Raw genomic sequence first — 60,948 nt, forward strand, 5'->3', positions numbered from 1 at the left:
AGTGATGCTAATCTCCAAACAGATAAAGATGAATTTTGTTTACAATCCGGGTTTATATTTTGTCTAAATAGAGCTACAGTGAGCTATGAGAGCTTGAAGTTAAATACTGTAGTGGATTCTATGATTGATGCGAAGTATAACGCATTGTTTAATGCAGTCGTATAGGCAGTTTGGATCAAGAAGTTCATTACTAAACTTGATGTGGTTCCAAGCATTATTGATCCAGTAAAGTTATATTGCGATAACAATGGAGCCATTGTTGTGGCCAAGGAATCACAGTCTCACCAGTAATCCAAAAACTTACTTAGTCGATTCAATCTGATCTGAGAAGTCAATCAGAAAGAGAATGTCCAGATTTGCAAAATACCTACTAACCCACTGTTGAAGTTTCAGTTGGAGCATAAGCATGATGAGCACTTGTGTCATTCGATGTTAAATACATGAATGATTGACTGTAGTGCAAGTGGGAGATTGTTGGAGAATGTGCCCTAGAGCCAATCTATTATTATAAAAATTGACTCTGTAATAAATGTTTATTTATCAATAAAAGGCATATTCTTCTATATCGTATAAATCATAGTTATATGTAATGATATATGTCCTTAGGATGGTAGAATCGTGATGAGGGTATCAAGTGTTTCAAATCTTGATAGTGAGAACTCTATGATCACATATGGTGGCCATTCTAGAAATGTCTGTAGCCCCAGTATTATTCTGACCAAGGACATAGATAATACGGTAAGGCTATCATAGCGTTGAACGACCTTGTCAAAAGGCAGTCTGATCTCACTTGTCAAGGTTGCTTGCCGACAACATGGTGCAATGCATAGGTGTTTACTAGAGGCAAGTTATTGGATAGACCCGCCAGAGGATTTCATATGGATGTTAACCCCAGTGTCTATGGAATAAATCCTCTAACTGATGGTGGTGCATGTGGTCCTTATACTTGAGATCACTCGAGAGCCTTGTGCATCAATTGGTGTAGTTTGACATTAGCCCAACGTAGTTCTATTAAGAGCTATCAATACAGTAGTGATTGCCTACATTGAGAAGTGTATCGAGACTATGGTGGATCAACAAAGGATTCATCACTCTTGGGTACAGGAGAAGTTATCTCATTGGGTAATTCAGTAAATGGCAATGACACTAAATCTGTGGTCATAGTGGGATTGAGTTGATGCTCAATCCAATTTATTATTCCAGTCATTGGTCCATTAACTGAATACAAACATGTCAAAGATATCTGAGGTTGACACTATTTCTGTACCTCAGTCTTGATGAGATAACAGATGATGAAAAGATTTGATTGCACGGTAACCATACCGTTGATAGGCTGCGATTTCGCTGAATTCGAATCTATTGGGTGGCTATAATGCCTTGCTAGGGGCCAATCTTGGTTTGTATGTAGTGAGAAGATTAATTGGTGTTAATTACGATACTACACACTGCCGATATGATGAAGAGCTTACGGGTCACACACTTAGAAGATAATTTAATAATCAATTTGTGAGAAGGGTATTTTCGTCTTTCAGAATGAAATGGTATTTTTGGTAATCTCATAGTGCAATTAAATTTGCTGAGGTTGTTGCCTGTATTTAATTTTAATATTAAAATTAAATTAGTGAGATTATATTTAAATATATCTATGTATATATTTAAATGAATTATTATTATTAATTAAATGTTAATATATTTTTATATATTAATTGATTTTAATTATAATAATAATTAATTAATTAAAATACCATAAAGGGTGTGTTTGGTTGCAAGGGTGAACTAGGGTTGGAGCCCATGGCTATTCCTAAGTGGAATAGGGTTTTAATTGTTACACTATATAAGTGCAACTTAAAATTAAAACAATGTGATATATTCATTCAATCAAAAACCCGAGCCACCCTATCTATCTCTCTCTCTCTCTCACGTTACACTCTTGTGTGAAGAAGAAAATTTTTCTTATTCTTCTTTCTTGATTCTTTAAGCCCTTGATTGTTCTAGCAGGATTATCTTCATGTGGACTTCTGTGAGTACGATCCTACATTAGATTGATTAGCAAAGAATCACGTGAACAGTGTCAGTGAACAATATCCAGTGAACAGTAGTCGGTGAACAGTGTTCGTGTCCGAAGTCAAAGATATTCGGAGGAGCCTCCAAACGTGTGTAAGCATTCTGAATCCTTGTATGGATTTATTATATTGCTGTAATGCAAAACTTGTAAACATTATAATATGTACCCAAATTTGGGATTAAAACTTATGATCGGTTTTTATTTGTTTTAAAACTATGTTTTTCTGCTATGTAAACCCGATCAGATGCTAACATAACCTCCGAATACTAGGAGGCAGATGTTGTGTGTGATTTTTCCATAAGCTCGGAGATCTCAAAAGCTCACAGAATTGTAGTTCGACTTAGAATCAAAGCGACCTACAATAAAGCCTGACCTAGCAGAAGCTCGTCATAACCAATCTCGACAACTGTTTGACAAATCAAAGGATAAGCTCTATCCCCTAATATCTCGGAGTAGATATTACCTGCATTGATGGTAGCGTGATCTTAGCGCACAATCACTGAAATCACGAGATTGCATTGTAAGTAACTAATTAGATTCGTGCAGTAGAAAAACAACGAATTAAAATGAATCGATCAATTACTCAAACCCAAAATCCAGTCAAAGATTATATTGTTTACATATTATGATTAAAAATCAATTAAACAGTAAATCATATGAGGATTCAGATTTACTTATGAACGTAGGAGGCTCCTTCAATGTCTTTGATTTCTGATCTTGCTTCCCGATTCAAAGTAGAATTGCACTTACGTTCTCCACACAAAGACAATCTATAGAACTCACTATTGTTTTGTTAGAACAACAAGGAGGCTTCAAGAATCAAAAGAAAGAAAAAATTTCTTCTCACCAATAATGTGAAAAAACCATGAAAGGGAGAGAAGTGGGTGGCTAGGGTTTTTAATTTAATATTGTGTTTTAATTTAAGTTGCACTTTTATAGTTCAACTAATTAAAACCCTATCCCACTTAGGTATAGCCATGAGCTTTAACCTTGATCCACCCTTGCAACCAAACAATCCATAATGTTATTTTAATTTTAATTAATTATTATTATTATTATTAAAATCCACAAATATTAACATATTAAAATATATGAATATTAAATAATAATAATTCAATTAAATATATGATCACATATATTTAAATATAATCTCACCAATTTTAATTTCAATATTAAAATTGAATACAAGCAACAACCTTAACAAATTTAACTGCACTGTGAGATTACCAAAATACCCTTTCATTCTAAAAGACTAAAATACCCCTTTCATAAATTGATTCTTAAATTATCTTTTAAGTGTGTGACCCATAGGCTCCTTATCATATTGGCAGTGAGTAGTCTCGCAATTGACACCAATCAATCGTCTCACTACACATAGATCAAGATTGGCCCCTAGCAAGGCGTCATGGCCAGTGGCGTGCTGTCGTAGGCACCCAGAATTAAAACCTTCCGAACCTAACTACTGAACTGTAAATAGGGTAAGCAAGGGTCGATCCCACGAAGAGTGTCTAGCCGAATTTTCGATAATGTGAATAAGGCTGGGGGGTTTTGAGTAAAACAGAAAACAATCTTAGCCAAAAGCAAAAACAAAAACAATTTAATTCGAAATCAATTAATATAACGAAACTTGGTCTCTGTCAACATCCACCATCGGAATCTTACAACTGATCATTGATGCAAAGATAATCAATTCACACATTGAATATTCACCGTTGGAACTAATTTCCTATCTCTCCTTAATTGTAATTAATCAGGAAACAAGCGATCCTAATTAATCTTACCCCTAAACAACCCTAGACAAGCGCTCAAGATTTAATCTAGTGGCAGCCTTAAGAATTAGAGAGATCGATGAAGCTAAACAACACAAACACAAGCGGTTGTATTTAATTTAGTTGAATGTTCTTCGTAAGGTTACTAATTCCTGACGCAGCAAATTACTAACCCTAATTGCTTCACAAGTTGGAGGGATCAAACAATTACGGATTTGATATCAAACTTAGCAGTAGATTTCAACAAATAATACACTAGTAGGCCTCCTAGTAATTAAATGCATCAATCATGAAAATATGCACAGAATAACATTCAATACTCAAACATGAATTTAACACTAAAAACAGAAAGATCTCACAGTTTGTTTGATTCCGAGGTTTCCGTTTCCTTCGACCAAGTTACAAAAGTTCTAGCCTCATGGCCATCACAAAAACTCAAGTGAAAGAAAATTCCAGAGAAGAAAAGAGAGAGAGCCGTGGTCCCCCTCAAACACCCTAATCTAATCCCTTTGCAAAAATCTAGTTTTTTTTTAGAATTCGAATCCTACTCAATCTCCTAAAAGAAATATTCTCCTATCCTAAAATAACATTAATCCTAATTTAATTCTAATTAATTTAAAATAAGATAGAGTCTTAAAAAAATAGGAAAGTGGTGTTTCCAGCTGTAATTTTCGTGCAATAGGTCTTCAAATCTTCCAATAAAAATCTGCCTATTTGAATTGCATGACAAGGCAGAATGTTCCAGAACATCCAGTGCAGATGCGTCAACTTCAAGCTCAATTAAAACCTTGATGCAGCAAGTATCTCTCCAAACTAAAAACATAAAAGTTGTAGATCTCTTTCTTATCGTTCCACATCATTTTGAATCATCTCAATCGGAGCTCAGATGAGAGAGTTATGCCCAGATTACCAAACAACGTTGAAACTGTCCGAATTCACTTAATTAGTTCCGTTTTGCAATTAACGCCTCCATTTGCATCCTAAATCAAAATAGAATAATAATGAGTATATTTAGGCAGCAAATAAGTATAAAATACTAGACATTAAGGGGGGGTAAATATGACATTTTGCATTCCCATCAGCCAGCCGATATATTCGGATTCAGCGAAATGGCTACCTATCAATGATATGGTTATCGTGCAATCAAATCATTTCATCATTCGTTATCTCATCAAGGCCGAGGTACAAAAATAGTGTCAACCTTAAATATCCTCGATATCTTTGTATTCAGTTATTGGATCAATGATTGGGATAATAAATTAGATTGAGCAACAACTCAATCCCACTATGGCCACAGATTTAGTGTCATTGTCATTTACTGAATTGCACAGTGAGATAACTTTTTTCGTACCTAGGAGTGATGAATCTTTTGTCGATCCACTATAGTCTTGATATACTTCTCGATGTAGCCAATCACTACCGTTCTGATAGTCTTGAATAGAACTATGTTGGGCTAGTGTCAAACTACACCAATTAGTGCACAAGGTGCTTCGGTGATCTCAAGTCTAAGGATCACGTGCACGACCTTACACTAGAGGTTTTATTCCATAGACACTGGGTTTATCATCCATATGGAATCCTCTGATGGGTTTGTCCGATGAACTTACCTACAGGCTACAGCAAGCACCCATGTGTTGCATCATGTTATTGGCAAACAACCTTGACAAGTGAGATTAGTCACTGTCTTTCAACAGGGTCGTTCAACACTATGATAACCTTACCGTATTATCTGTGTCCTTGGTCAAAATAATACTACGGCTATGGACATTTCTAAAATGGCCACCATAGGTGATCATAGAGTTCTCACTATCAAGATTTGAAACACTTGATACCCTTGTCACGATTCTACCATCCTAAGGACGTATATCAATACATACAATTATGATTTACACAGTACAGAAGAAAATGCCTTTTATTGATAGATAAACATTCTTACAAAGATTCAATATTACAATAATTGATAGGCTCTAGTGCACCTACTCTAACAATCTCCCACTTACAATATATCCAATCATTCATATATTTAATACCAAATGACCTTAAGTGTTTTTCATGCTTATGCTGCGACAGAGGCTTTAATAGTGGGTTAGTAAGTATTATGCAAATCTGCACATCCCCTATCTGATCAATTTTTTAGATCATGTTAAATCAACTAAGTATGTGTTTGGATCGCTGGTGAGACCGTGTTTCCTCAACCATAGCAATGACTCCATTATTGTCGTAGTAGATCTTTACCGGATCAATAATGTTTGGAACCACATCAAGTTCAGTAATGAACTTCTTGATCCAAACCGCCTCCATGGCTGAATTAGATAATGTAATATACTTAGCATCAGTTGTAGAATCCACTATAATACTTTACTTTAAGCTCTTCCAACTCACTAAAACTCCATTGAGACAAAATACAAAGCCCAATTGTGATCGATAATCATCTTTATCTGTTTGAAAACTAGCATCAATGTATCCTCTTACAGTGAGCTCATCTTCCCCTCCATAAACCATGAACATATCCTTAGTCCCTTTCAAGTACTTAAGGATGTTTTTGACAACTATCCAGTGTCACTCACTTGGATCCAATTGATATCTACTACAAGTGCTTAATGCACATGAGACATCAATTCGAGTACACAACATAACATGCATGATGGATCCAATTACTGACGCATATGGGATCCTATTCATTCTGTTATCTCATTGAGACTGAGGTATAGAAATAGTGTCAAAATCAGTTATCCTTAATACCTTTGTATTCAGTCACTGGACCAATGACCGAAATCATAAATTGGATTAGGCAATAACTCAATCCCACCGTGGCCACAACTTTAGTGTCATTGTCATATACTGAATCGCACCATGAGATAACTTCTCCCGTATCCGGGAGTGATGAATCCTTTGTCGATCCACCATAGTCTTGATACACTCATCGATATAGCTAATCACTGCCGTATTGATAGCTCTAAATAGAACTACGTTAGGCTAGTGTCAAACTACACCAATCAATGCACAAGGCACTTCAGTGATCTCAAGTCTAAGGATCACATGCACCACCATTCGTTGGAGGATTTATTCCATAGACACTTTGGTTACCATCTATATGGAATCCTCTGGTGGTCAGTCCAATGAACCTGCCTACAACAAGCACCCATGTGTTACACCAGGTTATCGGCAAACAACTTTGACAAGTGAGATCAGTCACTGCTTTTTGATAGGGTTGTTCAACAGTATGATAGCCTTACCATATTATCTGACTCCTTGGTCAAAATAATACTAGGGCTATGGACATTTCTGGAAGGGCCACCATATGTGATCATAGGGTTCTCACTATCAAGATTTGAAACACTTGATACCCTCATCACGGTTCTACGATCCTAAGGACGTATATCAATACATACAATTATGATTTACATGATATAGTAGAAAACATCTTTTATTGATTAATGAACATTATTACAAAGAGTAAATTATATAATAATTGATTGGCTCTAGGCACCTACTCTCTCTCATCATGTGTTTTAGGACACATATCCTTAGAGAGATAGACACCATGTGACATCAGGAGAAATCCCTTCTTGGATTCTTCCATACTAAATCTCTTTGGTACCTTGTCTATGTATGTACTCTAACTTAGGCCAAGCAACCTACACAATCTATCATGGTAGATCTTTATTTTGAGGATGTAGGCTGCTTCTCCTATGTCCTTCATGGAAAAGCACTTGGATAACTAAGTCTTTACTAACTGCAAGTTTGGTATATCATTCCCGATGAGAAGTATGTCATCGACATACAACACCAAGAATACCACTGCGCTCCGACTTACTTTCTTGCAAACACAAGGCTCATCTTCGTTCTTGAAGAAACCAAATTCTTTTACAACTTCATCAAAATGAATGTTCCAACTCCTTGAAGCTTGCTTGAGTCCATAAATGGACCTCTACAACTTGCATATCTTATTAGCTTGTTAATCAAGAACAAAACCATTGGGTTGTGTCATATACACATCCTCTTCAAGGTTTTCGTTCAGGAAAGCTGTTTTGACATCCATCTACCAAATTTCATAGTCATGATATGCAACAATCACAAGCATAATCTGGATAGACTTAATCATGGCAACTAGCAAAAAGGTTTCTTTATAGTTAATATCATGAATTTTTTTGAAACCTTTGGCAACTAGTCATGCCTTATAAGTATGCACCTTGCCATTCGTGTTAGTTTTCTTTTTGAAGACCCATTTACACCGTATGGGTTTTACCCTTTAGGTGGATTCAGTAGAGACCATACTTGGTTTTGGTACATGGAGTCCATCTTAGATTTCATGGATTCAAGCTATTTAAAGAAATTTGGACCCAATATACTGTTATCTTAAGTCCTGTGTTCGTTGTCTTGGTAAACCAGTATGTCGTCATGTTAAGTCACGAGAAAACCATATATCCAGGGCTCATGACGTACTTTTCCAGATCTACGTACCTACGGTGCTACTTGAGGTGGCTCACTTTGATCCACCAATGGTGGAGAAACCTCCTCACAATGTTTAACCACTTCTTGTGGCACATCTTCCTGTCCTTCGTCTAATGTGTCTTGTGGTTCTAGAACTTCATCCAGTTCTACTTTTCTCCCACTAGTACCTCTTAGAAAAATTCTTTCTCTAAGAAGACACTAGTATTAGTGACAAAATTTTGTGCTCTTCTGGATGGTAGAAATGGTATTGTCTATTTCGAGAACATATAAAATTATTATGAAATAGTTCCATAAAGAATATTATTTATACTAAAAGACAAAAATCCATTAGTAATAAAAGCAATATTCTTACTTGTCTAAAGTGGACACAAAAATATTATTTCTAGAAACTAAGTGAAAATCATAATAATCCATAAGTTCCAAATAACAAGCCTGTAGGCAAAATCAGACATAAGATTCTACAAATAATACAATATCACGTACTCCATTTCCAACTAGTAGGTCCATATCTCCTCAACCGAGCAATCTACTCTGCCGTAGTCTATTCACATTATTACAAATGTGAGAACCCTATCTAGTGTCAATGACCCAAGATGTAACAGGTGATAAGTCTCACTACACACCTTTAGAATAAGAGGCTTTCTTCTTTTATTCTCTAGGAAGGCCTACAGTGTTTCCTCTAATAGCTAGGCTTGCCACAGTAGAAGCAAATTACCTTTCCCACCTTTGTTGATGTCACCCCTATACTTAAAAGCATCCTGAGGTTTAGACTTAGCCTTACCTTTACTTTGATAGCTCCTTTACTAGTGTTAGCAACAACTAACATCACTGGTTAAACTTTTAATGTCTTGCTCTATTGTCTTTAAAAAGGGTTAGGAGCTCAAGAAGAGTATTTTCATTCATGTTCATATTATCTATGAATTGAGAATGAGAATCAGGTAAGGATTGCAAGATCAAGTCAATTGCAAAGTCATTTTCCAAACCAATACCCAAAGCCTTTCAGTGCACTCATCATCTTGAGTACATGAGAACCAACTTCAGCACCCTCAACCATTTTGCACCTTAATAGCTGTTTCAACACCTCATACCTTTCATTATGTTGAAGGTATAAAATCATGGTAAAAGGATCCATGTTTTCATATTGCTTTTACAATTCAGGTGTTATTGATGCTAACTTAATGTTAATATCATCCAAACGTTTTGGCAAACATCTCACTGTTCTTGGGTAATATCATCACCAAGCTCATGAGGTAGAGCTTGATCAATGGTATACATTTTACTTTCAAATTCAAGTATAATCCAAAGATCTCTATACCAGTTTGAGAAATTACTACCATCCAGCCTGTGTTGATTATCACACTCATTGTAAGGTTGTTGTTGCTCATATTAGGATTCTACAAGTGCAAAAAAACAAATTTTACCATCATGTTTATTATTATTTAATCAGGTCTTTTATTAAATAATCGCTCCCACTATTTTCTTCAAGCCAATAGCCCTCCCTATTAACTTAGGAAAGCCCGTTGGCTTTCCTAGTGGATTGGATCCCATCTAGCCCATTTCGAACTTTCCTTTGATGAACAAGCCAAAATGGGTTGATTAGGTAGGCCAACAGACTTAATTCACACAAATTGATAGCTCCAACTACTAACCTCAAATGCGAAGTAAGCCAACAAACCAATCACACAATACAATGACCGAAGTCACTATCCTCAAGTATGATTCACAGTATCAGTAGAATGGACACTACATGTCACCACGTACACACAACAAGTGTACTTCTCTACTATGCCTATGATGTGTTTATCAACATTCGCTTTAGCAAACAAGCAAGACACACCATTTAAGTCGATCAATCACTATTAAAGAAAACTCCAATGATCTTTAACCTCCTACTAATAGAAGTGTACCATTCACTTTGGCGAACATGGTTCCAACAAACAGTGGTTTGATTAAAGCCATGGTGGTGGAAGGTATTTTAATTACTAACTTAATATCCTTTGTTAAGGGGTTTTATTTTATGGTCTCATCAATTTATTATCTTTGTTAGAATGTCATTGATAGGCATGTTATTAAACATTCAACCTTAGCATGCATTCTAAGTATAAAATTAAACATGCCGGTGTTAGAGTAGATGCCCTAGAGCCAATCAATTATTGTAGAATTGACTCTTTGTAATAATGTTCATTAATCAATAAAAGGCATTTTATTCTATATCGCGTAAATCATTATTATTGCAATATGTATTGATATATGTCCTTAAAATGGTGGAACCGTGACAAAGGTATCAAGTGTTTCAAATCTTGATAGTGAGAACCCTATGAGCACATATGGTGGCCATTCTAGAAACGTCCGTAGCCCTAGTATTATTTTGAAGTAAGGGCACAGATAATACGGTAAGGCTATCATAGTGTTGAACGACTCTGTCAAAAGGTAGTGACTGATCTCACTTGTCAAGGTTGTTTGGTGATAACCTGGTGCAACACATGGGTGCTTGCTGCAGGCGATTACACCACAACAAGTTCACTGGACTGACCCACCTGAGGATTCCATATGGATGGTAACCCCAGTGTCTATGGAACAAATCCTCTAACGAATGGTGGTGCATGTGATCCTTAGACTTGAGATTACTGGAGTGCCTTATGAATCGATTGGTGTAGTTTGACACTAGCCTAACGCAACTCTTTTCAGAGCTGTCAATACGGTGGTGATTGGCTGCATCAAGGAGTGTATCAAGACTATGGTGGATTGACAGAGGATTCATCACTCCCGGGTACGGGAGAAGTTATCTCACGGTGCAATTCAGTATATGGCAATGACGTTAAAATTATGGCCATAGTGGGATTGAGTTGTTGCTCTATCCAGTTTATAATACGGGTCATTGGTCCAGAAACTGAATACCTAATATCGAGAGTAACCGAAGGTTGACACTATTTCTATGCCTTCGTCTCGTTGAGATAACGTATGATGAAAGGATCGAATTGCACGGTAACCATATCGTTGACAGGTAGCTACTTTGCTGAATCTGAATCTATCGGGTGGCCATGATGCCTTGCTAGGGGCCAATCTTGGTCTGTGTATTAGTGAGACGATTAATTGGTGTTTAATAGCGATACTATACACTGCCGATATGAGAGGAGCCTATGGGTCACACACATAGAAGACAATTTAAGATCCAAGAAGAAAGAAGGGCGTTTTCGTCTTTTAAGGCGAAAGGGTATTTGATAATTTCACAGTGCAATTAAATTTGTTGAGGTCGTAGCCTTTATTTAATTTGTTGAAAAATTAAATAGTGAAATTACGTTTAATGTGTGTTCGCACATATTTAAATATATATTATCATTATTGTTAAATGTTAATGTTAATATTTATAATATAATATATATAATATTATATATATATATATAATATTAAATATATTGATTTAATTGGATAAGATGGAAAATAAAATTAAATTGGAGAGTGTTTGGCACATGGGACGTTTGGTTACAGCCCAAGCCTATTCCATATGGGATTAGGGCAAATTGATTAACTATAAAAAGAAAAGTGTGTGTGTTAATTGATTAATTAATGATTTCTTCTTGAAATTAAACACACAGCAGCCACTCCCAAACACTCACGATAGAAACATCTTTTGCCTAAAATCAATTCAATTGATTTGCTTTCTTCATAATCTTGAAGCCAAAGAGGATCTAACAATCCCTCTTTGGTTCTTTTTGAGATTGTTTCGTGTGGACTATGCAGGTTCGATCCTACACTTGGATCGGTAGCAAAACATTCATGAGAAATTTGGCCTCCAACGTGCGTTTGTTTTCTTTAAACTCAGATTTATTTTCTGCAGATTTTATTTATAGAATTGTAAAATATACCCTTGATCTTGGCTCATGTAAACGATCCCTGAATTATAATTTTTGTTTTCGCTACGTATATGGGACGCTTTACTAACAGTGGTATTAGAGCCTAGGGTATGAATTTTACAATTTTTATTTGGATGATTTATAACATGTATTTGATGATATAATGTTGCCTTATAAATCTGCCTTAAATCATGTTTTTGAGAAATTGATTAATCAATAATCTGATTTGTGTGAACTGCACGTTTGGTTTAATGCATGATGGATTTTTGGTTAAAATCAGTGTGTTTGATTGATTGAAAATCGTTTGAGGTGTATGGTTACTGTAGAACAGATCTGGAGCTACAGATCTGTGTACGCTCATCGCGGCGATATAACCCATCGCACAAGCGAGTGTTGTCCGAACTAGCGCTGGTGACGAAACCAGCGCTCACCACGCGATATAAACCATCGCCGCGGTGATCGTCCTTGGACGAGCGCTGTACGAAAATAGTCGCTGCGGTGAATAACCCATTGCCCAGGCGATCATTCTTCGGACGTGCGCTTACCAAATCGCCGCGGTGAGTGTGCAGGGGCTAAAATGCAAAGTTTCAAAACTTTTAGACCAAACTATAGATCTGCAAATTGTTAGGGGGTAAATGGTAACTAACCCACTAATTTCAAAAATTGATTGTTTTTGAAATGATGCTTTTTACTTGTGTATATTGCATGGTGCCCGTTACATGAGCCTCAGACCTAAGGGTGAATGTTTTAAATATTTTGGGTATGATGGTTGTATTTTATTAAATAGGGCTTGCGTGTTCTGCCTTTCTCTCTTGATGTACATTCTCTCTCATCTAACTTCCCTCGAATGTAAATTGAGGTTTCTAAATTTATTGATGTAAGAATTTTGTATTTTATTCTTTTGTAAATTTAAAAGTTTTGAATGTACTTGAAGATGGAGCAAAGAATGAGACAACCATACTTGAAGACTCAAGATGTTTATTACAAGACCCCTAGGTGACCCACCGATTCCTCTAGGCTCGAGAAAATCGATTTAGTTGGGCCATGTACTGGCACGTTTAATTTTTGTTTAGAATGCATGCTAAGGTTGAATGTTTGTAACATGCTAAACAATGTCTTTAACAAGATAATAATCTGATGAGACATTAAATAACAAACCCCTCAACTGAATTATATTAAGTCACATAAGCCTTCCATCACCATGGTTTAATCAAACCACTGTTCGTCGAAACCTTGTTCGCTAAGGCGAAGGGTACACTTCTACCAATGGGAGGTTAAAATACATTGGAGTTTTCCTTAATGGTGATAGGTCGACTTAAAATGACGGTTTTGCTTGTTCGCCAAAGCGAAGGTTGATAAACGCGTCATAGGCATAGTAGAGCAGTACACATATTATGTGTATGTGGTGACATGTAGTGTCCACTCTACTAATACTGGAATCACACTTGAGGACAATGGTTTAGAGCCATTGGATTGTGTGATGGCTTGTGGCTTTCTCACATTTGAGGTTGATAGTGGGAGTTTCAACTGGTGTGGATTAAGTTTGTTGGCCTACCTAATCAACTCATTTTGGCTTGTTCGCCAAAGTGAAGGTTTGAAATGGGCAGGATGGGATCTCGGTCACTAGGAAAGTCAACGGGCTTTCTTGAGTTAATAGTGAGGGCTATTGGCTTGAGTAAAATAGTGGGGGCATCGTTTAATAAAAGAACATATTATAATAATGAACTTATAATAACTTTATCTTTTCTGCAATGTTAGATTCACCAAAATGAGCCTATGAACCTGCGACCGATAATCGAGAAAGAAAACAGGTTGGATGGATCCAATTTTCAGACTGGTATGTAATTTCGGATTATACTCCGTTAGAAAAGAAATTGTATATCCTTGAAAAGCCATACATGGCTGAGCCTGATCCTGATGCCACTCAGGAAGTTAAGGATACTTATCAAAAGTTCCTGATTAGCATCGATGACACCTATGCTGTAAAAGCAGCATGAGAATAGGATGCTTCTTCCATTATTTACATCTCAATGAGCTTTACGAAACAAATGCTCGACATGAGAGGAACAAGGTGTCGAAAGCACTGTTTGGGAGTCGTCTAACTGAGGAGCCAAGTTGGTCCTCATGTGCTCAAGATGATCGAGCACATAGAGAGGCTTGAGACTTTGGGATGTGGCTTGGATGCAGAATTACAAATGGATTTAATTCTGAAATCCTTGCCTGACTCTTATGCTCCATTCATAATGAATTTCAATATGAACACGATGGAGAAAACCCTGTCAGAACTTCTGAACATGCTTAGGACTGTAGAGCAGGACTTGAAAAAGTCCAAGCCTGTTTTACTGGTTGCTGCCGGTAAACCAAAGGGTTACGGCAAGGGTAAGGCCAAGGCCAAACCCAAGCCCAAGCCTAAAGAACAGGTTGCTCTTGGGCCTGAGAATGGCATTGGGAAAGGCAAGGTAGTCTACTTCTTTTGTGGCAAGCCTGGCCATTGGAGGAAATACTACAAGGCTTTCCTCACAAGCAAGAAGAAGTCAGAGGCTACGACTTCAGGTATCTTTATGATTGAGATTAATTTCTCTCCCTCAACATCTCAAGTATCACATTTGTACTGATGTGCACGGACTATGGCAGAGTAGAGTGCTCGCCAAGGGAGAGGTGGACCTATGAGTTGGAAATGGAGCACATGTGGCTGCATTGGCTGTAAGGACTTATTGTTTATCTTTGCCTATGGGCTTGTTATTGGAACTACATAACTGTTATCACATACCTTCTATTTCTAGAAATATTATTTCAGTATCCGCTTTGGATAATATAGGGTATCATTTTGAGATATCTAATGGATTGTTGTCCTTTAGTTTGAATGATATTCTATTTGGAATTGCTAGGTTATATAATGGATTATATGTTCTTGATTTAAACAATAAAGATATTCTCAATATTGAAACCAAGAGAGCTAAACATAGCGATCAAAACCAGACATATCTCTGGCACTATAGATTGTGTCATGTTAATAAGACCCGCATTGCAAAACTTCAAAGGGATGGAGTTTTGCACCCTTTTGACTTTCAGTCATTTGAGGTGTGCGAGTCATGCCTATTAGGCAAGATGACCAAGTCTCCTTTCATAGGACAAGGTGAAAAGGCTACTGAGCTGTTAGGCATCATCCATAGTGATGTATGTGGTCTACTAACAGTTGAAGCTAGAGATGGATATTCATACTTCATCACATTTACTGACGATTTCAGTAGATATGGTTATGTCTACCTTATGAGGCATAAATCTGAAGCCTTTGATAAATTCAAGGAATTCAGAAATGAAGTACAGAATATGTTGGGCAAAAGTATTAAAGCTCTTCGGTCGGATCAAGGAGGTGAATACTTAAGCTCAGGGTTTTCAGAGTACCCGAAGGAATGTGGGATAGTATCACAACTCACCCCTCCTTATACACCCCAACACAATGAAGTGCCAGAAAGGAGGAATATGACCTTACTTGACATGGTTAGGTCTATGATGAGTTTTAGTGATTTACCTGCATCGTTCTAGGGTTATGCCCTAGAGACTGTGACTCACATTTTGAACCGTGTGTCGTCAAAGTCTGTAGATAAGACTCCATATGATCTATGGAGTGGGCGAAAGCCCAACTTGTCTTATCTAAGGATTTGGGGTTGCGAAGCTTATGTTAAGAAATTGACTTCGAACAAGCTGGGCCCAAAATCCTGTAAATGTATATTTGTGGGGTATCCAAAGGAGACCAAAGGATACTATTTCTACCACCCAGAAGAGCGTAAAATTTTTGTTGCTCGAACTGGTGTCTTCCTAGAAAAGGAATATTTTCGAAGAAGTACTAGTGGGAGAAAAGTAGAACTTGATGATGTTCTAGAACCACAAAAAAAAACTAGACGAAGGACGGGATGATGTGCCACAGGAAGTGGTTAAGTATTATGAGGAGGTTACTCCACAACTTGTGGATCAAAGTGAACCACCTCAGGTAGCACATGAGCTACGTAGATCTGGGAGAGTACGCCATGAGCCCGAGAGATATGGTTATCTCGTGACTCAACATGGTGACGTACTGGTCTACCAAGACGATGAACCCAGAACCTACGAAGACGCAATATCGGATCCAGATTCTGTTAAATGGCTTGAAGCCATGAAATCTGAGATGGACTCCATGTACTAGAACCAAGTGTGGTCTCTGGTGGAACCACCTGAAGGGGTAAAACCCATAGGGTGTAAATAGGTCTTCAAGAAGAAGACTGACATGGATGGCAACGTGCATACTTATAAAGCACGGTTGGTTGCCAAATGTTTCAAACAAATTCATGGCATTGACTATGAAGAAACCTTTTCACCGGTTGCCATGATTAAATCCATCCGGATGATTCTTGCAATTGTTGCATATCATGAGTATGAGATTTGGCAAATGGATGTCAAAACTGCTTTCCTGAACGGAAACCTTAAGGAGGATGTGTACATGACATAACCTGATGGTTTCGTTCTTGATAATCAAGCCAATAAGGTATGCAATTTGCAGAGATCCATTTATGGACTCAAGCAAGCTTCAAGGAGATGGAACATTCGTTTTGATGAAGCCGTAAAAGAATTTGGTTTTATCAAGAACGAAGATAAGCCATGTGTTTACAAGAAAGTGAGTGGGAACGCAGTAGCATTCCTAGTGTTGTATGTCGATGACATACTTCTGATCGGGAATGATATACCAAACTTACAGTCGGTAAAGACTTGGTTATCCAAGTGCTTCTCCATGTAGGACTTAAGGGAAGCAACCTACATCCTTGGTATAGAGATCTGTCATGATAGATCGCGTAGGTTGCTTGGCCTAAGTTAGAGTGCATATATTGACAAAGTACTGAAGAGATTTAGCATGGAAGAATCCAAGAAGGGATTTCTTCTGATGTCACATGGTGTTTATCTCTCTAAGGAATTGTGTCCTAATACACAAGATGAGAGAGATAGGATGAAGAGGATCCCATATGCGTCAGCAATTGGATCCATCATGTATGCCATGTTATGTACTCGGATTGATGTCTCATGTGCTTTGAGCACTTGTAGTAGATATCAATCGGATCCAGGTGAGCATCACTGGATGGCTGTCAAGCATATTCTTAAGTACCTGAAGAGGACTAAGGATATGTTCTTGGTTTATGGAGGGGAAGATGAGCTCACTGTAAAAGGATACAGTGATGCTAGTTTCCAAACGGACAAAGATGATTATCGATCGCAATAAGGGTTTGTATTTTGTCTCAATGGGGGTGCAGTGAGTTAGAAAAGCTCCAAGCAAAGCATTGTAACTGATTCTACAATGGAGGCTGAGTATATTACATTGTCGGATGTAGCTAAGGAGGTAGTCTGGATTAAGAAGTTCATTACTGAACTTGGTGTGGTTCCTACGATTGTTGATCCTATAGACATCTATTGTGACAACAATGGAGCAATTGCTCAAGTCATGGAACCATGGTCTCATTATAAATCCATACACATACTCAGTCGATTCCATCTTATCATAGAGATAGTTGATAGGAAAGACGTGTAGATTAGTAAAGTGTATACTGACTACAATCTTTTAGATCCACTAATAAAGCTTCTGTCGCAGCAGAAGCATGACAGGCACTTGAGATCATTTGGTATTAAATACATGAATGATTGGCTATAGTGCAAGTGAGAGATTGTTAGAGTAGATGCCCTAGAACCAATCAATTATTGTAGAATTGACTCTTTGTAATAATGTTCATTAATCAATAAAAGGCATTTTATTCTATATCGCGTAAATCATTATTATTGCAATATGTATTGATATATGTCCTTAGAATGGTAGAACCGTGACAAAGGTATCAAGTGTTTCAAATCTTGATAGTGAGAACCCTATGCGCACGTATGGTGGCCATTCTAGAAACGTCCGTACCCTGAGTATTATTCTGAAGTAAGGGCACAGATAATACGGTAAGGCTATCATAGTGTTGAATGACTCTGTCGAAAGCCAATGACTGATCTCACTTGTCAAGGTTGTTTAGTGACAACCTGGTGCAACACATAGGTGCTTACTGTAGGCGATTACACTACAGCAAGTTCACTGGACTGACCCACCAGAGGATTCCATATGGATGGTAACCCTAGTGTCTATGGAACAAATCCTCTAACGAATGGTGGTGCATGTGATCCTTAGACTTGAGATCACCGGAGCGCCTTGTGCACGGATTGGTGTAGTTTGACACTAGCCTAATGCAGCTCTTTTCAGAGCTGTCAATATGGTGGTGATTGGCTGTATCAAGGAGTGTATCAACATTATGGTGGATTAACAGAGGATTCATCACTCCCAGGTATGGGAGAAGTTATCTCACGATGCAATTCAGTATATGGCAATGACGTTAAAACTGTGGCCATAGTGAGATTGAGTTGTTGCTCTATCCAGTTTATAATATGGGTCATTGGTCCAGAAACTGAATACCTAATATCGAGAGTAACCGAAGGTTGACACTATTTCTATTCCTTCGTCTCGTCAAGATAACGTATGATGAAAGGATCGAATTGCATGGTAACCATATCGTTGACAGGTAGCTACTTTGCTGAATCCAAATCTATCGGGTGGCCATGATGCCTTGCTAGGGGCCAATCTTGGTCTGTGTATTAGTGAGACGATTAATTAATGTTAATCGCGATACTATACACTGCCGATATGATGAGGAGCCTATGGGTCACACACATAGAAGACAATTTAAGATCCAAGAAGAAAAAAGGGCGTTTTTGTCTTTTAAGGCGAAAGGGTATTTTGGTAATTTCACAGTGCAATTAAATTTGCTGAGGTCGTATCCTTTATTTAATTTGTTAGAAAAATTAAATAAGTGAAATTACGTTTAAATGTGTGTTCGCACATATTTAAATATATATTATCATTATTGTTAAATGTTAATATATATATATATATATATTAATTGATTTTAATTGAGATAATGATGGAAAAATAAAATATTAAATTGGGAGTGTTTGGCAACATGGGGCGTTTGGTTAGAGCCCAAGCCTATTCCATATGGGATTAGGGCAAATTGATTAACTATAAAAAGAAAAGTGTGTGTGTTAACTGATTAATTAATTGATTTCTTCTTGAAATTAAAACATACAGTAGCCACTCCAAAACACTCCCACGGCAGAAACATCTTTTGCCTAAAATCAATTCAATTGATTTGCTTTCTTCTTAATCTTGAAGCCAAAGAGGATCTAGCAAATCTCTCTTTGGTTCTTTTTGAGATTGTCTTCGTGTGGACTACGCAGGTTCGATCCTACACTTGGATCGGTAGCAAAACATTCGTCGACAAATTTGGAGGAGCCTCCAACGTGCGTTTGTTTTCTTTAAACTCAGATTTATTTTTCTGCAGATTTTATTTAATATGAATTGTAAAATTATACCCTTGATCTTGGCTCATGTAAACGATCCCTGAATTATATTTTTTGTTTCCGCTACATATATGGGACCGTTTACTAACAGCCGGTACATGGCCTAACTAAAACCGATTTCCTTGAGCCTAGAGGAATTGGTAGGTCAACCTAGGGTCAAAACAGAACTTGGGTCTTCAAGTTTGCCTCTTCATCGCTCCTTCATTTCTTCATCACGATCATTACAAAAGGAATTTATAACAAATAAAATCCTATTCTAATTTACATTAATAAAATAGAAACCTTGCATTACATACGAGGGGATTGAGATGAGAAGAAGAAATACATAGAGAATTTAAAGGGAGGCAGGATTGCAGGTCCTATTTATTTGGAAACTTACAAACAAACCATAAGTCTAAGGCTCATGTTCCAAGCGCCATGCAATTATCAAACAAGAACATTGCATACATTCAAAAACAAACATTTTTTAATTGGGTGGCTGAAATTACTAAATTACCCTCTCAGATGTGTAGAATAATTATTGGCTTAATAGTTTTGAAAACTGTAGTTTGGTCCCATCGAGTAACAAATGCAATTTGCCCCAGCAGCATGCTCACCGCAATGAAGGTTTATTTTGCTGCGACGAGTATGAACTTCAGAGAACTCCCAAAATTCCAGAGACATTTTTGCTGAGGTGAAGTTTTATTTTGTTGCAACGAGATTCACTTTCTCACAGTTCGCCGTGGCGAAGTGTTATTTTGCCACGGCTAGAGTCCATGATCTCGCGGGCGCCGTGGCAAACGCAGTAGATCTGTGAACGTACAGTTCACGTTTTTGCAATTTTTTCGCATAACAACGTGAATCCAAACCAAATCGAATGCACCAGCATTCAATCAGGACATCAACCAACCAAAAAAAAAAAAAAAAAAAAATCGTCAATGCATCGATTAGTCAATTGATTATACAAATCATGCAAATTGCAAAATTTTACAGATTTAAAAATAATCAATATATGCAACAACATGTTATCAAACAAATATACATGTTATGAATGATCGATTAAACATTATAATTAAATACCTGAGGCTCTAATACCATTGTAAGTAACTGATCGAATTTGCGCAACGGAAAAACAATGAATTAAAACGAATCGATCAATTACTCAACCCAAAATCCGGGCAAAGATTATATTATTTACATATTATGATAAAAAATCAATTAAACAATAAATCATACAGGGATTTGGATTTACTTACGAACGTAGGAGGCTCCTTCAATGTCTCTGATTTCTGATCTTGCTTCCCGATTCAAAGTAGAATCGCACTCACATCGTCCACACGAATACAATCCGTAGAACCCACTGTTGTTTTGCTAGAACAACAAAGAGGATTCAAGAATCAAAAGGAAGAAAATTTTTCTTCTCACCAATAATGTGAAAAACTGTGAATGAGAGAGAGGTGGGTGGCTAGGGTTTTTAATTTAATATTGTGTTATAATTTAAGTTGCACTTACATAGTGCAATTAATTAAAACCCTATTAGTAGCCATGGGCTCCAACCCTAATCCACCCTTGCAACCAAACAACCCATAATGGTATTTTAATTTTAATTAATTATTATTATTATTAAAGTCCACAAATATTAATATATTAATATTAAATAACAATAATTCATTTAAATATATGATCACATATATTTAAATATAATCTCACCAATATTAATTTCAATATTAAAATTGAATACAGGCAACAACCTTAGCAAATTTAATTGCACTGTGAGATTACTAAAATACTCTTTCGTCCTAGAAGATGAAAGACCCCTTCACAAACTGATTCTTAAATTATCTTCTAAGTGTGTGACCCGTAGGCTCCTTATCATATCGGCAGTTAGTTGTCTTGCGATTGACACTAATCAATCGTCTCACTACACACAGACCAAGATTGGCCCCTAGCTACCCGGATTTGGATTCAGCGAAATAGCTACCTTTCAATGATATGATTACCTGTGCAATGAAATCCTTTCATCATTCATTATCTCATCAAGGCTAAGGTATAGAAATAGTGTCAACCTTAGATATCCTTGATATATTTGTAATTAGTTACTGTACCCGAGAGTGAAGAATCCTTTGTCGATCCACTATAGTCTTGATACACTTCCCGATGTAGCCAATCACTACCATTCTGAAAGTCCTGAATAAAACTACATTGGGCTAGTGTCAAACTATACCAATTGGTGCACAAGGTGCTCTGGTGATCTCAAGTCTAAGGATCACATGCACCACCATCCGCTAGAGGATTTATTCTATAGACACCGAGGTTACCATCCATATGGAATCCTTTGGTGTGTTTGTCAGGTGAACTTGCCTACAGCAAGCACCCATGTATTGCACTTGATTGTCGGCAAATAACTTTGACAAGTGAGATCAATTACTGTCCTTCAACAGGGTTGTTCAACACTAGAATAGCCTTACCGTATTATCTGTGTCCTTGGTCAGAATAATACTGAGGCTACGAACATTTTCTAGAATGGCCACCATATGTGATCATAGGGTTCTCACTATCAATATTTGAAACACTTGATACTCTCGTCACGGTGCTACATCCTAAGGACATATATCAATTCATACAATTATGATTTACATGACATAGAAGAAAATATCTTTTATTGATAGAAAAACATTCTTACAGAGAGTCAATATTGCAATAATTGATTGACTCTAGGGCACTTACTCTAACATGCATGCCAAGTCTAATCGTAATCCCAGATTAATCTTACTTTCCTTTGCAAACTTTTTGTATAAATACCCCCCAAAAACAATGAGAAAGGGGTTAGCAAACTGACTTATGCTAAAATTACTTCTCTTTGTAATTTCAATATTCAATAAGAAAAACAATGGATGTAGGCTTAAGATTCAACTTGTCGAACCACTTTGAAAATTCCTTTGTGTTCATTATTACCATTACTCATTGTTGATTTCAGTTAGTCGCACACACATCCATTTTGATTCCATCACGGTCAGTCAGATCTCTCTGGTTGGTGTGATTTTTTGTATCAACAATCATTATTTGATCTTTTTTTTTCAATTTTTTCTGTACTGGTTCTTTAAAGCTATTAAAACCCCATTTATCAACTCTATTTTTATGGGGATTGATGGGGATTTATTTTATATTTTTTTATTTTATTTTAAAGTCTCCAATTTTAGCCAAAATTGTAGTTTTATTTGTTCCTTTTAGTTAAAAATGTTTTACTAAATATTTTGGATTCAAAGCACGTCTTATGTATTATGGTGCAAAGGAAGTTGAGTTAAGAAACTTGTTTTAATTGGCGTTGGATAGGTTATAAATTAAAATGACCAAAAATTAGGGGTGGGGGTTATAAAAATTTATAAACATCACTTAAAATTATTAAACATCTCCCATTTGAAAAGTGTAAACACTATATTGAGGTAAAATCTTTTATTTGTACCAACTTTTGAAACTCCATACCTTTGAGTCCAAACTATTAATTTAAATACCAAAATGCCCTTACCCCTAACCTTTGACTATATAAACATTTCAATACCATTTTAAACAAATTTCTCCACTTTTCAATCCATAAACATTATTTAAAATTATTAAGCACCTCCCATTTGAAACGTGTAAACACTATATAAAAGTAAAATCGTCAATTTATATAAATTTTTTATGTTTCGGCAAATTTTTTGATAAGTGAGTTTGTGTAATTATTATTGAATTTGATGATACATACTAAGGTTTTGTTAGATTTGTGTAACTATAAATGTTATTTGATATTCATCATGATCACCTACAAGGGCTCCAATGTCGTTCCACTTAATATTTGACTTAGCACCTACGTGTGCATCCACCATAGTATCCGACCTAACACCCGCTATAGCATCCGACTTACCGCCTAATACAACCAGGGAAGGATCTACAAAATCATTATCATCGTCGTTGTCACCATTGTAAAATCCTATATGGCAAATACTCTTAGAGGGTGGTGAATAAGAGTAGTGAAAATTAATTGTAAACTTAAAAACTTAACACAAAATACAACAAGACACAACACAAGCAAAATTTAAGTAATAAAAGTGTTGGAAATATAAAAGAGTAAGGGAAGAAGAATGCTCAGAGATCTATAGTGGTTCAGAGTTGTGATCGAGAACCTTCTACCTCCACTTCCTCAAGGCAAAATTCCTCAAGGTTCCTCTAGAATCAGATTTCACTAATGCAACAATAGTTTGACAGGATTTCACCTTAGTTTTACAGGATTTCGCCAACTACACTAGTTTTACAAGATTTCACCAACGTAGAATGAATAAAAGATGTTTGTGTAAGTGTTTGCCTCTATCCAGGTTGATACACAAATGTTTCACACGTTGACTCTCAAGAAAAAAAATATCATATGAAGATGTATGAGAGTATATGATGATATGAAGATTTTAGTTCAAGAGTAATTTTGATGTTCTTCTTGTTGTTCTTTATCCCCTTGTGTCTGTTTCGATGATCCACGCTTAAGTTTTTATAGTCTAAAATGTTTTTGGAGTCAATGTTGCATTAAGCAATTTATATGAAACTCTTGGATTTTCCCTTTTCGCTTTAAGCAATTTAGATCCTTCAGAGAGTTTCATATAAATATCAATATATAATGTACCATATAGGTAAACAATAATGACTTCCATTAGACGTATATCAAGTCTTTCTAAAATTGTCAAACTAATTAAATATCTGAATATGATTATATCCATCACATGTGAATATGTTTCATCAAAATCTATACCAAGTCTTTGGGAAAAACCTTGAACTACAAGTCTTGTTTTGTATCTAGCGATTTCATTCTTCTCATTTCTTTTTCTAGTGAATACCCATTTGCATCCAACAGGTTTTACATCTTCAAATGTTTGGATATTGGGTCCAAATACTTGACGTTCTGCCAATGAAGCCAATTCTGATTTAATTGCTTCTTCCTATTTAGGCCAATCAAGCCTTCTTCCTAAATGGTTCAAAATTATCACCATTCATAATTTTAGTGGCTGCAGCAAATGAGAATATTTCATCAATGATAGTCATTTCACGATTCAATATTATGAGCATAGTTCATAGAAATGAGGTTTATATTCTTGTATTTCTTCAAGAATTTAAGGGGGTTTATGTCTCTCCAGGGATCATTATCTCTTCTAGAGTTAAATTAGAAGAAGTGGATTTTTCTATTGCCTTGTTATCATCAAAATTGATATTGACTTGATTATTTAATTGTTGTTTTTAAGGAATAGGATCTTTAGATCCAATTGACCTACCACGTTTGTGGCATGCAACAGAGGAGTCATTTGTTGCCCGAGTAGAATGTTGAGTATTGATATTAATTTTGCAGGTATATTGCCAACTAGTATGTGTGGTCTTGTCACCTTTGCCACATATGTAAATGCATCTAGCATTTGATTGGTAATACTTGCAAATGTCTTATCCTTTGCACTTTAGTTTCACATCGGAGTGTGTAAGGATCCAGATGAGGCATAGTTGGTGAATACCAAGAAAGATCATGCCTTACTTCAGGAGGCGTTTTCTTTTCCAATTAAGGTGAAAATATTGTCTCATCAAAGTGACAATCCATAAAACATGCAGTAAAAAGATCATTCGTCAATGGCTCAAAAAATCTAATGATAAATGGTGAATTATCATTCCTAATAGATGTTTGGATCTCAAAAGTTCTTAAATGGGATATATTGTGTTGGTGTCTAAGTACAAGTTGTAAAGGGGAATACTAATAATAAGCAGTAGGTCGTAATCGAATCAATGTTGTAGCATGTAATATTGCATGACCCCAAATAAAATTGGTAATTGAGTTCATAGTAATAAATTACGTGCAATACTTGAATACTCTTGATAAACAATTCTGTTAATCCATTTTGAGTATGAACATGTGTTAGACCGATCGTCACGGTCTAAAAATTAAACCTAAATACCATAGTAGCGGTAAGCAGGATCGAATCCACAGGGAGCAAGACTAACAACCTAATGTATTTTAATCACACATGGGGTATTTTTATCACCAAAATAGAGTCACTTTCATGACTCTAACAACATATGAAACGGAATGTTCAATATCAATCTTCATTGATATACAATAATCATCAAACGTTTTAGATTTAAACTCACCAGCGTTATTCAAATGTATTGATTTAATTAGGTAATCTAGGAAATGTGCCCTTAATTTTACAATTTGTTCCAACAATTTAGCATAGACAACATTACGTGTTGACAATAAGCAAACGTGAGACTACCGAGTTGATACATCAATTAAAACTATAAATTACTGAAATGGTTCACTCAGTGAATGAATGAGTCCACATATATCTCCTTAAATCCTTTTTAGAAATGATAGAGATTCAATACCAAATTTAGTAGGAGATGGCCTAACCACTAATTTTCCTTGTGAACAAGTGATACTAAACTTTTCATTGGACAATAAAAACCTTTGATTTTTTAATGGATGTCAACTTGAATTTTCAATAATCACATGCATCATTGTTGATCCTGGGTGACCAAGATAGTCATGTCAAAACATAAAAATCTTTGGAATAGAGAATTTCTGGTTCAAGACTGCATAGGTTTCAACTATCTTGATGATTTTATAATACAACCCAGATGATAAAATAGACAACTTTTCTAGTGCAAGCTTTTGGCTAAAGACACTTGAAGTTATACAAAGAAATTCTATATTATTTTCACTTGCGGTCTCAATGTTGTATCCATTATGTCTTATATCTTCCAAGCTAAGTAGATTTCTTATGGATCTAGTTGAATATAAAGCGATATGGATACATAACTTTATCCTAATTTTCAACAATATTGTTGCTCTGTTAGTAAAGTGTCAATCTGCTTAATGAGTTCGTTAAGGTTGTTAAGTCAGTTTAGCACCTCCGTTTGACTGATCTAACAATTTGTTAGATTTCTGTTGGTTTTCTGTTTTACTCTGTTTTGCTCTCCACTATAAATGTACCACTACTGTACACTTCCTAAAATTAAGTAGAATACACAGAAGAATTTCAAGTCTCACTTCTTTGTTCTTTCCTGTTTTACCTTCGTAGCTCACATGGTATCAGAGCCATTAACAAACGTCATAAATGGTTGATCTCTCTCAATTCTCCCCAAATCAAAACACCTCAGGTCACAAGTTGACCTCTGAACCTGGAAATTCTTCAATTTCTCCAGCCATGGCATCTTCAACCTTACCTATTATTTCTCCCAAACTGACCAGAGATAACTATAGGTTCTGGAAGTTGCAGATCCTATTTGCAGTAGGTTCTCTTGACCTGGAGGAGCATCTCACCGATCTGATTTCATGTCCAACCCTCTTTATCAAGATTCAGAGTGAAGATTCTGATGGAGTTACAGAAAAGAAACCTAATCCAGCCTACATTCAATGGAAAAAGACAGACAAATCATTAGTAAGTTGGCTTCTTGGATCCATATCCGAATCAATGTTTTCGGTTGTGTCAAAGTGTCAATTTCTGTCGAAATGTGGATTACTTTAGAAAAAGAGTTTCTTACCGAATCAAGATCTAAAACCTTACATTTCAAGAACTTGTTACAGAATACCATGAAAGATAATCTAAGTACTCATGATTACTTCATGAAAATGAAAGGATTTGTTGAAGTTTTATCATCCAGTGGACTAACAGTTACTGATGAAGAACTATTAAACTACATTCTTGATGGTCTAGGTTCTGAATACGACACTGCCATAGTTAATATTACCATTAGACTAGAGTCTAGGCTTCATCCACTCTCTGTTCAGGAAGCATAGATAATACTACAAAAGTTTGAATTGAGATTAGAAAAGGCTAATTTGGTAATGAACTCAATTGTGAACACTAAGTTTCAAGGCGGATCTGTTAATCTCGCCAATCTTACAATTGGTGAGAGTCATAAGAAATATCACAGTGAACATCACCCTTTTAATGCTGAGCAATCTCGGTTTACACCTATGCCACCTCTTGGTTTCGCATAACACAGTTCGAATACTTATCAAGCTGCTCCTGCATCCAGCCATTTTTTTAACTCAATTCCACAACATCAGTTTCACTCACCACTATTTGGTGGCAGAGGGAGAGGACGAGGATCTGGTAGAGGCAGATTTATATGTCAAGTTTGCGGCAAAACTAGACATTTGGCTCTCAATTGTTATCACAAGTTTACACAAGTTATACATGAGGCACCAACTCACTGATTAGACAAAACTTTACTCCTAATTACCCCAGGCCACCAGTTGTTTATCAAGGTTCACCATACTCCCCTCAGAACACATCTCAGCCTACTTATAATCCCAATATATCAACCGGTGTCCACTCAAACCAAATGCCTATTCCAATTGGTTTTTCAGCACCACTTTACACCAATTCAGTAGCTCATAATGCAACTTCAATTAACTTTCCCGCGGGATCCTCTTAACAGATTCAAGCAAATCATGACTTATCCACAACTGTACCAAATACTTCCTCCAGTCAGGCATTTCTGTCTCAAACACAGCCACCGCACTATACCAACTCTGTTGCCAATTATGTTGCTACACCATCCACTGTCCAAGATGTCTCCTGGTACATGGACTCAGGTGTTACGGATCATGTAATAGCTGACCTCTCTTAGCTTACCATCAACTCTAATTACACTGGAAATGAGCAGCTCCAGGTTAGAAATGGTGAGCTTCTACCTATATCTCATACTAGTTTTACTTATTTACCATGTCAATCTAGGTCTCTTTATCTTAAGCATGTCTTGTGTGTCCCTAATATCACCAAAAACCTGTTAAGTATATCCAGATTTACTAAAGATAATGGTGTTATAGTTGAATTCTTTGCTGACCATTGTGTTGTTAAGGACAAACAATCCAAGGTTGTTCTTCTTCAAGGAAGACTTAAGGATGGCCTTATCAACTTCAAACCCCAGCCACTCCAAATTCCACCTTGCCTGCTGCTTCCGCAAAACCTAGAGTCATAGCCTTCAACTCATCAACTAAAACATTTAACCAGGATCAGTCTGCCCAGCCTTTATCTTCTCTACTTTCGGCTAATTGTAACAATAAAGCCTTTGAACTTGCTACTTTAAGTCATAATAATGAGTCGATAAATTCCCTTGCAGATGTATTCTTGTGTGTAAATGCTACTAGTGACAATAATAAACACACATTTCAATCACTTTCTGCTGCCAAAACGAATGGGATGTTGTGGCATAAACGTTTGGGTCATCCCAATGCAAATTTTCTTTCCAAAATTCTGCACATTTTAAAACTAAATAACATTGTTTCACACACCTTTGATTTTTGCACTGCATGTCAATTTGGTAAGCTTCACCAATTAGTTTTTCCTATAACTAATTCAGGAGCCTCTCAAACCTTAGAACTGATTCATTCGGACCTTTGGGGACCATCCCCTATTTCCTCACCCGAGGGTTTTTGATATTATATTCAATTCCTAGATGACTACAGCCGATTTACTTGGATTTTCCCTCTGAAAAACAAATCAGAAACCCAACACATCTTCAAACAATTTCATATCTTAGCAGAAAAACAATTTAACTCTACCTTAAAATGTGTTCAAACAGATTGGGGAGGTGAATATAGGAGTTTAGTTCCATATTTTCTTGATCATGGGATTGCCTTTAGACATCCATGTCCTTATACCTACTAACAAAATGGAAGGGTTGAAAGAAAACATAGGCAAATAGTAGAACAGGGCCTCACTCTCCTTGCTCAAGCCCACATGCCTTTAAAATTTTGGTGGCTCTCTTTCCAAAGTGCTGCTTACCTTACAAATAGAATGCCCACATCCGTACTATCTGGTTTTTCTCCATTTAAGGTTTTATTTAAACAGATTCCAGACTATAAATGCATTAAAGTCTTTGGTTGTGTAGTCTACCCTTACCTTAGACCTTATAACTCTCATAAATTTGATTTTCACACCACCACATGCATATTTGTAGGATATAGCATGGATCAGAAAAGATACAAATGCATGGACTCTAAAGGAAAGATTTATATATGTCAAAGTGCTAAATTTGATGAAAGTCACTTCCCTTTTGCACCTACCGAAGCTACTGTTTCTTGTTCCAAAACCAACTATTCCCCAAAGTCCCTATCTTGTGCTGATAGTTCCCTTAGAGTCATCCCTTCACCAGTTTTATCCCCAATTGGTCAACAAAGGTCATTTGGAGCTCCATTATCATATTTCAGTCCATTATCCCCATCTGTCAATGCTTCAGTTCCATCTCCTTCTTTTGTACAATCTTCCTCACAGAACACACTAGGCGACAATCCTTTAGTAGAATCTTCCTCACATTTTCCTTGTAAATTGCCCTCTGTTTCACATTCCCCTACTACATTACCAATTGCACCTTTAATTGAGCCTTCTCCACAGTCTTCGAATACACCAGTCACTAAACATTTTGCTCAGCCCCTCACACATTCTCCAACTACATTAGCAGTACCATTATCTCAGTCACCCTTAGTTCCTAGTATCACTTCTTTGCAAACAGACTACTCTTCTAGTTCTCCTGAATCCATTCACCTTGTTGTGGACCTACCCTTTACTAACCACTAGTCCACTCACACCACCATTGATAACTCAACCAATAATTCACATTCATTAAATATTAACCCCATGGTTACTTGATCTAAAGCCAAGCTTCCCATATCCATGTTAGTCTCCTCTAATTCTAATCTAGATACAAGTGAACCAAAGAGTGTAGTTGAAGCTTTATCTCATCCATCCCAGAAAGTTGCCATGGATAGTGAGTTCAATGCCTTAATGTCCAACCACTCTTGGGATCTTGTTCCAGCTAAACCACACATGAACATAGTTAGATGCAAATGGGTTTTTCGAGTGAAGCATAACTCTGATGGATCTATTCAACAATTCAAAGCTAGACTTGTCGCTAAAGTTTTTCAACAAAACCCCGAGGTTGATTATCTTGAAACCTTCAATCCTGTTATCAAGTCTTCTACCATTCAAGTTGTTCTAAGCTTGGCTATCACATATGGCTGGGATATCCAGCAAGTTGATATTAACAACGCTTTCCTAAATGGAGAGCTTAGTGAGACAGTTTTTATGACTCAACCACAAGGTTTCATTGATGACAAAAATCCTCTTCATGTGTGCAAATTGGTAAAGGCACTCTATGGACTCAAGCAGGCTCCTCGGGCATGGTTTGAGAAGCTAAAAAATGCCTTCTTGCAGTAGGGATTCACTTGTTCAGTAGCTGATCCTAGTTTGTTTGTTTACAGACACAACAACCAAGTTATCTATGTAGACATCTATGTTGACGACATTCTGTTGATAGGCAGTGAAGATAAACTAGTTCAAGACATTGTGCATAAACTGAGCCTTGAATTTGCCTTAAAGACCTTGGGCTCTCTTAAGTATTTTTTGGGGTTTGAGGTCCAAAGAACAGCTTCAACAATACACGAGTCAAGACAAATATGCACAAGATTTGCTAATTAAAACTAGAATGTCAGACTCCAAACCATGCTCCACTCCAATGGCTTTAGGGAATAAATTAACATTTGAAGATAGTGAGTTGTTTGACAACCCACTCTCTACCGGAGTACCATTGGTGCACTACAATATCTAACCTTATCCAGGCCTGATATTGCATTCTCTGTCAACAGATTAAGCCAATTCCTAAAAGCCCCCACTCAACTTCATTGGCAAGCATGTAAAAGACTCCTTCGATACCTTAAAGACACTTCAAACTTTGGTGTCAAGTTCACAAAAATTCAAAGATTTCATCTTGAATGCGTCACTGACGCTGACTGGGCAGAAAGCATTCAGGATAGATGCTCAACCAGCGGCTGCTGCTTATTCCTTGGGTCTAACTTGTTGTAGTGGAGCTCCAGGAAACAAAAGGTAGTGGCCCTATCTTCTACTGAAGCCGGGTATAGAGCTCTTGCTCAGGGTGCCACAGAAATAGCATGGTTTCACAGTTTATTCACTGAAATGGGCCTGCACCTTCCTGACGTTCCTGTTATATGGTATGATAATCAGAGTGCTGGTTTGCTTGCATCTAATCCAATCTTTCACGCTCGAACAAAGCATATTGAATTGGATGCACACTACATTCGAGAACAAATTTCAGTCAAAAATTTAAAAGTCTGCTATGTTCCTACAGAACACCAAACTGCAGACATCTTCACCAATCTCTATCCACTTTGAGATTTGAAGCTCTCAGGTTTAAGCTTACAGTTATTTCCTCTCTTCTACAGGAAGCCTCAGCTTCTAAAGATATCTCTCCTGTCCAAGAAATCTCAGATCCTGCTAAAGCTCCTTTCTCTGTACAACACTGATAGTTTGATCAAGTCTCTCTGTTTCAGATCAACTCTGTCACTCTGCATTAATCAAGTTTGATTATGGTGATGTTCAGCAAATGCTGTGTGGCAGATCTGTTTAATGAGAGTGCTGCTGATCGTATTGCTCAGGATCAGATTAATGTGCATGATCAAGATCAATGTGTCTGCTGCTGATTGTGGTGATCAGTTAATTGGGTTACTGATGTGTGGTGGATCAATTTTAGGATTAGTCTTATGTGAATTCTGTTGATCAGTTCATCAGATTTGATAGTGTTGATAGTGTTAAAAATGTTGCTGTTATATGGTGGATCAGCTGCTGTTGATAAGTTCATCAGACTTGATAGTGTTAGACAGTTCATCAGATTTGATAGTGTTGATAGTGTTAAAAATGTTGCTGTTATGTGGTGGATCAGCTGCTGTTGATCAGTTCTCAGACTTGATAGCGTTGATAATGTTAGACGTATTGCTGTTATGTGGTGGATCATCTCAATTGCTAATAATGAGAAATGTTGCAATTCAATGACGGTATGCAGATAGCTCAGATTAAGGGCGGATATCAGTAAAGTATTCGGAGTTAATGAAAACTGAATCAAGAGCTGCATCAAGGTGTTTTAGTTTACGGAAGGATGTCAGTAAAGTGCTCAGTGGTAGTAAAAGAATCCAGTCAAGAGTTGCATCAAGGTGGTTTAGTTTACGGAAGGATGTCAGTAAAGTGCTCAGTGGTAGTAAAAGAATTCAGTTATGGCGGTTTAGTTTAAGGGAGGATGTTAGTAAAGTGTCAATCTGTTTAATGAGTTTGTTAAGGTTGTTAAGTCAGTTTAGCACCTCCGTTGTACTGATCTAACAGTTTGTTAGATTTCTGTTAGTTTTCTGTTTTGCTCTCCACTATAAATGTACCACTACTGTACACTTCCCAAAATAAAGTAGAATACACAGAAGAATTTCAGGTCTCACTTCTTTGTTCTTTCCTGTTTTACCTTCGTAGCTCAGAGTCTAGAGCTTTTAATTAAATTTACGCACCCTGTAATGGTATCAACCTTAGCCTCAACCAAGGTTAAACTTGAAAAATATTTCTTGTCTTTAAGAATTGTATGAGTTATTGCACTGTCGGCTAAACAAACATCCTTGTCACTTTTTGAAACAATATTTACATTAGATAATATCCACATAGCTAAGAAAAGTGTACATGATTACAAAAGTACAAAATTCATGACTGTAAAAGGTACATGTATAATAACATAACAAAAAATACATAAAATGATAACAATGAGTCATCAGTGGCTTGGATAACTCTATCAGCAATCAGATGTCCAATCTTTCCATCCGCATCATTAAAAAAGTTTAAGACATCGAAATTCGCAAGATACAACATCTGAATTATCAACAAAGTTTGACTCGATCTTCTTTTCTTTACCTTTTATGGAGGCTTGGCACAGATCCACCAAATTTTATGGGTACAACATGTACGTGACCAATGACCTTTTCCATCACACCTATAACGTATGTTTTCATCATTTTTCAAAGGCTTATTTTGTGAGTGTTTTCCCTTTTCTTGCTTATTTCACTCTTGTTCCACTTCTATTGGAATTTTCTATTATTTCTGCCTTGAGGTTGAAAACTATTTCGACCATAACCTCAATCTCGTCCACGATTATAATCATGACTAGCAACAATCACTTTAGGGAATGGTGCACTAGTGGTACGAGTCTCAATAACAACTCATTGTTTTGTTCAGCAACAAATAAACAAGAAATTAATTCATAATATTTCTTGAAATTGCATTCTCAAGTATTGCTACTGTATCAGAAGAATGAAAAGTGGAGAATGTTTTCTATAGTTTGTTATCATTAGTGACATTTTCTCCACACAACCTCAACGTGGATACAATCCGAAATAAAACATAATTATACTCACTAATTGTTTTAGAATCTTGCAGTCTTAGGTGTGTCCAATCATATAATTCTTTAGGGAATTCCGATTATCAAATATTTCCTTAAAATTTTTCCATAGTTCAAGCGGATCTCGCACATATCTATATTCAAACCTTAAACCTTCATGGATATGATGACGGAGAAAGATAGTGGCTTTTGAGCGATCATGCAGGGATGTTTTATTGTCATCTTTGAGAGCCTCTTCAAGATTCATTGATTTAAGATGAAGAGTAAAATCAAGAGCCTTGTGATATAATTATCGCCATCAAGTCTAAGATCGGCATATTGATGCTTTACAAGGTTTGACATTTTGATAGCCGTATATTAATAATAAAATAACACAACCAGTGTTATAGCAAAGAATATGTCAAATAAATATACTGTATATGTATCACATTCAAATATGTTATGACATATTCTGAATAAAATAGATCTGGAGCTTCTGGTCCTGATTGGGAACACAAATTAAACTTCAGGTTTTGGTTTTAATAGTTCATAACATTATTTTTCATAAACTTCAAATTTATATTCTTGAAACAAAACGTAAGGTTCTGTTCTTCTTTAATTTCTTGAGGTTGATTTAGAACTCCAGGTTTAAATATTACCTCATTATTGTGAACAATAGGTTACAAAACTTAATAGAAATTATAACTCCCAAAATAAAATAACAGTAAAAAGTATCCTTGTTTTCTGATGTGGCTGAAAATACTCACAAGGATAGTTACAATAAATAAATAAAACATGTAATAGTATATAAACTGACTATAGCTATTTGTACTGATATCGAAATATATAATAACAGTTAAAGGATGAAGTTGTGTCAAAATGGTAAGACTGAGAGATTATGAAATATGAGGGCTAGATTGATATTTAGAGACCAAGTATTAGAGATAAACTTTGAAGTCTCGACGTGTCTTTCTTATTTATCTCTTTTTTATGTATACATCTCTTATACTGTAGGCTATATGAAAGAGATTAAAAAAAGAGACAAGGATGAATTAGAACATTTGTAAAGCAAAAATTAATGGCCTTAATCCTTGAGTTAAATAGATAAGCATTGAGGCAGAAGAATACTTGAAAGATTGACATGTGGAAAGCCATAAATCTTTAATAATTAGTTTATTAGATACTAATATGAACAATAATACTAATAGTTGATGCACCTCTTCTGCCTTTCCTTTCGTTCAAGTGATCTTGTCCGATTTTGTTGTCCGATGGTGGTCTCTATTATATAGTCACGATGCGTCTGTTATAGTCATGATGCCTTTGCTGTAGAGTCCCAATGTCCCTACAAACAAAGAACGGACGAGATTACTGGTGAAGGCACTCAAGTCAAGAATGATCTCACAAGGCTTAAATTAAGCATTGAGTGGTCAAATTCAAGCCTGTGTTATATTATATGTTGTTCCTTATATAGGTGAACTTTAGGAGGTTTAGTTTAATATTGTTTCCTCTTTACAGAGGTCTTTGGGTTCATTAATAATGAAATATTCTTTCCCTTTTAGATTAGTTTATGATCTTAGGGAGAATTATCTTGTTAATAATTAATATCTCTATATAAATATACTCATTTAATATAGGATCTCTATGAGTTTAGGATAGCAGCCATATACCACTTTGAAGTAATATAAGAATATTTCATTACCTAACGTTTACTATATTTCCCTTGCTAAATTCAATATCTACAGTTCTACACTACATATACAAATTATTCTTTGCAAATTTTTACTTATAAACTAATGTGACAACTCCACATTTTGACATATTATCTACTCTACTCTAATTTGATATTATTCTTGTTAGATACAAACCTCTACAAGAAACACTCAACTGTTTTCAATAAAATGCTGATGAACCGTTTAGATAGAATTTGAAAACAATTATTTGTTGATATATATATATATTGTTGAAAAAAAAAAAAAGAAAAAAAAACTCATTTCACATGCAATCCTGAAAATGAATTTAAAAATCCGCAAACAATTTATTTATTTATTTTTAAGTTTGATAATCTTTTAAGTTTGAATATAGTTTATACTGTTATATCAAATACATTTCTTAAATTATTTCCAAATATAAAAACCAAATACTCTATTTTTTGAGAGAACAAACTATTATGTACCTTAATTTTTGTTTTCAGTTACTTTTTGTAATAAAAAGGAAAAAGAAAAAGTCGAAATAAAAAGATAGCACTACAACTTTGGATGGCTATAATGTCTTAGTAATATTTATTGTTTCGACCACTGTTTTAAAAACCGGACCGGACCGAGTACTGGTCATGTGTCCGGTCCGAACCAACATTAAAACCGTCATTATATATTAAACCGCGTTAACCCGGTCAAAACCCGGATAAAGTCAATGAACCGCTGGTCCAACCGGACCGATGGATAAACCGGTCTGATTTCAAAAACCCCTAACCCTACCCAATCGCACTACCACAACCCATTCCATCGATTTCCTTTCTCTGTTTCTCAGATTCTTCTCTTTCTCAGTTTCTCTACTAAAATTTCTCAGATTTCTCAGCTTCTCTTCGAAAATTTCTCCATTAAATTTCGTTGATGATTTTTTTTCTTCTATAAAACGTATGCACATCTTATGTATGTATAGGAAGAAAATGGAAAACAAAAACGAAAAGGAAGACTTAGAGATAATCGATTACAAGATTGAAACTTGCGATCAAGAAATTGAGTCATTAAGGCCAGAGCGTGTGCAGGCAGAACCTTGACTCTGCCAGATCTTCATCTTCCACAGTTGCTTGTATATAGCTGTTAGTCTCCAGCTTCAATTGGTTCTGGTCAGCGAAATATGTTGAGGAGGAGAACTGACAGAGTATTGTTTCCACAGAGTCAGAGTTTTGGTGTTTGAGATGAAAAAGTTGAGTCGCAGAAGAACGAGAGTTGCCATCAAATACAAAAGCAAAGGTTTTGTCTGGTAATGGTATGGTGTCGGTGCTGAACGTGGTTTTGTTTTGGTTTTCGAAATTTCCAATGTTTCCCAAAACCAAAGCATTGGCTCCCTGGAAATGTTGCAGTTGTTTTCCAAAGCCATTTGTATTCCACCACTTGGTCATGGGCCAATTTAAGTCTCAATTATTGTAGAATGGGGCTAAAACTATATTGTATCTAACATTTGGGCTACACAAAAGCCCAAGATCCTTTAATTCTATAGAAATCCGAAAAAAAAAAATAAAAAAAAAAGTTTTTTTAAAAATATGCTGACATCATTACACATTGTGATGACATCACCGGTCCAACCGATGGTCCAACCGATTGAACTGTGACCCGACCAGCAGAGCGGGTTGCCCTCCGGTCCTGTTTTTAAAACAATGGTTTCGACTAACAATAAAGATCGACTCACAATCCAATCTCACAAACTCTCTCTCACACCCTCTACATGGAAGCTCCCGGTTTTTTATTGATGAATTTTGAATTTTGAGAAATTCACCAATAAAAAACCGAGAGTCACCATCTAGGGGTTGTAAGAAAGAATTTGTAAGATTGAGTTGTAAACGTAGTATTACCCTTCAACTAAAAACTTCAGTAAAAATGAATACCTTAAAAGGTAACCCAAGAGTCATTTTATGATCACCTTTAATTGAAATCAATTACCTGGATTTATTCTATATCTTATGCTACATCAAAAATTAATTGAGTCCAATAGTTTGAATTACAATTTCTGGACCATGGGCGACATCAAGAATGCCAAACTGCACGGTCAATGCTTCATAACTTGAACAAAAATCATGCCTATGCTAGCTGCGAATAAGTGTAATGTTGCGAGCTTTAAAACTGGAACTGCATTTTGGGAGCGTATCCAAGATCATTCAGATGGGCGGCCATAGCTTTGTTCATTGGCGGTGGACCACACCTCAATATCTACAGAAAGACAAGATATCATCAAGCAATGTTAGACGGGGAGTTGCTTAAGGTAACTGATATTACAAAATTACCTGGATATCAGTTGCTGGAGCTGGGCAGTTGCTTTGAATAATTTCCTTCGAGACGAACCCAACACCGCCATTCCATTCTTCAGGTGGCTGAAGTACATATATTAACATTAACAGGAAAACACAAAAGAACAAGGTAAGCCTCACTTGCTTTTCAAATAAGTCTTTGGCAGTGGGCAGTAACTACATATATTTTAGAAATTACAATCTACCTTTTACTTCTGCAACATTTCAGGATCATTTGGACATCACCAAAAATAAACATAAACAGGCAATAGTACTTTGATACTTCCATGCATCTTAATNGGGCTACCATGGAACTCTTCAAGCAACTTGGGAATGAACTTGGAACTTTTTGGAAGAACAATTCTGTTTTTGTAAAGTAGGCAGCCTTTTCGGAGACGGTAGTGGGGTCTGCTGGTAGGGTCGAACAACAGATCCTGCATAATGATTTGCAGCTTCGGTTCCTGTTGAGCTTCAGAAGCTAATTCATCAAAGTCTGAAAAATGGATCACAGATATGGCAGTTAACTCACTTACCTCCTCTCTTCGGGATAATGCATCTGCCACTTGATTGGATGATCCTGGTTGGTAGTGAATTTCGAAAGAAAACCCCATAAGTTTTGAAATCCACTTCTGTTGTTCTGGAGTTTTTACCCGCTGGTCCGTCAGAAACTGAAGGCTACGCTGATCCGTCCTAACAATGAACTTACGCCCAATGAGATAGTGACTCCATTTGTGAACAGCGAATACTATAGCCATGAGTTCCCGTTCATACACCGATTTCTGTTTTGCTTGACAAGAAAAAGCCTTACTAAGGAAGGTAATTAGGCGTGATTTCTGGACTAAAACAGCCCCCATTCCTTTCCCCGAGGCATCGGTATGTACTTCGAAGGGTAAGTCGAAATCGGGAATAGCGAGCACCGGGACCGTTGTCATTGCTGTTTTGAGGGCGTCAAATGCCTTTTGAGCAGTTTCAATCCAGAATCTTTCCGAAGCAGTTGTGTTAATGGTTGTGCAATCAGTCCATACCCCTTGACAAAACGACGGTAGTAGCCCGTTAGTCCCAAGAATCCCCTCAACCCTTTTATGGTGCGTGGCGCTGGCCAAGACAACATCGAATCAGTCTTCTGCGGTTCAGCTTCCACCCCTTTTTCTGAAATCAGATGGCCTAAGTACTCAAGTTTTGGTTGCGCAAATAAACACTTTTTGCGGTTGACAACTAACTCATTTACCTTGAGAATCTGAAAAACTTGACGAAGGTGTTCCAAATGGGAGTGCAAATCTTGACTGTAAATAAGTATATCATCAAAGAAAACCAGGACAAACTTTCTTAAAACTGGCCTGAAGATGGTGTTCATTAAGGCCTGAAAAGTAGAAGGTGCGTTCGTCAATCCGAAAGGCATTACCAGGAACTCATAGTGCCCCTCATGAGTCCGGAAAGCTGCCTTAGCCACGTCTTCTTCCTTGACTCTGATCTGATGGTACCCGGATTTCAGATCCAATTTAGTAAAAATTGTAGCTCCTGCCAGTTCATCCAATAATTCTTCGATTGAGGGAATGGGGAACTTATCCGAGATTGTGAGGTTGTTCAAGGCGCGGTAGTCGACACAAAAGCGCCAACTCCCATCTTTCTTCTTCACTAGCAAAATAGGACTGGAAAAAGGACTAGTATTGGGCTGTATTAATCCTGCGATCAACATCTCCCAAACTAATCTCTCGATTTCATTTTTCTGGATATAGGGATATTTATAGGGACGTATGTTAGGGGGTCTGGCCCCCTCCTGGAGGATTATGGCATGGTCTGTGGGTCTTTTGGGAGGTAGTTTGGTAGGTGGGTTAAAGACTTGGCTGAATTCTTCCACCACTTCCATTTCTCTTGGGTCCACCTGTTCAACTTCTGTAACATCTTTACTCTCAATGGCACAAAACTCAACTACATATCCAGCTCCTGTGTTCTGTACAGATTTCAGCATGGCTTTGAGTGATNTTTATATGTTAATTGAAGATTACAAGAGATCTATCAATCCCAAATCACCCTCAACACAAGCAAAAAACAAGAAAAGAAAGTCCTAGCAATTCGAGGAGCTAGGGGCCTCCATTGACAACCTTTTAATGAATAATCAGAATCCTAATTCTTATTCTAACTGCCTACTTATACTAATGACCTTTACCCATTTCCTTCCACGTACCCTCCTGCCACGTGCATTTCCTCTAACAGAATCCTACTGGCATAACAACTTTTAGAGAGCACCTTTAGTGTTGCTTCACACGTCTCCCACCCCTCTGCCCTTGTGCCCCTTGTATTGATAGACCTTGTTGATAGGGGGCTTATCAGATTGATACGTCAATCTAATAGGTAAAAGGTAATTGAAGGTAACAAATTCCATTTTTAAAATGTGAAAAAAAAAAAAAAATAGAAGGTATAAATAATTTAATTTAAGTTTGACACATGTAAGTTTATTATATAAAAAATAATTAAAAGAAACTTGGGTGAATTACATGTTAGTATTGGTGGCATTTGCTAATAATTTAGAGTGTGTTAAGTTCAGGAAATGTTATATTACTGAGAATGTTATATTAATGAAAAGTTCAATTATCTTGAAGATTATTGAGACTGTTTCAGAAAATGTGTTTGGTTGGTTGGAATAAATTGGTGGATATATTATATAATTGACTAAATTGCCCTTCTTTTTAAATATTAATATAATATTATTTTTATTATTATTTTATAGATGATTTTTTAACCCTTTACATTTCAGATTCAGCTAAAACAGCCCAACAACCAAAAAAGTTTTAAACTTAGCAAAAACACCCTACTCACCCCAAGCCACTGCAGGCGGCTGCCGACAGTGGCCATAACAGCGCATGATCAGTCGTATTTGATCAGTCTTGTGTCAATCTAGCCATTTTTGACCAGATCCATGACATATTTAGCCAGAAATGGCCATATCTACAGGCAGAACTGGCCGTCATTAATGGCTAATGTTCTAGCCAAAGTTAATGGTCAGAGTTCTTGATGCAAGAGCATCATGACAGGTCGTTATAGCGATCAACGATCTGTCTAAAATCAACCTGCGAGCTACAAAGAGCTGAATGAGGTCGACTAGGGAAGTGAATAACTTAGAGAAAATTACATGTAAATGTTTTATCTTGCTTTATTCTAGAATAGTACACGTGTATGTAGGGATTTAAAGGTAGGGACACTTGTCATTAAAGTTGATAAGATTAGGGCAAGTGTCAGATTTCGATTAAGGTTTTGTGCGCCTTTATAAAGGCACTTTTCACATTGTTAACACAACTTTTGAAGAAATGTATAGAGAATATTTTCATAAACTTTTGTGGTCTCTAAAACTAGAATCCTTTGTGGGTTCACCGTCCTTTGTGGGCGTTCATCAAGTCATAAATCCTTAGTGGGTGTCTATCCTATTGTTTGTCTAGTCGCTAATTTAGCTCCACTAAACACGCCACCTTGTGTAGAGACAAGTTAACCCCTAGTTCCCTGCATTAGTATTGGTATAAGAGCAAGTTTTGGTTTTGGGAGAGATTTTTGGTCAAAACAAGTTCTATTGTTCAGTTTTGAGTTCAAAGAGTTGTGTGTTAAGTTGTGAAATGGTAGAAACCAGTAACGTCTGTGGCCATGGAAGACACAGCAGTCGGGGAAGAGTCTGTGGTCCAAAGTTGGAGGAAGAGGCTTGTGCCAATCGAAGAAAATAACGAGTTGAGAAGATTGCTTCAAGAAACCCAGGTGCAAAATAAGCAGCTCCGGCAAAGGGTTTTACAGTTGGAGGACTCAACTGACTGGAATCATTTGAATGGGTCAGATGAGGCGACTGAAAGTGTGGTGAGAATGATGAGAACGATAACCCATTCAGAGAGTCGTTAAGTGAGAGGGGTTATCGGAATGAACCAAGGCGAAGGACTCTATCATTGAACGTTGGTATGAAGGTGGAGATTCCGAAGTTCGATGGGAAAGCACATCTAGATGACTTTTTAGATTGGTTGCATATAGTCAAGAGACTTTTTGATATTAAAGAGTTCGCAGATGAACAAAAGGTGAAGGTGATCACTATTCGCTTAAGAAAACATGCTTCTACATGGTGGGAACATGTCAAGAAGCAACGAGCTTAAGAACAAAAGCCTAAGATCACGACGTGGGAAAAGATGAAGAAACTGCTAGTACGCAAGTTTGTGCCCAAGCACTGTAGGAAAGAGGCCTATATTGAATATCACAACCTATCGCAAGGTAGTTTGTCGGTGGAAGACTACATCGCTGAGTTTGATTGAATGAGAATGCAATGCGATGTTGTGGAGGAAGACAGACAATCACAAGGTTTTTGGAAGGTTTGCGAATGAGAGTGGAATATGATCGTCGAGCTATGCATATCACAAACTATAGGAAAGAGGCCTATATTGAATATCACAAACTACTGCTTGATAGTTTGTCTAATATGGTGTATCTACAATAGTACTATGGGTACAACGATGTTTGTCGTTTAGCGATGAGAGTGGAAAAGCAGTTGAAAACAAGAAACACAAGTATTTCGCGTTAGACAAAAAAGTTTGTAGAAAGGGAGGGCTCAAGCTCACAGAAGAACGCCAAGCAGAATTTCAAGGAAAAGTCTAAGCCCACTAATAAAAGAAAGCAAGTGGAACAAGTGAGCTATAAGGGATGTTACAAATGTCAAGGTCTCAGGCATTGGTAGACAAGTTGTTACTCTAATTGAAGAATGAGAAGATGAACCGATCTATGACAAGGAAGTGTCAAGAGAGTTGGAAGAGAGAGAGATTGTTTATGGCTATCAGGGAGAATGTTTGGTCATCAAAAGGACATTAAATGTGGAGGTCCTGGGCGAAGGTGATTCTTGGCTTCACAACAATATCTTTCACACAAAATGCACAGCATATGGTAAAGTGTGCAACATTATCATTGACGAAGGAAGTTGTGAGAACGTGATCGCATCAAGTCCGATTGATAAGTTGAGTTTGCAGACACAAGAACAACTGAGGCTATATAAACTTTCATGGTTTAAGAAGAGTAACGAAGTATGAGTCAACTAGAGGTGCCTTGTAAAATTTTCAATCAGATGAGTTACGAAGACGAGGTCTGGTGTGACGTCACTCCAATGGATGCATGCCACATTTGGTTCGAAAGATTGTGGCAATATGATCGTCGAGCTATGCATAATGGTTACAAGAATACTTATTCGTTGAAAAAGGATGGAAAGAAGATTACTCTAGCACCAACAGATTTGAAGCATGTTGGAGATTCACAAGAAAACCATTATTTGTCGCAGGCCGACATAGTAGAAGAGATTGACAGCAGAGTAGAGGTCTTTACTTCAGTCGTTATTGAAGAGAACGAAGAACAATTCGAAGTGCCAAAACAAATGTGACTAGTGTTAGAGGAATTCAGCGATATGATTCCGAAGAAGATGCCACCAGGTTTGCCGCCAATGCACAACGTCCAACATTGTATTGAATTTGTGCTAGAAGCGACCATTCCTAACAAGGCTGCTTATTGTATGAGTCCTAAAGAGCACGACGAGCTTAAGAAGCAAGTTCAAGAATTACTTGTTAAGGGAGTTATCAAGGAGGGTATGAGTCTGTGTGTAATGCCCACACTTACAGTACCCAAGAAAGATGACTCATGCAGAATGTGTATTGACAGTCGAACTGTCAATAAGATAACGATCAANGGAGAAAGGAATGTTTTTGGCTTGGTTCATAAGTCTTCTAATACTTTTAATCCATTTAAAAGCTCCAAAAGACTATTTCAAAGCTGTGAATATTCCTGGTGCCTGGTGGCTAACGGAGATATGACTCCTGTCAATTCTGCTCCGGTAACCGATTGCGTTGCTTCAGTTTTTGATGAATTTCACATGAGCCGTATCCACCACGATTGCTCTGTGACTTTTATATGTTTTGCACAGATTTTGGTTTTTCAAGTAATTGATTTTGTGAGATTTGGTCTAAGGAATTAAACATAAATTTATAAATAAGAATAATTAATACAAGGTTTTGATTAGTACTAAAAAGTCAGATATATCCTCTACTTGTTAATTTCACATTAACTGTCTGTCAAGTTGAGGGATAATTTTGTTAATAAAAAATAATTGTGTCATTAGACCAAAACCATAGAGAAGACAATCAATTGACCTGTAAAATTTAGTGGTTCTTTGAATTTACTTTTTAAATAGTTATGTTAGCATAAATCTTAGAACTAACACTACGCTTACAATTTTTTCATATAATCTTGATATGACAGTTCACGATTGGTCAGTTTGCAGTAGCTTTTGTTTACCTAAATACAAATTAACTAATCAGGAGCTGCTATCTCAAGATTGTATAAAAAAATTGTAAGTATGGTCTTATTGTGAATCTTAATAGTTAATGGATGATATTTTGTAATTTCACATAAAACAAGGTTAAAATAGTCTCTGCGAAGTAATATGCACTTTTCAATTAAATTTGACCTAACAAAAACTCACAATCATATAATAAACGCGTTTGGTATACGGAAAATAAAGCTCATGCATGTTACAAATTTTACATTTTCAATTTGGTAAGTCTGAGCAACATCTTGGCACTCCAGCTGGAAAGCAGTACTCTAAGTGCTTTCTTCGCCTCGTCTTTTCTTCCTCCTTTCAATCTTTTGGATTTTTATAGATGCTCAAGTGGTGGGTCTCCAGAGAGTCAGAAATTGATTGATATCCACTGTTATCTCTTCTTCTTCTTCTTCTTCTTCTTCAGTTTTCTTCTCTCTCTCAATCTATCAGAAATCACTAAAACACACTTTCACTCAGAAACCTCTCTCATCCCTTCAGATACCACTGAAAAAGGTTAAAAAAATGGTTGTAAGTTGCATTTTGCAAGTAATTTATAAAGTTGGGAGTTGCTTTGGAGGTGTGATTGGGAATCAATTTATGTACTTGTGCAACTACGAGAAGAACTTTGATAAGCTCCAAGATGATGTTTTGAAGCTGACGAATGCAAGAAGCAAAGTGCAGCGTCGGGTTGAGGAGGCTAAAAACAATTTGGAAGTGATTGAAGAGAATGTGAAAAAGTGGCTAGATGATGTTGACTCTGTCATTGTTAAGGCAGAGGAGTTGATTGAAAACCAAAGTTCAATTGGCACTGACTGTTTGAGCCGCTACCAAAATAGCAAGGCAGCATCCGAATTAATGGAGGACAATATTGATCCACTCCTGCAGCAAGAAATAAGTTTCAAGAAAGTTTCCCATCCTACGATTCACAAGGAGATATGGCTTAGATCTAATGAAGATTATTTGGCGTTCGAATCAAGAAACTCCACTGTGAAGAATGTATGGGATGCTTTACAAGATGAGGAAATCTACATGATGGGTGTTTATGGGATGGGTGGTCTAGGCAAGACCACTCTTGTGCAGGAAATCGGTAGGAAAGCCGACAACGATAAGCTCTTCGATGAGATTGTTTTTGTTGAGGTAATGTTTAAACTAAGGGGTTTCACTTTATTACATTCAGATATTTATTTAGAGTGATAATTATTAGTATTTAATTTATGTCATTAATTTTATTTGAGTGAAATTAATTAGACTTGAGTCTTCTATATAAGGACGTTTATTATAATTAACAAGAAAAAAGCATTCGATAGTTCCTTTTTTATGAAGAAATCCTTTTTTTCGTTATTTTATTTATAATTTTATATATCTTAGCTGAATTTATCTTTTAAGGTTTACTTTGTTATTAGGTTATTTTTTTTAATAGATGAATATCTTTTTTAAAAAAAAAAAAAACACAGATATTTGTTTAAGATTTTATTTTTATTATTATATTTTGTGATTCTCTGTTTTGCAGGTAACAGAAACTCCAGATACAAAAAAAATTCAAACAGTTATTGCAAACAAGTTATGTCTCAAATTCGAAGATGCAATGGAAGATGGGAGTCAAAGAGCAAGCAAGTTATACTCAAGAATGGAGAAGAGGAATATCCTTTTAATCATAGATAATATTTGGGTAGAGCTAGATTTGAAGATTGTAGGAATTCCTTCTCTAGCTGATCGTGGAAGAAATAAAATATTGATGACAACAAGAAACGTTGATGTGTTGGAGAAGATGGGTTCTACAAAAAATTTGGGGATGGGCATTTTAAATGAAGAAGAAGCTTGGAGTCTATTCCAGAAAATGGCAGGTAATTATTATAACTCATTTTAATTTGATAACACATAAAATTTGTGTTATGGTTTGACATGAATAAATAAAAAGTTAAAAGTAGTAATAACATGAAATTTTTTCAAAATCTCTATAATTACTCCGTTGATAGAATAGTAGTGCTAACCTAGGGGCAAAATTGACTAATCTTCGTAACCTCTCATTAAAAAAAAGAAATATAATTTAATTTAATTATTTTTTTGGGAAAATTCATTTGACATTAGTTTTGTTTATGCTCTAATTAAATTTCTATGTTTAATTTCCATATGCAGAAACAATTCTAACATAGGGCTATTTTCTAATTACAAGCTAGTCTCATTTTATTTGAACTGATCTTTCTAACTAATCTCTTAGCAAAACCTGTATTTATTTTTCCCGAGGCAAATCCATTTTGGTCCATGAGGTTTGGCCTAATTCATTGGGTCCAGTAAAAATAGAAAGTATCAGTTAGGTCCTTATCATATATCAACCACAGGTTGCCACGACAGCACAAGTCTGTCGCCACTGTCAACCACCCCAACCAACGACCATCACTTACAAGAAAACAACCTATCACCACTGCCTCTTCACTACCCTCTCTTAAAAAATAACAACCTTCCATACATACGACATCACTACCGCCGCTTTTTCAAACCCACCCACCACCACCACCACCACCATTAATAGCCACAATCATATAATTATAAACCCAGAATCATAAAAAGAAAAAGGTTATCATACAAATCACCTACACTCTTTGGTTGGGAAGAGGTTGGAGCTGCTGGGTGGGGTTTGGCTGGGATTGAGTGTAACTCATTTATATTTTAATCTAATAACCGTATTTTTTTTCTTTTTCTTTTTATTCATTTTTTAATCTGATTCTTTTGAAAAATAATTCAATTAACTTTTTTTGTTCTTTCTCATTTTTAATTTCGTAACCTCCACTCCTGCTAAAACCCAGTAGTTACAAACCTCACCCACCCCTACGGTAGCGACTGACAACCTCTGTCACACCCATAGCCTCCCCGTGCACCACCACCGCACCTCCAAATTATTGCCATCTCCTCCATTTCATCCACACCAGAGCCATCGCCATTGCATCCACAACACAACCATCGCCATTGCACCCACACCACAGCCCACCCTTTAGACCACCACCACAACAACCACAGCAAATCAGATGATGACCATTGCCGCACCCATTGGCCTCCAGCGGAGCACCACAACACACAAAGTGCAGGACACTTCCATTACACGCACACCACAGCATATCTCCATTGCACCCACAGCACAACACATCCCCATTGCAGCCACACCACAGACCACCACCCCTTAAACCACCACCACCACATCAGCCACAACAAAACCAGATGACCAATCAAATCAACTTCACAAGATCAACAACACCACCACCCAGGTTTAAAACAACCTCCCTAGCCAAAATTGATGCATAAAAAAACCACCCCAGGTGTCGCTGAGTTTTCTGAGGAAGAAGATGGGTTTAATGGGAATAGGGGTGGAGGTGTGGCGATAAGAAAGAGTGAATGGGTTAGGAATAAGATTTCTAGGGTTTTATTTATCTTAATTAATACACTATGTAAATACTTCTCTGCCCTTCACTCGAGTTTTTCAAGGTTTTATAATGGCTGTCCGTCAACAGGGAATAATTTATGGACCTAAACATTACTTTCTGACTTAAATTTAAAGTATATTCATTAATATTTGAATTAGTTTTATTATTTTCAGCCTAAATTCACAGTAATGAGAATTGACTTGGCAGCTTTATTTTACATTTCCCCATTTCTCATCATTTATTTTTCTTTTCTATAAATATGGTCTTAAAGTTCTTGATAAGACAAATGTATTTCTATGATTTTAGAGATGAAGAGTGGAAAAGAATTTTATTTGGAATTTAGTGCATTTTATTTTTATTTTCAAATATTTTTTATGGTCTGTTTAGAAAAAAGTCTAAGAAGATTGCTAGAGGGAAAATAACAACATTTAGAAATTTTCTTGTTTAGAAAAAAGTCAATACCCAAAACATCACCACTGCCTCTTCACTACCATCTCTTTAAAAATCACAACCACCTTCAGAACATACGACATAACTGCTACCACTTTTCAAACCAATCACCACCATTAACAGTTATAACCATATAATTATAATCAGCAAATTTCTAATCATCCTACCAAAATCATATATTTTTCTTTAAGAAATTTGAGGAAAAAAAGGTGAAAGAAAAATAAAAAAGTTATCATACAAATCACCTACACTCTTTGGGGGTGGGGATTTGGTTGCGGCTTGCCCACGGTTTGGGCTGCTAAGTGGGGTTTGGCCGAGGAAAGTGGGGTACGGGATCTTTTTAATTTTTCTAATATTTTATTTTGTAATAATTTAATTTTTGGGTTTTAGTCATCCTCCAAGATTAAAGCAAATTATAAAAATCCCCTTGTATTATTCTAAATAACAAAAGAAAACCCTGACGTTAATTAGTTATTATAACTTTTGACATCTAACAATGATATAGTAATGGAATCCCATATTTGCCCTTGAAAACGTTGCAAAAAAAGGAAAGACTTAACTGTCCCTTTTATATAAAATATAAAGGGTTAGAAAGGTAGTTTCAAATATTAAATCTTGTTTTATCTTTTTAGTGCAACTTATTCATATTTAATCTACCTTTTTATTTTTTTAAATCTAATAACCGTATTTTGTCTCTATATAATTACACAACCATATAATAGTGTACATAATATAAATTTAATAATGTAAATTTTTAAACTTGAAAAGTCAAATTTCATGTACTAATAAATGGCACTGTTTTGCTTTTAAGATGTTGTCACACCTTAGATCCTCTTAATTTCTATTCCGATTTCTACATCTTCAATCTTCTATTTTGAAATTTGTTACACTTCTTTTTAAAAAGATGAATATGAAATTTAAAGTATATTCATTAAGATATATGTTTTAGACTAATTCTTTATATTTGAATTATTTTTAATAGATATCATTAGTTAATTGTAGTGCTTAGTGCAACTCCTATTATAAAAACTGTCTTAAAGCTCTTGATAAGACGATTTTAGAGATGAAGAGTGGAAAGGAGTACTATTCGGAATTAAGTGTAGTTTATTTTTATTTTCAATTTTTTTTTATGGTTTTATTTAGAAAACAATCAAATACGATGGCTAGAGGGAAAATAACAACACTTGGAACTTTTCTTGTTTTTAAATCCAAAGCATATAAAGAGACAATGCAATTAGTATAATCCTAGCTTCCTGTGTAGGTGGTGAAATTCCAACTTGTGAATTGAATTCTTTGCCACAAGATGTATGTAAGGAATGTGGAGGCTTGCCTATTGTCATTTGTACTATAGCAAAAGCATTAAAGAGCCAGCGTCGTCCATCTGATTGGAAAGTTGCCTTGAGAGAATTAAAAGCGCCTTCACCGACAAAGTTCACAGGATTACTGGAAAAGGAATACATGAAGATCGCCTTGAGTTACAAATATTTAAGAGATGATGAGCTCAAGAAAACTTTTTTAATTTCTAGTCTAATGGAAAATAATACTTCCATTTCAGACTTTTTCATACATATTGTGGGATTGGATATACTTGAAGGAGCTAACCTGAAAATGGAAGAAGCAAGGGATAGATTAGATACATTGGTTCGCGACTTGAAAGACTCTTGTTTGTTAACTGACGGTTTCACAAGCGAACAATTATCTATGCATGATGTTGTCCGTGCTGTTGCTGTTATAGTTTCATATACAGACCACCATGTATTTACAGGGAGAAATGATGTTGAAAGGGAATGGAAGGATACAGATAAGCTCAAGAAATGCACTAAAATCTCCTTAACTGATAGTAGTACAGTTATTAGTAAGTTATGGCCTAATGATCTGGATTGTCCAAATCTTGAATATTTCTATATGACCACTATATGGGGTTCTTCTTTCAAAATCCCAGAGGATTTTTTCACGGTGATGCCAAAGCTCAAAGTTTTTATTTTATATAGAATGCAGCAATCGATGTTGCCATCGTCACTTGATCTTCTGATAAACCTTCAAACTTTGTGTTTAAGTGGTAGCAACATTAAAGATGTTGCTATTATTGGAAAGCTAAAGAAGCTAAAAGTTCTTAGCTTGCGAAATTCATCTATCAACGAATTGCCAACAGAATTGGGTCAATTGACTCAACTAAGGTTATTGGATTTAAGCAATTGTTGGCGATTAGAAGTTATTGTGCCAAATGTGATATCAAAATTATCCCGACTGGAAGAATTGTATATAAAGAGATGCTCTATTCAGTGGAAGGTTGAATTACTCGAGGAATTGAAGCTCTTGTCTGAATTGGCTAGTTTAGAATTAGATATTAAAGATAATAAGGTATTGCCTAAAGACTTCTTTTCCAAAGAGCTTAAAAGGTACAAAATATCAGTAGGAGGTGAGTGGTTCGAACGTTTTATAGGATATAACAAAGATGAGGGTTCGAGGATGTTCGAATTGAAACTTAATTCTACCATCTGCTTAGAAGAATTACGAGGAATCAGAAATGTTAAACTCTTACGCTTAGCCAATTTTTCAGATGTTGAGGGCAATTTTTATGGTTCTGTCATTCTCAGTTTTAATGATTTTGTCACTCTCACGCCACTTCTTAATGAAAAGGTTTGATTGACTATAACCTCTTGTACTTGTCTATTATATATATTCTTATTTTTTTCTCTTATGCCTTTTCGCATTTGTTAACACATAGTTATCATATTGATTTGTTTCTTCTCTTTTTTGTGCTTTTTTTATGGTAATTTACATATTCAGTTAAATTTCACTAGTAAATACTTCTCTTTCAATCTCGATACTGCGTAATTTAGGTCGAATTGGTTTCATTAATTCATGCTTGATTCCATGATGAAATTTATTAGAGACAAAAAAAACACATCGTAAATATTAATGGCATGTCATCTATAAATCCATAAGAATCAATTATTTCTTTTTTAAATTTATCTCACATGAGTTCGTAAAATTGAAACAGCAAGTACTTTGATTGCAGGTTGTTTTCACCAATTTGATGGCCTTGGAATTGAGGAATATTAGTCATGGAAAGATTTGGGACAACAAATTTCCAACATTTATGTCTTCCTCCTATCAGAATTTGACACGCTTTATCTTGGAGAGATGTGGAAAAATAAAATATGTGTTTCCATCTTCCATTGCCAAAAGCCTCCAGACTCTACAGCACCTTGAGATAAAGGATTGTGAGGTTTTAGAGGATATTGTTGCAAAAGAAGAAGGAGCAAAAGCTGTTAATTTTGCATTTCCACAAGTTACCTATTTGAAGCTTGAGAATTTACCAAAACTTATAGCTTTCTATCTTGGCATACATATCAACTTGGAGGATGAGTTTGTCACTCTTCTTAATGAAAAGGTTTGATTGACTATGACCTCTTGTACTTGTCTATTATATATATTCTTATTTTCTTCTCTTATACTTTTTTCTCATTTGTTTATGCATAGTTGTGGTATTGATTTGTTTGTTCTTCTCTTTTTGCATTTTTTCTGGTAATTTACGTTTTCAGTTAAATTTCATAAGTAAATACTTCTCTTTCAATCTCTATACTGCGTAATTTCTATTGAATTGATTTCATTCATTCATGCTTGATTCCATGATGAAATTTATTAGAGACCAAAAAACACATCGTAAATATTAATGGCATGTCATCTATAAATCCATAAGAATCGATTTTTTTTTTTTTTTCATATGAGTTAAAACTGACATTTCATACCAAAAGGAAAGATTAAACAAGAATATTTCAAAAATAGAAGATAAAACTAGAAAAACTTCAAAAAAAGCTAAACTTTTGGGTTTGGCCTATGACTTTTGAGCCAATAACTAAACTTTTGTTTTAAATATATAATTAAAAAGCTAATTGGATTTTGTTTTTGATGGATCTGTAGATCAATCACAATTTGGAGATACTTGAATTACGGAATGGTGGGAAAGGGATTATATGGCATTATATAAAAATAATAAATCTTTTAATTATTATTGTTTTATATAAATTTACTTTTCAACTAAAAATATTTTAAAGTTGTATAGAATTATACCCTTACAAAATGTTAAATCTAATAATCTCTAATAACATTTTAGCCCTTTTTAAAACTATTTGGAACTTGTCTTCTTTTTCTTATAGTTTCTATGTACATTATCCCTCAATTGATAACGGTCTCTTTATTTTTACTAAAAAAGTGTAACAAGTGACCCTTCTTATGATTGGAAACAAGATCACAAATTCAAAATTATTTAATATTAGTTTAAAAAGGACAAAATTACATTAGTTACCAGTAAATTTAAGAGAGAAAATTATAAGACATAAACACCCATATAATAATCGGGAGAATGACAAAAATGGACTCTTTTTTTCTATACACGCCATAAAAAGACAAGTTTGTTTAAAATATGTTTAGTTTTCATAGGATGGTAGTGTCTTTTATGAAATTAATTTGACCAGTAAATTAAAGAATCATATGCAATTACCCTTTGTCCTTCTCACAGTTAATTTAAACCAATTTCTATGGTTCTATATTTAAAATATAAAGAAAAACTTGGAAAGTGTAACTGAAGCAGTAATGAAGAAACAAGAATAGTGGAAGGTGATTGAGTATGGATGGAACAAAATGGGCTTAGGCCCAATTGTGTTTTTCTTCTCTTATGTTTTTTCTCATTTGTTAACATATTGTTGGGGTATTGATTTGTTTGTGCTTCTCTTTTTGCCTTTTATTTTGGTGATTTACATTTTCAGTTAAATTTCACTAGTAAATACTTCTCTTAATTTTTGTTGAATTGATTTAATTAATTCATGCTTGATTCCATGATGAAAATTATTAGAGACTAAAAAAACACATTTTAAATATTCAAGGCATGTCATCTATAAATTCATAAGAATCAATTATTTCTTTTTTAAATTTATCTCATATGAGTTCGTAAATATTGAAACAACAATTGACTTTGATTGCAGGTTATTTTCACCAATTTGATGGCCTTGGAATTGAAGAATATTAGTTCTGGAAAGATTTGGGACAACCAATTTCCAAAACTTTATTCTTCCTCCTATCAAAATTTAACACGCTTTATCTTGAGGAGTTGTCAAAAAATAAAATATGTGTTTCCATCTTCCATTGCCTCTTCCATTGCCAAAAGCCTTCGGAATCTACAACACCTTGAGATAGAGTATTGTAAGGTTTTAGAGGAGATTGTTGCGGAAGAAGAAAGACCAAAAGCTGTTGTTAATTTTGCCTTTCTGCAGGTTACCTATTTGAGGCTTCATTGTTTACCAAAACTTACAGCTTTCTATCCTGGGATACATACTTGTGAATTGCCGATGTTAAAAACATTGATGATCAAGGATTGTGAAAAATTCACTTCAAAATATCTAAGATTCCAAGAAAAATCATTTCATATTTCAGAGCCAAAATCCCTCTACTTGGAGCATAAGGTACGAATCTCTTGTTTACTTCTTTATTTAAAAAGAAAAAAACCTTTGTTTTATATATATTACATAAATTAGAACTTAATAATGTGACTTTTAACATCTTTTTGTTTTTAACAATAATTTAGTAAAAAGAAATATAAATTAATGGTTAGTTGGATTTGGACAATTTTGTTACTGGAGTCTTGTCAATTAAACTCATTAAAGTACTATGTTAAAATCATCCAATATAATTCTATAAATTATCAAAAGTTTACTAGAAATTATCAGTATGATTTTATTTTCGGATATTATCAATTGGAGGACAACCTTTTGTTATTAATATTTTAAGTTTGTATTGGAGAAGATATAGATATTATCAACTGATTAATGACTTCCCCAAAACCAAAGTCATTCAACTCACAATTTGCAGCTGCCAAATCCCTCCTCTCACAACATGGCTGGCCTTGCAAGTGGTGCGCGGCTGGCCAAGGCCCCTGCTTAATTTACTTTTTTTTTTTTTTTAAATTATTATAAAAATAATAAATCTTTTAATTATTATTATTTTATATAAATTTACTTTTCAACTAAAAATATTTTAAAGTTGTATAGAATTATACCTTACAAAATGTTAAATCTAATAATCTCTAATAACATTTTATCCTTTTTTAAAACTATTTGGAACTTATCTTCTTTTGCTTATAGTTTCTTAATACATTATCCCTCAATTAATAATGGTCGCTTTATTTTTACTAAAAAAGTGTCTAACAAGTAATCCTTCTTATGATTGAAAACCAGATCACAAATTTAAAATTATTTAATATCAGTTTAAAAAGGACAAAATTACGTTAGTTAACATTAAATTTAAGAGAGAAAATTATAAGACATAAACACCCATATAATAATAGGGAGAATGACAAAAATGGACTCCTTTTTTCTATACATGTCATGAAAAGACAAGTTTGTTTAGATCATGTTTAGTTTTCATAGGATAGTAGTGTCTTTTATGAAATTAATTTGACCAGTAAATTAAAGAATCATATGCAATTACCCTTTGTCCTTCTCACAATTAATTTAAACCAATTTCAATGGTTCTATGTTTAAAATATAAAGAAAAACTTGGAAATTGTAACTGAAGCAGTAATGAAGAAACCAGAATAGTGGAAGGTGATTAAGTATGGATGGAACAAAATGGGCTCAGGCCCAATTCACAAACCCAAAATCTAAAAGAATCCAACAAACATAAGAGAAGAAGCAAATCTTTAAAATGATATAATGTCAAGGAGACTCACATAAACCATGGGGTGACGTGACTGTGACATTATCAAATTAATTAACTTTTTAAGATTTTCCTTCAAAAAGAGATTTAACACTTTTTCATATTCTTCTCTCTCACCAATCATCTAATTCGTTACTTTTGAAGATCCATGAATCTTCATTTATAATGAATTTGGGTATTGTTTACCAGCCATAGATTTTTACATTATTCGAATAATGATTAAAAAGCTAATTAGATTTTTGTTTCAATGGATTTGTAGATCAACTCTAATTTGGAAGATTTGTCTTTAACAAATGAGGCGGGGGAACAGAATTAAAATGGCAAAGTCAATTAAAAATCACACTCTTGAGAATCGAAAGTAATGAGTTCACACAATATTTCCCTTGGGGCTCCTTTCAGAAGATTTGCAAAAATTTGGAAGTGCTTAACTAACTTGGTGAATACAAAGAATTTTTCTCACGTGGAAGGATGAGGAATATGCATATCACTTTAGGACCATCCTTTGCTCTTCTCCAGAATCTTAAAGTTTTGGATGTAAGTCATTGCAGAAAGTTGATAACGTTATGACACCTTCAACGACTAGGAGCTTGGTGCAGTTGAGAGAATTGAGAGTAGAGGGATGTGAAATGGTGACAGAAAATAGTAGAAAATGAGGGCAAGGAGCACATGGTACTGATTTGTTTTGAAAATTTGAAGAAGTTGTTATTTAGAATGTTAGAAACACTCTCATATGTTTTTGTCTTCCGGGGGGGAATTACTCTTCAATTGCCCATCTTTGGAAGAGTTAACTATAGGAGAATGCCCCAATATGAAACTTTCTCTCAAGGAATCTTAAGTAAACCAAAGTTATACCAAAGTCAATTATGAAGGCTGGATAAGGACTAACCGAATGTTGGAGAAAATAAAGGAAGGTAGAGAAATGAGGGGAATGATCTTAATAAAAGAATACAAGGAGAATACAAGAAACAGGTATGTTAAAATAATTAGTTTAATATTTACTTATTTTTGCAATTTTTTATATATATTTTATAATATTATATTTATTTTAGCTACAAGACTGCAAGTAATAAGTAGATGAAGAGTTTTTGTTAGTTATCCATACAAGTGCATACACTAAGAAGACAAGAAAACAATTTTAAGTATTGACCTTAGTTGAATAAAAAACGATTGTAGGTTCGGGATGACATTATTATATTAGTATTTGTTTTACTTTGGGCCTAGGCCTTTGAGAAAATTATTAAGTTACAAAAAGACACATTTTTCTAAAATATCATAAACAATAATTATATTTTTAATTACTTTATTATTGAAACAACTATTAACTTTTACTGTAGGACATTTCTCTGAATGAAGGTTATGGACATTCAAAGCTCAATTCTACAGAGATTTCCTACAAACCAACATCCAATTTCCTTCTATCAAAATTGGACACACTTGTTCTTGTGGAATTGCGAAACAATAAAATAGCATGTTCCATCTTCCATAGCCAAAAGTCTCCACCACCCAAAACTAATGATTGGGATTGTAAAGTTTAGAGAAGAGATTGGCAAAAGAGGAGGTGGCAAATGTAGGTTATCAATTTTGTCTTTCCGACATATAACCTTATTGAAGCTTCAAAACCTACCAAACTTGCAATTTCTATCTTGGAAATACATACTTCTAATGGCCAATGTTAAAAGAATTGGTGTAAGAGACTGTAAGAAGTTCACTTCAAAAATATGAGCTTCCAAGAGATGGGGAGCGAGGGTGAACTTCATATTTCGAGCCAAAATCTCTCTTCTTGGCGAAAGGTATGCATCTTTTATTTATTTCTTTATTGAAAAAGAAAATTAACTTACTTCATATTATTACATTTATTTCAAAAACTTTAATTATAGAAATTCTTAAACATCTCGATTTTCCTGGAAAAAAAATTTGAAAAATTATGGTTTTAAATTTGAACAATTTTGCTTCAGGACTATTATTTAACTCATTCACGTACTAGATTTAAAAAAATAAAAAAATAAATAAATCATCCAATATAATTCTAGAAAAACAGTGAAATTTTCTTTTACTAGAAATTTGTTTATCAAAAGTGATTCATTTTATATTGAAGAAATTATTACAAAAAGTTTGCAAAACTTTGAAAAAAAAGCTCCTAAACAGGTATCATAAATTCAAAAAATGTATTTTAAAAATGATTTGGTGGGTGGCCAAAGGAGTAATGAAAAAATATAATAAAAAATTTTTTTGAATCCCAATTATAGTAGGTAAAAAACTTCCATAAAATATGGTAACCGAAGTTCTCTTTTCAAATTATCACAATTATTGGAAAATGTTTATAGGCACACATTTTTTAATTAATTGCTTAGCAAGGGCTTTAATAAAAATGGAAAAGTAAATGTCCAAAGTCCACTGAAGTCCACAAAAGAAAAATTGGGCCATTTGCAACAAAAGAAAAATTAAACAAGAATACTTACAAATAGAAGGAAATTAGAAATAACCGTTATAAAAACTAAACAGTAAAAAATCTGTACAAAATTGCGCAAAATACTTTTTCAAAAAGTCGTGGTAAAACCATGCTAAAAGTAACGTCTAAATTTGAAAGTTAAATAAATAGAAATTTTTGTGAAAAAAAAAAACAAACTTTTTAAGAATCATAATTATTATTGTTCTAATAACTGTTAAAAAAATAAAATAACTACATTATAAATTTCGTAAATAACTTAAACAAAATGTAAACAAGGAAAAAAATAAAATAATTGAAAAGGGGTTTAGTGCTAGGGTGCCTACAGGCTAACAAAAAAACCAATAATCGCCAGTTTGCAATTATGGGGTTGAAGTCATAGCCACATATCATGTCTGCAATGCTAAGTTTGCGCACACAGGGCATGTTGATTTGTGGCTTACGATTTGTTATCTGCAGTCGTGTTCCATTTAGATTGTAGCTAAAGCAAATAAAATTTAAGCATATCAATAGGAGGAGGTGTATACTTGTAGTTTTTCAAAGTTTATGTGGCGGCTGGCTTAGCTTTTGTGGTTTCCAAGGGGGTGTAAATTGGTAAAAATCAACAGTAAATGGAAATATTGCTCACAAATTTGATTCATGGTGAGCCCTTGAAGGAATAACTCTAAATTCCATTTAAATAAAAATTACAATTCATTGGAAAAAGCATGGTTTCTATTTTTATTTCCAAAATTAATGTCAAAAAAAACAAAAAAAAAAACAAAAAAAAAATACAGTGATTGGGTTTCTGACACTTCGGTGTAGTTTACAAAAATAGTTTTGGAATGGCACAATTTTAATATTGATTTAAATGGTTTTAAAATATTAATAAAATATAATTTACTAGTTTTAAAATAGATTGTAGTTGATTTGTCAAAATTTGATTGGGTTTGGCCTATGACTTTTGAACCAATAACTAAACTTTTGTTTTATGTATATAATTAAAAAGCTAATTGGATTTTGTTTTATGATGGATTTGTAGATCAACCATGATTTGGAGGTATTTAATATAACAAATGGCTCGAAAAAGATTATATGGAATAGTCAATCTAAAGCTCTTGAGATCAAATATGATCACTCAACAAATATTCCACTTGGACTCCTTCAAAGATTTGAAAATCTAAAAAAGCTCAAACTATTTGGATCTATTCAATACAAAGAGCTATTCTTTCCAAATCTTCCAAATCTTGAAGTTCTATGTCTACGTGAAATTAGAAACATGATGAAGTTAATAACACCTTCAACAGCTAGAAACTTGAAGCAATTGAGAGCAATGAGCGTAGAGGATTGTGGAATGTTGATTGAAATAGTTAAAAATGATGGAGAAGGAGATGCAACATCGAGTATTGAAATTGTTTTTGATAATTTGAAGGAGTTGTCACTTCTAGGTTTAAAAGATCTTACATGCTTTTGTTCCGGAAATTACTCTTTCAATTTCCCATCTTTGGAAAAGTTAAATATAGGAGATTGTCCCAATATGAAGTCTTTCTCTCAAGGAATTTTAAGCACACCAAAGTTATACAAAGTCAATTATAAGAGCTCTGATGATTGGTTTGAATATTATGATTGGCACACAATAATGGAAGTAGAGATTGAAGGGAATGAGCTTAATAGAACCATTCAACAAGTACAAAAAAAAGAGGTACATGTATTCAATTAGTTAGTTTAAATATTTATTTTATAATAATATTATGTTTTTAGCATTAATTATAATAAACTGTTTTTTTAAAGTTAGTTTGTGTATAAGTATTGTAATTTAGAATAAGATTCACATATTTCCTTGCAGCATTCGAAGCTTTAATCTAGTGTTATGCAAAAGTAGGCTTATCCTAGCATAAGGCTCATCAAAAAGTCAATTTGTTCCAGTGGTTGGGCTAATTCCACGTGTCATGTTCTTATTTTTAACCATCATATTTTACAAATCAACATTAATTAGAGGTATCAATTTCAACCCTCAGGTTAATTTTTTTTATTCTGATTCAAGGGTTATAGGTGGCCCGATAAAGTAATGGGACTAATTACATGGTAATTGTAAGGAGAAAAAAAATAAAGGTTAAATGAACATCTTTTTCTTGCTTAATTTTTATATATAATTATTATATGTTTTTAAGCAGAAATATTAATTTTAATATCCTGACATGCCTCTGAGGATGATGGTATGTGGACTGCCAATTCACATGGTAATGCCACCTCAGTTGTGAAGTTAGGGCATAATACACCCTCTCTGCATGGTAGTGCTTGTTTCATGGATTAACAAAGTAGGAGAGGACTGGCGAAATAAATTTAAACTACATGACTTCTTACAAATAGACACAGAAGAAGAAACAATATCAAGTTCATCAAAAGCTTAATACCAATCNATAATTGTCCCCCTATAATTTCTTGGGATAGCTAAGGGTGTCAAAGCCTTTAATTTTAGGTAGGATAATTTTAAATTAGACTTGGGTGATGATAATAATAAATTAGCTGGGTCAAATTTCTTTTATTAAATTTTTAGCTGTTGTTTAACAAGTGACCGAATTGAGTAGTGGAGAACATAAAAAAGAAAGTTAGGCAAAAAAATAGATATCCTTGAAATCTTTTTTATGTTCTAAATTTAAAAGCATTACGTAGGACCAATGCATAGTTTACGATACGTGAAATACTATATTAGGTCAATAGACTTTTGTCTTAAGCTTATAGGTGAGGGTTCAATAATATGTTAGTTCAATATTTCCAAAGGCAGAACGACTTACACATACCCAAGGTTTGCCTAAACGACAAGTTGGTACCCAAAAGGTTTTGAAACGATAAATAGGTACCTTCCGTCAGGTTCTGTTACTGATTTTCGTTTGACAATAGTGAAAAGACTAAAATGCCCTTGAAAGTTTAATATTTTCGGTTTTTATAAATTTAAAAATTTCTAAGAAACCCCCTAGGTTTGCTAATTTGTCTAAATACCCCAATATATAAAAATTTTATAAAATAACAAAAACATCCCCACCACCTGCAGTGCCAGATTCTGGCCACCACCGCCGGAATCTGGCTGGAAAATTGTGTTACGACACAGACCCATTGGATCTGTGTCGTAACACGTCGATCTGGCCGGAAAAGGCCAGATCTACGTCTAGACTTTTTCGGCCTCGACAGCCAGATCTGGCCTTTTCCAGCCAGATCCTCCACTGATCTAGCCGAAAAATACCAGATCGACGTGTTACGACACAGATCAGATGGGTCTGTGTCATAACGCGATTTTCTGACAACTTTTCGGCCTCGACGGCCAGATCTGGCCGTAGATCTGGCATTTTCCGGTCAGATCAGCCACAGATCTTGCCGGAAAATGTTAGATATACGCGTTACGACACATATCCGATGGATTTGTGTCGTGACACAATTTTCCGGCCTGATTCCGGCGATGGTGGCCGGAATCTGGCACTGCGGGTGACGGGAGTGTTTTTGTTATTTTATAAAATTTTTATATATTGGGGTATTTAGTCAAATTAGCAAACCTAGGGGGTTTTTTAGAAATTTATAAAAACCTAAAATATTAAACGTTCAAGGGCATTTTAGTCTTTTCACTATTATCAAACGAAAATCACTAACAGAACCTGATGGAAGGTACCTATTTGTCATTTCAAAACCTTTTGGGTATCAACTTGTCATTTTAGTAAATCTTGGATATGCGTAAGTCGTTCGGCCAAAAATTAATTATCATAAACATTAATTATATACTTAAGTTGAAAAATACAATTAAAAATTAATTATCAGTTTTTAATATTAAATAAAACACACTTCCAAAATTATAAGATATTAAAATAAAATAAATAAAT

The 60,948-nt window shown here is 35.2% G+C and overlaps 1 protein-coding gene across 1 annotated transcript; it reads left to right on the plus strand.

Moving 5' to 3' along the window:
• Nucleotides 1-44,593: 44,593 nt before the first annotated feature.
• On the plus strand, nt 44,594-51,340 carry LOC116139460 (probable disease resistance protein At4g27220). Its single transcript, XM_031425128.1, has 4 exons — nt 44,594-45,208; nt 45,582-45,915; nt 49,199-50,577; nt 50,960-51,340. The coding sequence occupies exons 1-4, from the start codon at nt 44,594-44,596 to the stop codon at nt 51,338-51,340; spliced, it is 2,709 nt and encodes a 902-aa protein (XP_031280988.1).
• The last annotated feature ends 9,608 nt before the right edge of the window (nt 51,341-60,948 follow it).

Source organism: Pistacia vera, unplaced genomic scaffold (genome assembly GCF_008641045.1).
Source record: "Pistacia vera cultivar Batoury unplaced genomic scaffold, PisVer_v2 Contig351, whole genome shotgun sequence".
In the NCBI taxonomy this organism is placed as follows: Eukaryota; Viridiplantae; Streptophyta; class Magnoliopsida; order Sapindales; family Anacardiaceae; genus Pistacia; species Pistacia vera.

Excerpts from the sequence above, each read along its gene's own strand:
- LOC116139460 (XM_031425128.1), top strand. The coding sequence starts at position 44,594 with ATGGTTGTAAGTTGCATTTTGCAAGTAATTTATAAAGTTGGGAGTTGC. Across the intron at positions 45,209-45,581 it reads ATGAGATTGTTTTTGTTGAG|GTAACAGAAACTCCAGATAC; the intron begins GTAATGTTTAAA and ends TCTGTTTTGCAG. Across the intron at positions 45,916-49,198 it reads TCTATTCCAGAAAATGGCAG|GTGGTGAAATTCCAACTTGT; the intron begins GTAATTATTATA and ends CTTCCTGTGTAG.